The sequence below is a fragment of the Phyllobates terribilis genome, unplaced genomic scaffold (genome assembly GCF_046119375.1).
Source record: "Phyllobates terribilis strain yellow unplaced genomic scaffold, ASM4611937v1 Scaffold_235__1_contigs__length_3068650, whole genome shotgun sequence".
In the NCBI taxonomy this organism is placed as follows: domain Eukaryota; kingdom Metazoa; phylum Chordata; class Amphibia; order Anura; family Dendrobatidae; genus Phyllobates; species Phyllobates terribilis.
Window position 1 is genome coordinate 1,629,527 of NW_027362995.1, and position 72,089 is coordinate 1,701,615.

A 72,089-nucleotide genomic window follows, 5' to 3' on the forward strand; every position below is an offset into this window, starting at 1 on the left:
CTTGCTGAAGTCTGTATTTGAAGCCAGGCAGGCATTACTGCCACTGAAAAGGCTCTAGGATACATGTGTAACATTCCTGCGAGCCACTGAAATGGACTATGTTATGAGCGGTTTAAACTGCTGGACTGTGAATTACCGGAAAACGTTGCATGTGTGCTTTAATTGACCCAGTGAAGCGAGTACCCCTCAGCGTGATGAATAGCGCTTCCTTACAGGGTGCAGAGTGGACTTTAATGAGAACAAAAAATGAACTTTTTAGAATTTACCAAATGGCTGCAAAGAAACAAGGAGTGAAAAATTAAAAGGGGTCTGAATACTTTCCGTACCCATAACTTGGTGTTGAATTATAATTGTTATAATTGTCTGATACAAAGAACATGCCACATGGCTTGGAAACCACAGGGGGCCTTCCTGTGGCAGCTCACAGCTGCGGTGATGGATGTCACTCAGACTCTCGGCCTCCTCCCTTCTTCTTGCTACAGAAGTGTCCAAATACACTCTACATTGAAGATCTCTATAATCCCCCACCAAACAGGGCACAATGATTGACATGGGATTACGGGAAGACAATACATCCCAGTGATACACTAAATAGATTTTTGGAAACACACGAACTGCGTGAATCTCACCCCGGCTTTCAGCACAGTCCAGCACGTAGGGAAAGGGAGATACACGGCACAGCCTTGCAGGGGCCCATCTGGATCCAATGACACCAGAACCGGCTACTTAGGACTGTCCATTAAGGAAGTATAGCCCATTTTAGTTTTTGGAGTTTTTAGCTCCAGAGAGGCCAGGGGTGGAGATTGAGGTTCAGCCAGGAGGCAAGAGGGGGAGTGATTCAGTGGGGTTAAGAGCCCAGCAGCCCTAGCTCCATTTACTTTTTCCCTGGGAGGTTGTGACGTCATGTGGGAGAAGTCCTGCAACAAAGGGGACCACTAGCCTCCCATGTGGCAACACCTCCCCCACAAGCCAGACCATCCATCTGACTGGTAATTGACTCTTAGTAACTGCTTTATCTCTTTTGTACCACTACTATTGTGTTTGCAACTCTGACCATTATGTATGTATAACCCTTATGTTACAGATCCGGGTGGTGGAACCTCTGTGCTGCGGTGCAAGGAGAGACCAGAGGGGAGTGACTAAGTATCTAATCGGCCTGACCAAGGTTGCACCGCTCAATAGACTCTGTTAACCAGGGAGTGACCGAGCAGAGGGACCAGATGCCACTCTGGGACCGACCTTGTATGAGAGCAGGTGACTCCCACGGGTCAGATCGCAGGGACTGACCGTACAGCGGTTGAGCACGGCAGGAAGGCTGACGGGTGGTCCGGGTAGACAAGCAGGCTGATTCGGCTGATAGCCAGATGGGTGTTCCGGGTAGGCAGGCTGGCGAGCACAACGGGTAACTGGCATGTGCTTCCAGGTAAGCAGTCTGGCGGACAAGGCAGGTAGCAGGCAGGTGCTTCCAGGTAAGCAGGCTGGCGGGCACGGCAGGTAACAGGCAGGTGCTTCCAGGTAAGCAGGCTGGCGGGCATGGCAGGTAACAGGCAGGTGCTTCCAGGTAAGCAGGCGGGCAGAGCCCATAGATAGACTGGCGGACTGGACTGTAGACAGACTGTCGGGCTGGGTAGTAGTCAGACTGGCGGACTGGACTGAAGAACAGACTGGCGGACAGGACTGACTTGCAGAGGGACCTGAGGGCTGAAGCAACAGTAAGAATAACAGAGCAACAACCTTGCATGGGCACCTCCATATTGGAGGAGGTGCTTTAAATAGGGAAAGTCCCCCGGCCCGGGGATTTTTTAGGATGGTGCGCGTGGCCCCTTTAAGAGGGAGCGCGCGCTCCCTAAGCACAATGCACGGGAAGCTGCATGCACCAGCAGCAGCAGGGAGGCCGGAAGACGCCGGACCAGGAGCGCGGCGGTAAGGGAAACGACGTCTCGGCCTGGCAAAGACGCCGGTGCTACAGTACCCCCCCCCCCCTTTACGGCCCCTCTTTTTTAGGCCTGCAAGAAATTCTTTAAGAAGAAGAGGGGCATGGATGTTCTTCCTGGGTTCCCAAGACCTCTCCTCCGGGCCAAACCCCTTCCAATCTGCCAAAAAAAGGTTTTTCCTCTTACCTTTTTGGTGGCCAAAACGTTCTCTACCTCATAGACGTCCTCAGCGGAGACTGGAGCTGGAGAGGTACCTGGATCGTCAGAGAAGGAATTAAGAACATCTGGGTGGAGGACAGATATGTGGAAAGAGTTGGGAATCCGTAAGGTGGCCGGGAGTTTGAGCTTGTAAGCCACGGGATTGATTTGGTTGAGAACCTCAAACGGACCAATGAACCGCGGACCCAACTTATACGATGGTACTTTGAGACCAACATGTTTGGAGGAGAGCCAGACCCTGTCTCCCGGACGGAATTGAGGCGGATCCAGACGTCTATTATCAGCATGTTTCTTCATCCGCTCGGAGGACTGAAGAAGTGCGAATCTAGTGTCCTCCCAAATATGTCAAAAAACAGGGGGGTCAGTAGCTTGCAACTTCCAGTTTAGGAAACAACATCAACAAATAAACTCAGGCTAAATCAGCCTAGTTTTAAAGGAAGATATAAATACAATTGTTTAAAATGTATTCATTTTTATTTCCAATAGTTTGTTAAAAAAAATTCTTTTATATATAGTACAGACCAAAAGTTTGGACACACCTCATTTAAAGATTTTTCTGTATTTTCATGACTATGAAAATTGTACATTCACACTGAAGGCATCAAAACTATGAATTAACACATGTGTAATTATATACTTAACAAAAAAGTGTGAAACAACTGAAAATATGTCTTATATTCTAGGTTCTTCAAAGTAGCCACCTTTTGCTTTGATGACTGCTTTGCACACTCTTGGCATTCTCTTGATGAGCTTCAAGAGGTAGTCACCGGAAATGGTTTTCACTTCACAGGTGTGCCCTGTCAGGTTTAATAAGTGGGATTTCTTGCCTTATAAATGGGGTTGGGACCATCAGTTGTGTTGTGCAGAAATCTGGTGGATACACAGCTGATAGTCCTACTGAATAGACTGGTAGAATTTGTATTATGGCAAGAAAAAAGCAGCTAAGTAAAGAAAAACGAGTGGACATCATTACTTTAAGAAATGAAGGACAGTCAGTCTGAAAAATTGGGAAAACTTTGAAAGTGTCCCCAAGTGCAGTTGCAAAAACCATCAAGCTCTATAAAGAAACTGGCTCACATGAGGACCGCCCCAGGAAAGGAAGACCAAGAGTCACCTCTGCTTCTGAGGATAAGTTTATCCGAGTCACCAGCCTCAGAAATCGCAGGTTAACAGCAGCTCAGATTAGAGACCAGGTCAATGCCACACAGAGTTCTAGCAGCAGACACATCTCTTCAACAACTGTAAAGAGGAGACTTTGTGCAGCAGGCCTTCATGGTAAAATAGCTGCTAGGAAACCACTGCTAAGGACAGGCAACAAGCAGAAGAGACTTGTTTGGGCTCAAGAACACAAGGAATGGACATTAGACCAGTGGAAATCGGTGCTTTGGTCTTATGAGTCCAAATTTGAGATCTTTAGTTCCAACCACCGTGTCTTTGTGCGACGCAGAAAAGGTGAACGGATGGACTCTACATGCCTGGTTCCCACCGTGAAGCATGGAGGAGGAGGTGTGATGGTGTGGGGGTGCTTTGCTGGTGACACTGTTGGGGATTTATTCAAAATTGAAGGCATACTGAACCAGCATGGCTACCACAGCATCTTGCAGCGGCATGCTATTCCATCCAGTTTGCGTTTAGTTGGACAATCATTTATTTTTCAACAGGACAATGACCCCAAACACACCTCCAGGCTGTGTAAGGGCTATTTGACCAAGAAGGAGAGTGATGGGGTGCTACGCCAGATGACCTGGCCTCCACAGTCACCAGACCTGAACCCAATTGAGATGGTTTGGGGTGAGCTGGACCGCAGAGTGAAGGCAAAAGGGCCAACAAGTGCTAAGCATCTCTGGGAACTCCTTCAAGATTGTTGGAAGACCATTTCCGGTGACTACCTCTTGAAGCTCATCAAGAGAATGCCAAGAGTGTGCAAAGCAGTCATCAAAGCAAAAGGTGGCTACTTTGAAGAACCTAGAATATAAGACATATTTTCAGTTGTTTCACACTTTTTTGTTAAGTATATAATTCCATATGTGTTAATTCATAGTTTTGATGCCTTCAGTGTGAATGTACAATTTTCATAGTCATGAAAATACAGAAAAATCTTTAAATGAGGTGTGTCCAAACTTTTGGTCTGTACTGTATAATATATATATATATATATATATATATATATATATATATATATATATATACACACACACACACACACACACACACAGTATATATATGTCTATACACATACGCTGTGCACACACAGTATACATACATACGCATTGCACATGTTTACATACAGCTCTTACATACACTATACACTAATGCATGCACTTTACACATATGCAAGCATCTCAAAGATGTTTATATATGCGCACACACATACACTGCCCATATACAGATATTGGAAATAAATAAAGCCCATCTTGTCTGGCATACCTCTTCTTTCAGTAGGTAGTTTCTGTTTCCAGCACCTCTCCTCTCACCCCTGTTGGCTGTGGGGAGGGGCACAATGAGTACACTGGCAGTGCAGGATCATGTGGGGGGCTAATAGCCAGCCCACAACAAGGACATCAAGCTGGGCTTTACAGAAAAGGGAGGTATAAGGAAGAAACGCAGGGGCAGCAGTTCAGATCCTTTGCAGACACAGAGCTGCACCAAGACTGATCCACCCAGCAGCTGCAGAGCAGGATCGCTGGGTTATTGCTGACCTGTGCTGCATCTGGAGCAGCACTGCTTACCTTTCACATAAATGTCAGCAGCACTGAGTGTGGCACCCCAGGGGTCTGGTTTCCACAGTAACAGCAATGTTATGTCTGAGAGCAGGTGGGAGGTCTCTTGGTCAGGGATCCGATGCATGCCACACCTCCTGCCCAGTCCTGGGAGGGGAAGAACTTCCCCTATATAAACCTAGGGCTGAGGCAGGGTTAGTGAGTAGAGAAGAAGTAGAGACAGAGAAGAGCAGCAGATATAGGAGAAGAACATCAGGAGCTCTGTGGGAGCAGTGCTATAAGGAGTCAGGGGCTGGCAGCTGCAGAGCTCGCCCTGACTGAGAAGCTATCACCGGACCCGGAGTCCGAGGCTGTGGGGACTAATCTTTACCCAGCAGCAGAAACCGCCCGGCAGGGGATTTCAGGTCCTCTGGCCAAGAAACCCGAAGGCACGGTCACACGCGTGGGACCAGCACCGCCGTCGTGGAGCGGACGCCACTAGAAGGCCCCGAGTCACCGGCCATACGGGTGAGCACCACACGGTACACTCAGGGACGAGGGCTACTTATACCCGCCTCTAGCAAGGTAGCCAGATGAGTACAGTCAGTTTGGGAGGCCTACAACTCCGCCTGGCCAGGGGAGATCCCATCTGCTCAAGGACTGACCAGGCCCCGATCGCTAGCCAGTACTCCGGGAGGGTCTATCTTTATCACCAGTAAAGACCCTGAACTACACCGCATCGTCTCTGAGTGATTCCTGATACCCCCATCATCCACGTCGGCTGCCCTGAGGCCATACCCCTCCCGTTGGGGGTGATACTACCACGCTGCACAATCCTACCACCGGCCTCAGCGGTCTGCCCTGCAGCGGCAGCTCCTTCGCTGCATTCAACGGGTGGCGTAGTCGTCCAACATCTACCGCTAATACAACGCCACTTAGTCTGACTCCCTGGGCACGGACCGGGTCACCGCCACGAGACTACAACCCTCAACAGATCCGGCTCCGGGTAAGCTCCTGCATGCGCAACGCTGTGCGACACAGGCCCAGGGGTGCGTCATGAGCACAACCAGATCAGTCACAGAGCCTGGGTACTGATAGGCAGACTGCTACTCACTTTCCTCTATGCTGTGCATCATGGGAGAGTGACATCAGCTGAGCAGGGGAAAGTGGGGATTCCCTTGGTGGGGACTTCAGCTGAAGTCGGCTCATCTGACTGAGAGGCTTCTGCCAAGAAGAGGATTTTTTCACCCAATTGGTATCTGCCTTGTTCATAATTTTGTCAACTCATTAATATTATTACCTCTGCTTTTAAGTTAAATTAAAAAAAAATAGTGATAGGTCCTCTTTAAGTCTCCTTGGACTTAACTCCAACTTGAATTCAACTCCAGTTAGGCACAAGGACTGCAATATAATCATAATAGAACCTGAAAAAAAATAAAAAAATCATAAAGAACTATCCAACAAGCAGGGACACACTTCATCCCATATACTCACGGATCACTGTGTTTTTGAAGATTTGAAGAATTAGTGTTTGTACCACAGGATCTTCAACCTGTAACATCCCGAATTTGATCCCAGCGTATTTGCCTCTCATTCATATCCAGCCAGCGAAGGGCACAGTATCCGGCTACCGTCCTTAACTTGGCAGGGAATGTCACTGAATATGGAACGTGCAGATCTCTCAGATGTTTTTTGTTATCAAAGAATTTGGCTCTTTACTCTGCACTTTTATAGAATAATCTGGAAAGATTGATATTTTGGATCCATTGTTAGATCTGGGTGATCCCTTTCCTGTCGCAGGATAATATCTCTGTCCCGATAGTGTAAAATTTTAGCGAGCACAGGTCTTGGTGGAAGCCCAGGAGGAAGAGGACGGGTCGGCACCCTATTAGCTTGTTCTAGATCCTAAGATTTTAGGTCCGATTATTAATTTCAGCAAGTATTCAAATAATTCAGTAGGAGAGGAGCCTTCTATTTTTTCAGGCACACCAATAAGTTGTATATTATTGCTCTTGATCTATTTTCAAGGTCATCTGTGCTGATACTTGCTGTGCTGCAAGCCTGCTCTCATTCCTCTGCCTTCCACTGCCCCTGCTCTGTTTTCTGCAGTTTGTGGCGTATACCTGTTATTTAATCTTTAAGACCACCAAATTGTACAAACAAAGCAGATAGAGAGGATTTACAATGTACCTCTGCAATGAAAACTTCCTTTAACCCCTTTACCCCCGAGGGTGGTTTGCACATTAATGACCAGGCCAATTTTTACAATTCTGACCACTGTCACTTTATGAGGTAATTACTCTGGAACGCTTCAACTGATCCCACTGATTCTGAGATTATATTTTTGTAACATATTGTACTTCATGATAGTGGTACAAATTTATTCAATATGCTTTGCAATTATTATTGAAAAAAATGTGAAATTTAGCAATTTTCAAAATTTTAATTTTCATGCCCTTAAATCAGAGAGATATGTCACACAAAATAGTTAATAAATAACATTTCCCACATGTCTACTTTACATCAGCACAATTTTGGAACCAAATTTTTTTTGTTAGGAAGTTATAACAGTTAAAAGTTGACCAGCGATTTCTCATTTTTCCAACAAAATTTACAAAACCATTTTTTTAGGGACTGCATCTTATTTGAAGTGACTTTGAGGGGTCTTTATGACAGAAAATACCCAAAAGTGGCACCATTCTAAAAATTACACCCCTCAAGGTGCTGAAAAGCACATTCAAGAAGTTTATTAACCCTTCAGGTGCTTCACTTGAATTTTTGGAATGCGGAAGAAAAAAATTAACATTTAACTTTTTTCACAAAATTGTTACTTTAGACCACAATGTTTTTATTTTTGCAGGGGTAACAAGAAAAAATGGACCCCAAAATGTGTTGTGCAATTTCTCCTGTGCACGCCGATTCTCCATATCTGGGAGAAAAACACTTTTTGGGCGCACGGTAGTGTCCAGAAGGGAAGGAGCGCCATTTGACTTTTTGAATGTAAAATTTGCTTGAATAATTAGCGAATGCCACGTTGTGTTTGGAGAGCCCCTGATGTGCCTAAACAGTGGAAACCCCAAACAAGTGACATCATTTTGGAAACTAGACCCCTCAGGGAACTTATCTAAATGTGTGGTGAGCACCCTGAACCCCCAGGTGCTTCACAGAAGTTTATAACATGGAGCCGTGAAATTAAAAAAAATAAAACTATTCCAAAAAAATTATCTTTTAGCCCAAAATGTTTTATTTTCATAAGTGTAAGTAGAGAAAATGGACCCCAAAAACTGTTGTGCAATTTCTCCCGAGTACGCCGATACCCCATATGTGGGGAAAATACACTGCTTGCGCACACGGTAGGGTTCAGAAGAGAAGGAGCACTGAGTGACTTTTTTGAAAGCAAAATTAGCTGGAATCGAGAGCGGATGCTATGTCGCATTTGGAGAACAGCTGATGCGCCTAAATTGTGGAAATCCTCCACAAGTGACCCCATTTTGGAAACTAGACCCCTAGAGGATTTTATCAAGGGGTATAGTGAACATTTTGAACCCAGAAAGTACGACACAGAATTTGATAACATTAGGTCATTATACTCAATGAGTTGTCATCAATCTTGAGCACAAGTGCTCACTACTTGAGTTTGCATCGGGTGCTCAGGAATGCACCATGCATCACGGGTGCTCGAGTGACATGCTCGAGTCCCCACCCCGCATGTTTGACGGTTGTTAGACACCCAAAAAAAAATATGCGGGGATCGCTCGTGCATGGCAGGCAATCCCCGCAAGGTATTTTTGGCTGCAAAGCATATGGGGCGGAGACTTGAGCATGTCACTTGAGCACCCGATGCAAACTCAAGTAGCGCGCACTTGCGCTCAACGCTAGTCGTCACACCGTCATTTTTTTTTCTTTACTTTTGAAAAAATTTCAACCCCAACACAACCCTAACCGTAACACAACCCTAACCCTAGAGTTTATTTTTTACACCGTTCCTCGTGTGGTACAAGTGATTAGACAACTTTATTCTTCAGGTCGGTGCGATTACAGCGATGCCAGATTCATATCAGGTTTTTATGTTTGGCAACTGTCATACACTAAAAGATGCTTTTTTTTGCAAAGACTAGTTTTTCCAATCATTTTTCCATATTTTGGCCGACAGAGTCATGTAAGGACTTGTTTTTTGCGGGACAAGTTGACGTTTTTAGTGGTACCATTTTCGGGCATGTGACTTTTTTAATTGCTTTCTATTCTGATTTTTGGGAGGCAGAATAAACAAAAACTAATAGTTTAGGAATTGTTGTTTTTTTTTTTTTTGCTGTTCCGCTTGTGGTAAAAATTGATAAGGTGGCTTTATTCTTTGGGTCAGTAAGTTTACAGCGGTACCACATTAATATTTTTTTTTATGTTTTAGCACTTTTACACAAAAATTATTTTATAGAAATACCGCTTTATTCTTAGAGCTATAACTTTTTTATTTTTCAGCTGATGGAGCTGTATGGCAGCTTGTTTTTTTGCTTGACAAGATGACGTTTTCAGCGGTACCATTTTTATTTACATTTGTCTTTTTGATCACGTTTATTTTATTTTTTGCTTGGTGGTATGATGATAAAGCATAGTTTTTGCTTCATTTTTTATTTATTTTTTTTTTTAGCGTATTCACTAAAGGGGTTAGCTAGTGGGACAATTTTATTGTTAAGGTTGTTCAGGATGCGTTGATACCAAATATGGGTACTTTTATTGTTTTTTTTCATTATAATATTTTTTATGGGTATAGTATATTTTTTGATTATTTTTTTTCATTTTTTTAAATATTTTTACAATTTTTTAAAATATTTTTTTCACTTTGATACTTTTTTTTACTTTTACACTTTGTCCCACTATGGGACTTTCATTTTTTGCAAGCTGATCGCTTGTATACCATGGAGATGTAGCAGCATCTCTATGCTATGCTGCGTGTCAGCGCTGCACAGGCAGAAGTTACTTTGATCGCGCACATGTCACCAGGCAACTTCATGATGCCTGGTGACCCGGATGTCGTCATGACGACATTGGGTCACCATGACAATTACCAAGACTCGGCACAGACAGCTCGGGACGCCGTAGAGGAGGTAAGTAGGTCACGCTTATCTCCCCTTGTTTCCGGAATGCTGCGATCGACTTCACGGCACAGCTCCTGGCACATAGCACCAAGTGTCAGCTGTGAGAATCAGCTGACACCCGGCGGCCATCGCCTGCACCGCTTGTGTGTGGGCACGATCGAAGATCGCGTAATAGTACGTATCTAGTCCAATAAGCCTAGGTCAGTATGACGTACTATTACTGGGCATGTCAGAAAGGGGTTAAAGGAGGTTCCTTAGGCATCTGTATGTCACCTTGGTGCAAATTAGACTGTGGGGCAGTGAGAACTGTGCCACATGTAGTTTTGTGGTCTTTTCACATCATCAATGCAGCTGCCTTTTCCATCTCCTCCTCACCCGACTCCTCTGCTCCGGAGCCCATGCACAGCTGCGGGGTAGCTGCTATATGAAGGCCACCGTCACCTGCTAAGACCTGTGTTTCTGTGCAGGCAAATCGCTCCAGCCTGACCACCACTTCCCTCCTCTTCATCTTCCATGTTCAATATATCTTCAGCATGATGACTGCAGTGTCATCTTGGCGCTTAGAGCCCGCTTCTCCGCCATCTTTCTGTGGATTTCCTGGTCTTTTTTCTCCCCCGCAGCTAAGTACTTCCTAACAAACAGGCATTCCTCACATGTATTAAAGCTTTCAAACAGTCGAAAATCATGCACACGGAGTGACTCAAACATAACATTCAAGCACGCCGAAGATACTCGGAAAACACCTGAGCATGCACGTAAATCTTGAGTAACGAGTATGCTCGCTCATCACTAGTGGTAAATAATTTTTGGGAAACTGAAGAGCAGGTAACTGAAGAGTTGGTGGAAAATCACCTATAAACATATAAAGATCTTGGCTGTAACATGTCCTTAAAGATTAATTTCTTAAATTCGCATCTAGACTTTGAACCACCAAACTGCGGAGCAATGAGGGACAAGCACAGTGAGAGATTTCACCAAGGTATTGTGTTTATGGAGAAAAGATATCAAGGAAATTGGAATCCATCAATGCTTGCAAGTTACTGTTGGACAATTGTAAGAAATGATCCGATGCAGGACTACAAGAGACAAGTGAAAAAGTTGTCACTGAATGAGGACCAAATTTTGTAGTGCAATTTCTGTAACTGTCTATATTTCCCAATAGGGTTTAAACAGGTTTTAGTTATTTGAATTGTTGCTACGTTTCCTCTAAATAAATATCAGAAAATTGGCATAACAAAAAATTCTGAATCTTTATATTTGCAAAATTAATGTTTCAAAGTATTGAAACTTTTATCATTAATTATATGTAGCAGTAAAAGGAAAACGCTTCGATATCATAGAAACAAGTCATTAAAATCATTAAGAAATGGCTCATTTCATAACTGAACTTGACAACTTTTGAAAATATGTAGAACAGTTATACATGATCAGAAAAGTCCTTGAGCTCGTCGGGTGGAAGGTTCTTCAGCTGCTCACTCGTGCAGCCTCTGTGCAGATACCGGTAACTTCCTCTCCTGCTTTGCTCAGTTAGATAAGTGTGGGGCTGGAGGAGAGCGCAGTTCTCTCAGTGATCAGGAAGGACACTGTCTCAGCGTTCTCCTCTGTCACAGGAAGCTGCCACCAGTCTGTAAGACGCACTCACTTATTAGCAAGATTTTTTCTTGCTAAAAGTGTGTCTTTACAAGTAAAACATTTGCCACATTAAGAATATAAAAAAGCTTCTCCTCTGAGTGATTGCTCTGGTGACTAAGAAGAGATGATTTCTTGACAAAACATTTCCCGCATTCTGAACATCTAAAAGGCTTCTCCCCTGTGTGAGTTCTTTGGTGCTTAACAAAATTTCATTTCTTTGTAAAACATTTCCGACATTCTGATCATGAAAATGGCTTATACCCTGTGTGAGTTCTCTGATGTTTGATAAGGCTTGATTTCTCTGTAAAACATTTTTCACATTCTGAACATGAAAATGGTTTCTCCCCTGTGTGAATTCTCCGGTGACAAAGTAAAGATGATTTCTTCACAACACATTTCCCACATTCTGAACATGAAAATGGCTTCACCCCTGTGTGAGTTCTTTGATGTGTAAAAAGAGTTGATTTCCTCATAAAACATTTTCCACATTCTGAACAGAAAAAGGGCTTTTCCCCTGTGTGAGTTCTCTGATGTTTGATAAGACTTGATTTCTCTGTAAAATATTTCCCACATTCTGAACATGAAAATGGTTCCTCCCCTGTGTGAGTTCTCTGATGTTTGATAAGACTTGATTTCTGTGTAAAACATTTTCCACATTCTGAACATGAAAATGGTTTCTCCCCTGTGTGAGTTCTCCAGTGACAAAGTAAAGATGATTTCTTCACAAAACATTTCCCACATTCTGAACAAGAAAATGGCTTCACCCCTGTGTGAGTTCTTTGATGTGTAAAAAGAGTTGATTTCCTCTTAAAACATTTTCCACATTCTGAACAGGAAAAAGGCTTTTCCCCTGTGTGGGTTCTCTGATGCCTAACAAATTGTGATTTCTGGTTAAAACATTTTCCATATTCTGAGCAGGAAAAAGGCTTCTCCCCTGTGTGGGTTCTCTGGTGTATAACAAAATCGGATTTCTGGCTAAAACATTTCCCACATTCTAAACATGAAAATGGCTTCTCCCCTGTGTGAGTTCTTTGGTGCATAACAAAACTTGATTTCTGTGTAAAACATTTTCCACATTCTGAACATGAAAATGGTTTCTCCCCTGTGTGCGTCCGAAGATGTTTAACAAGAGATGATTTCTCTGTAAAACATTTCACACATTCTGAACATGAAAATGGCTTCTCCCCTGTGTGAGTTCTCTGGTGACTAACAAAAACTGATTTCTGGATAAAACATTTTCCACACTTGGAACAAAAAAATCTATTCTCTGTTGTGTAAATGCTTTGATGTTTAAGAAAAGACTTTTCGAGGGAAAAACTATTTCCATATTCTGAATGTGAAAATGGCTTCTTTGCTTTAGGAGCAGTTCGTTTTTTAATGCTTATTTTGTGACTTTGATTTTTCTTAGTAGTCGGTAATGAATCAGAAGACAGGACCTGTTTCATAGGATCAGATGACAGATCTTTGTTGTGAAGGGATGATGGTATATCTGGAGTAATGGCATTCACTTCAATTGTATCCTGTGGGATCTCAAGATCATGTGATTTAAAAATTGAAGATGTCAGCTGTCCCTCTGATCTCCTGGTACTGTTATCTGCCAAGAAGAAAACCAATCATTATTTTTGAATAAAATATCCTTGAAATGTATATTTTTGAACATTTCTACTTAAACTATCAGTAAAAATGGCAAGTTATGTAAAAATACTGAATTCTTCACCAAGAAAATGACAGTTCACAGTCTAATAGAAAACCTCATAGGATGAACCAGTAGAGCGTGGTGTCCAACTGTTTGTTCATTCTTCCCCCCCAAATATGGAATAAAAGGCCAACAAACAATGTTATGTAGGCAAAAATAATACCAATAAAAACTTCTACTCATCTCACAAAAAAAGCCCCCACTCAGGTCCATCATCTGTCAATGGAAAAACAGAGGTTACCATATTATTAGTGGCTCAAAGATTCTTGAAAAGCAACATGGCTTCCATAAACCAATCCAGCAATATCCGCCCTCCTAAAGTCAGATCTCCCCCTCACTTCTGAGCCTTGCAGTGTGCCCAAACCACATTTAGCATCCATGTTTTTGGCATTACTATAGTGAGAAGAACCCACTTAATTTACGGTGTGTGTGTCTCCTGGAGCACAATCTGGGCACTATGTGTTGGGTAAAAAAATGGTATATTTGCAATTTTCACTCTCCACCATCCACTGCATGCTAATTTCCGGAAAGTGCCTGTGGAATCAATAGTCACTACTCCTATAGATTAATTCACAGAGGGTTAAAATTTCCAAAATGGAGTCACTTTATGTGGATTTCTATTGCTTTTATGACATTTTGTCATATTAGGGTTTCTGCAAATGGTGTGTCCCATCTCCTCTGGGACGCAGGTATTTCTGTCACCAGTCACCACCTTATTCATTTTACAGGCGGTGCTGGTGATGGAAGAGACATCAGAACCAGAAGCTCTGGGCGGCGCAGGCTCTGTCCAGCCACTAAGATTAGGGTTGCTGGGACCTGTAGTACCATCCAGTCTGGCAGTATGGGTGTGTGCTGTCCAGCTGGAGTAATCTACTAACTGTTTCAGTCAATCAGAAAGCACCGCACCCTACTAAAGCTGGAAGCATATTGCCGGAAGCTGCCAGATACAGCCTTGTTCTCCTCTGGTTCAGTCCTCTGTGCTCAGCTCCCGGATTATGTATTTGGTTCCTGTTGTGACCTCAACACGTTTACCGACTACTCGTGTCTTCTGATTTTGTATTTTCTTTAACCTCCTGGTTCTGACCCGGCTACCTGACTATTCTTCTTCTAATCTCACACCACAGAACAGCAGGTAACACCGTGGCCCAAGCCTAGGGGTCTCTGTGTAAGTCCAGATCCATGTAGAGGGGTTAAAGGATCAGGGTTAAGGCAATACTTGAGATCTGGAAAACAGGGTAGATAGCGCCAAGATTGTTCGTGGTGGCCCCAATTCATTGTGTCTGCAAATTATTCCAGCAAGATCTGCATTCAAATAGCTAAATGTCGCTCCTTCCCTTCTTAACTTGCCATGTGCCCAGACAGTAGTGTACAACTGTATACAGGGTATTGTTGGATTCAAGAGAAGTTGGAAAATAATTTGTAAGGTCCATTTGTTTCTTATTAACTTTGGAATTCTTCACAAAGGATATCACCACAAAGTGACACACGTCAGATTTGAAGAATAGGGCCTCATAAGGCTGTCTACAGAAAGTGGTTAAATAGTATTTTGGGCACTAACTACTTTAGTCAAAAACTGTGACTATAGACAATAACACATCTACTGAAATGATCAAACTCAACAGTCTCCATCAGTAAGTAGTGAGTAACTAGTGGTGAAACCTCTCTGTTGTAATTGGAGTATGGGGCTTGGGGGCTCTTGGCATTCTAAATGATCATAAGGGACAATATTTTCTGTCAGATGAGTTTCAAGAAGAAATATTAGACATTCAAAGAGAACTTTTTATATTAGTAAAAACCTGGGAGTCTGAACTGAAACGTAAATTGGTGTGCATGCAAAATGTAAATGCAAATTCACATAAGGCCATTAGACAGAAAAAAACAAAGACAAAAGCACAATACACAAATACCCAAAAGTAAATCGATAAATTGCAAAGTGCATAAAAGTAATGATAAATAATAAAGGGTATTTAGTTAACATAAATTTTTATCAAAATAATGTAAAAGCCATCCCGCCACGTCATGGCAACCCTTATGGGACAGTCCTAACTCTAATATTAAAACATTACCATTTGTCAAGTGACACATATATGGATAAGGGCTGAGAGACTGAACCCTTAGTAGAAGCATGGACCCGAGAGGCAGAATGAACCTTCCAGCTCAGAAAAAGGGCGGCCACACCCTTATATGCATTAATAAACATTAGACTACAAAGAAAAAACCTGGGAGTCTTTTTACTCTTTAAAATGGCTTTTACATTATTTTGATCAAAATTTAAGTTAAATAATAAAGGGTATTTAGTTATCATTACTTTTATGCACTTTGCAATTTACTTGTGGGTATCTGTGTATTGTGCTTTTGTCTTTGTTTTTTTCTGTCTAATGGCCTTATGTGAACATGTATTTACATTTTGCATGCACACCAATTTACGTTTCAGTTCAGACTCCCAGGTTTTTTCGTTGTAGTCTAATAAGCATTAGTGCATATAAGGGTTAACTAAATACCCTTTATTATTTATCATTACTTTTATGCACTTTGCGATTTATCCATTTACTTTTGGGCATTTGTGTATTGTGCTTTTGTCTTTAACTTTTTATATTAGTGCAGAGCTGAGGTGTTTTAAATTTAGCTTAGAGATATATCATGGCACAGGTGTAATGTTTTTTATGTAGTTTATCGCAATCCTGTTTGAAGTTAGTCAGTTTTAAAAGAAATTGAAAAGTCAGGATAAAGGGAAACTGCTGTTATTGTACAGAAATTCACACTGGGCCCTCACTGCACATTTAATGTTGTAGATCATAAAAGTGAAGTTTGGTCAGAAAGACTGGACCTGGTCTTGTATGAACCATATGAGCACATTCAGCAGCACAGAAGGGAGAGAAGGTAGATTCATCCAATAAGATATCAGGGATCTAGGAAGCCAACAGCATCATTACCCTCCGCTTTCTCTTACAGTCCCATCATAGTATTTTATTCTAAGCCCAGAGGGTAGGTGGTACTTCCACCTTGTAAGATCTATTGAAAAGGGCTTTCAATGCCCAAAGTCATTTGAACAGTTTTGGGTGGAGGAGAATCTTGTGGTCCAGAGGCAAAATGGTGATCACACAATTATGATACAGACGGACAACACCGTTGATAAAGAAGCCACAGCCGGTGACTGAGAAGAATCTGTGAATTCTCCGCATTTAGTGGTCACTACTCACCTGGGTAGTCATATGTAGGACTCTCCTCTTTACACCACTCATCACCCCTCACATATGTCTCTGTAGTATTAATATGGATCAGATCTTTACTCTGAAACAAATATTTCAAAAGTCACAGAGAGATGGAGAAATCACATCTATGATCAGCTCTAATCCTGCCATCTCCACCGTTCTCAATACACAAGTATAAAACATATAATACTGGTTGATAAAACAAGACTGAGCACAAGACCTTCACAGCCGTCTACACATCATAGGGGAGATCTCATGACACCTTCTCTCCATCTACCTGATGATCCTGAGGAACATTGGGGTCTTCTTGTTTACAGTCCTTTGGAAGAAGAGGATGGAGACATCTGTCTGGTGTTGTCCTCTTACTGGATAGATCTGGAGGAAACACATACAGGGACTGAATTCATTCTTTACATACAGATAATTAAAGGCCGTGTGTATTCAGTCCTGTCTATTACCTGGTGATGTGAAGGGCTGGGGAACCTCCATCATGATGTCCTTGTACAGATCTTTGTGTCCTTCTAAATACTCCCACTCCTCCATGGAGAAATAGACAGCGGCATCCTGACACCTTATAGGAACCTGACACATACAATGATACAGTCATCCCCCCCATTCCTTTCATAGTGTTACTGTATAATGTCCCAGCATTCCCAGCAGTGTCACCTCTCCAGTCAGCAGCTCAATCATCTTGTAGGTGAGTTCTAGGATCTTCTGGTCATTGATGTCATCATGTATCAGGGGGTGAGGTGGAGGCCCCGTGATTGGGCTCAGGGGTTTTTCCCATCCCTCAGACAAAGGGTCCTGACAGCGCTCACTAGAGGTCTTCTTCACTACTGTGTAATCCTGGTTATGGAGCGACACATTAATAAATATCACTATAGACATTTCCAGAGTCCTCACCTCTCCAGTTCTGTCCATCTGTTATTCCCATAGATAAGAATGATGTAATGTGACGTCATCAGAATCTCTCACCTCTCCAGTAACCCGGAAGAGGATCTCTAGGGTGAGGTGTAATATTTTCTCTACCATCTAGTCTCTGTCCATCTTTGATGGGTAAATCAGCAAAATTCTCTTATATAGAAGATATCCACTGAGAGGATCCAATACTGTAGAGAGAAGATGATGAGCCGATATATCATAAAAATCCTGTGTAATAGTACAATTACTGGAGATAATAAGGGAAACATGAGATTTATTATTTTACAGTATTTAGTTTTCTGCTTTACATCTTGTAATAAAACCTATATATTTTAGACCACAGACAACAAGCAGTTTCTTCCTCGGAGTCTGCAGCTGAATACGTTTCTCATAGACTCATCCTCCATGACACTAATTCTCATCTCATTTATCGACACTGGAATCAGTAATGGATTCCACATTCCTCTATTCCTCCTCATCTAGTGAGGAATGAACCCCAACAAGGCACCTTAAGACCTAGGCAACCCCTACTGCAATTGATCCCATATGGCCTACACCCCCAAAAATGGTCAGTCTGTTATTTCTGGATTTCATCGGACGCTCAGGAATCCAATTTGATGTCACACGCCTCACTGAAATTGACTTTTTAAAATTCTTTTTCAGAGACAAAATAGTAAATCTTATGGTGGCCCAGACAAATTTTTATGCCCATCAATTTTTACCCATTTTTTTCTCACCCAAAACCAAGTGAGGAACAATCAGAGAAAAGGTCACTAATTCTGCATTTATCACCCACTCCTGGTTTTGGCTCCCACTCCTGAGAAAAAATACTGACAAAATACTGAGCTGTGGCCTTATAGTGATAATGCATTGTGTCCTCCCTGAGACAATCCTAACTTTGATCGTCTACACAAAATTCGGCCAGTAGTTGACCACTTCAGCAGAACATTTGCAGAGGCGTACAACCCCCAAAGGAACATCTCTATAAATGAATCTCTGGTTCATTTCAAAGGGAGGGTAAAATTTCGACAATATCTGCCCAGAAAGAGGGTGTAGCGCCGGCGTCCCTGCCCTCTGCTAGGCAGGGACGCTGTTCCCCTCACCTCTCTGCTCTGTGCCCGGCGTCCTCCTCCCGCTCTGCTGGCAGCGCGCGCTCCTTCCCGGCCACTGTGCTTAGGGCGCGCACGCTCTCCCTCCCTCTTAAAGGGGCCGCGCGCGCCGTCCTAAGGAGTCCCCGGCCAATGGCCGGAGGACTTCACCATATATAAGGCACCTCCTCCAAAATGGAGGTGCCCGAGCAATGTTGTTGCACTGTTCACTACTCTGCTTCAGCCCTCAGGTCCCGTTGCCAGTTACCTGCCAGATACCTGCCAGATTCCTGCCAGCTTGCTGTCTTATTCCTGCCTGATATTCTGCTACCTGCCTGCTAGCCTGAGGTCCGACGGTCTGCCTTACTACTCCTGTCAGTCTGTCTAAGGACCAGCTTGCCCGCTCACCTGGGAGCGCACATCAACTACCAGCCTGCTTGCCTGAGGTCCGACGGTCTGCCTTCCAACTCTTGTCAGTCTGTCTATGGACCAGCTTGCCCGCTCACCTGGGAGCGCACATCTGCTACCTGCCTGCTAGCCTACCTGGAGGCTCTGCCGTCACGTGCGGTGACCACCTGCCTGTCCAGTGACTCCTGCCCGCTCACCTGGGAGCGCTCATCTGCTGCCTGTCTGCTAGCCTACCTGGAGGCTCTGCCGTCACGTGCTGTGACCACCCGCCTGTCCAGAGACTTCTGCCCGCTCACCTGGGAGCGCTCATCTGCCGCCTGTCTGTTGGTCTTCCTGGAGGCTCTGCCGTCACATGCTGTGACCACCCGTTTATCCAGAGACTCTCGCCTGCTCACCTGGGAGCTCACGTCTGCCATCAGCCGCCACAGGTCGTACCAACCCTTTACCCAGAGACTGCCCCGGTCACTTGCCGTGACCATCTGCCCGTTCACCCAGAGACTGCCCCGGTCACTTGCCGTGACCATCTGCCCGTTCACCCAGAGACTGCCCCGGTCACTTGCCGTGACCATCTGCCCGTTCATCCAGAGACTGCCCCGGTCACTTGCCGTGACCTCCTGCCCGTTCTTCTAGAGACTGTCCCGGTCACCTGCTGTGACTGCCTGCCTGGTCGCCACCCGCTCCCTTACAAGGACCGCCCCCTTGTATAGTAGCTCAGAGGTTCCGCCTCCCAGACCCGTTACAGTTTGCTCGGGCCATGGAACCCGGTGGCACCCAAGCTCCCTCGCTCTCGGACCTGTGTCATGAACTGTCCCGTCAGAGGTCCCAACAGGAGTCCATCCTGGGTCACCTGCGGAATGTCAATTCTCGCCTGGACACTCTGACTGCTCCGCCAGCAACCTCCGCCAGTGCCATGACTCGCAATCCGGCAGCTCCGCTGTCCACTAATACCATGGTATCCTACCCCGGACCCCGGCTTTCTGCACCTCCTCGCTTCGGAGGCGACTCCGCCCAGGCTCGGGGCTTCATAAATCAGTGCACCCTGCACTTTGAACTCCTGTCCCACCAGTTTAACTCCGACCGGGCCAAAATTGCCTTCATCATGTCCCATCTCACCGGGGAGGCCCTGGCCTGGCTAAATCCTCTATGGGAGAGAGGAGACCCCCTGGTGTCCGACTTGCCTGCCTTTCTCATGGCTTTCCGGAAAGTCTTCGACGAACCCGGACGGAAGACCTCATCCGCATCATCACTGCTACGCCTCCGTCAGGGAAGTCTCACCGTGGGCCAATATGCCATACGGTTCCGTACCCTTGCCTCGGAGCTGGCCTGGGATAACGACGCTCTGGTATCCGTCTTCTGGGAGGGTCTGTCCGGCCGTATTAAAGATGAACTTGCCGGTCGGGACATTCCTACCACTCTCGATGACCTAATAACTCTTGCCACCCGGATTGACCTACGGTTCCAGGAGCGTGCCAAAGAGGTCACCCGTGAGAGGAGGTTTCCACGTCTAGCTCCTACTTTTCAGAAATCCGTCTCTCCCCAGGTACACTCTCCTGAGCCTATGCAGGTCGACCAGACCAAGATGGTCAAAACCCGTCAGGACTTACGCCGTGCCGAGGGGAGCTGCTTCTACTGTGGCAGTAAGGAGCACCGGATCCGTGCCTGCCCGGAGAGGTCGGGAAACGCCTGTGTCTAGGTTCGCTCAGAGAGGTCGACCTAGACAAGAATAAATCCTCTCCATCTCTGCTGCTGTCAGTCTCAATTGTCTGCGGGAAGAACCGTTATTTCGAACTAGCCCAACTTGACTCTGGAGCAGCCGGGAATCTTATTTCACAGTCCCTGGTAGAGAAATACCGCATCCCCACCAAACCTCTGGCTGTACCCTTGTCTGTTGCTGCCGTGGATGGGGGTCTCTTACCACGCCCCATCCAACTCATCACCGAATCCATTACTCTGCAGGTGGGAATGCTGCATTCTGAGAGTATCTCCTTTCATGTTCTGCCTGGACTCTCTCACGCCCTCTTGCTAGGCCTACCTTGGCTCCAGAGACATGCACCCGTGCTTGACTGGCAGACCGGAGAAGTCCTTCGCTGGGGACAGGACTGCCATAAGACCTGTCTGGTTCCCGTCCATCCCGTCCGTCCTTCTCCTACCCCAGCTAATCTACCTGGACTTCCGATTCCTTATTGGTCTTATGCTGATGTCTTTAATAAAAAGGAGGCAGAGACACTACCCCCTCATAGACCATACGACTGCCCTATCGACCTGTTACCTGGTACTACTCCTCCCCGTGGGCGTATTTATCCATTATCCGCTGCTGAGACCCGGTCGATGTCCGAATATATTGAGGAGAATCTGGCCAGGGGATTCATCCGGAAATCTACCTCCCCGGCGGGAGCAGGCTTCTTTTTCGTCAAAAAGAAGGACGGCTCTCTCCGTCCCTGTATAGACTATAGAGGCCTTAACCAGATCACGGTGAAGAATAAGTACCCCCTTCCGCTCATTCCGGAGTTATTTGATCGTCTGAGGGGGGCTAGAATCTTCACCAAACTGGACCTCCGTGGGGCGTACAACCTGGTTCGTATCCGTCAGGGGGATGAATGGAAGACGGCATTCAACACCCGGGACGGCCACTATGAATATCTGGTAATGCCCTTTGGTCTCTGTAACGCTCCTGCCGTCTTTCAAGAGTTGGTCAATGACATCTTCCGGGACCTTCTCTACTCCTGCGTAGTGGTGTACCTGGACGACATCTTGGTCTTCTCTCCGGATCTCCAGACTCACCGGAGGGACGTTCGTCAGGTCCTGCTCAGGCTCAGGCAGAATCACCTCTTCGCTAAATACGAGAAGTGCCTCTTTGAGCAGACCTCGCTTCCGTTTTTGGGCTACATTATTTCTCAGACCGGCCTACGAATGGATCCAGAGAAACTGTCTGCCATCGAGAAATGGCCTCGACCGGAGGGGTTGAAGGCCATTCAGCGGTTCCTGGGCTTCGCCAACTACTACCGCCTCTTCATACCGCACTTCTCTTCCCGGACTGCCCCAATTTCCGCGCTCACCCGTAAGGGTACTAATCCCAAAGAGTGGCCGCCCGAAGCAGAGGAGGCCTTTCTTTCCTTAAAACAGGCCTTCTCTTCCGCCCCGGTGCTGCATCGCCCGGACGGCAACAAGCAGTTCTTCCTGGAAGTTGACGCCTCCTCCTCTGGAGCCAGAGCGGTACTTACTCAAAAATCATCTTCCGGGAGGATGGTAACTTGCGGCTTCTTCTCTAAACTCTTCTCCTCCTCAGAGCGCAATTATTCCATAGGAGACCGAGAGTTATTGGCCATCAAACTGGCATTGGAGGAGTGGCGTTACCTGCTCGAGGGGGCTCTTCACCCGGTAATAATTTACACTGACCACAAGAACTTGGCTTACCTCCAGCATGCCCAGAGACTTAACCCGCGCCAAGCCCGGTGGTCCTTGTTTTTTGCTCGCTTTGATTTTGTTCTTCATTTTCGCCCGGCTGACAAAAACGTCAAGGCGGACGCCTTGTCTCGATCCTTTCTGGTGTCTGATCTCGAGGAAGATCCGAAACACATCATCGATCCCGCCAGAGTAATGCAGGTGGCTCCCGTGAGTCTAAATCGTCTCCCTCCCGGAAAGACGTTCGTATCAGTACCTGATCGGGAGAAGATCCTTCACTGGGGTCACTCGTCTAAACTGGCTGGCCACGCCGGTCAGAAAAAGACCCTCCAGCTTATTACCCGGCACTACTGGTGGCCTACCCTGCACAAGGACGTAATAGACTTTGTTTCTGCCTGTGTGTCCTGCGCCCGCAACAAGGTTCCGAGACATCTACCAGCCGGTCGCCTCCTTCCGCTTTCTGTACCTGCTGCCCCCTGGCAGCATATAGCAATGGACTTTATAACTGACCTCCCAGTCTCTGCCGGTTGTACGGTCATTTGGGTGGTCGCTGACCGCTTCTCCAAGATGGCTCATTTCGTTCCCCTGCCAGGCCTCCCGTCTGCACCCGAGCTAGCGAAAGACTTTATTCGTCACATCTTTCGTCTTCATGGCCTGCCCCTCCACATCGTGTCGGATCGTGGGGTACAGTTCACCTCACGCTTCTGGAGAGCCACTTGTAAACTGCTAGACGTCACCCTGGACTTCTCTTCCGCTTACCACCCACAGTCCAATGGTCAAGTGGAGCGGATCAATCAGAACCTGACCAGTTACCTCCGGCACTTCGTTAATGCCCATCATTCAGACTGGGTGGATCTCCTACCATGGGCCGAGTTCTCTTATAACAATCACGAGAGCGAATCCTCCTCCAAATCCCCGTTTTTTGTAGTCTTCGGTCAGCATCCTCGGATTCCTTTTCCTGTCTCCACCTCTGTGGACAACCCGGCTGTGGAATCTCTCGTTAGCAAATTTTCCTCCATTTGGGAGAGTACCCGATCCGCACTCCTTCAGTCGTCCGAACGGATGAAAAGACACGCTGACAAAAAACGCCTGGATCCTCCACAATTTCGTCCTGGAGATAAAGTCTGGCTCTCATCTAAATATGTCCGACTCAAGATACCTTCTTACAAGTTAGGGCCTCGGTTCATCGGTCCTCTGGAGGTCATCAGTCAGATCAACCCGGTGGCCTATAAATTGAAACTCCCGGCCAACGGATCCCTAACTCCTTCCATGTATCTCTCCTCAAACCTGTGGTACTTAACTCTTTTTCCAAGTCTACAGGTACGCCTCCTGCTCCGGTTTCTGCTGAGGACGAGTTTGAGGTAGAGAACATTCTTGCCACCAAAAGGGTAAGAGGAAAGACCTTTTTTCTAGTAGATTGGAAGGGGTTTGGTCCTGAGGAGAGAACGTGGGAGCCCCGAGAGAACATCCATGCCCCGCTCATCCTTGCTAAATTTCTGTCTGGCCTAAAAAAGGGGGGGCCTAAAGGGGAGGGTACTGTAGCGCCGGCGTCCCTGCCCTCTGCTAGGCAGGGACGCTGTTCCCCTCACCTCTCTGCTCCGTGCCCGGCGTCCTCCTCCCGCTCTGCTGGCAGCGCGCGCTCCTTCCCGGCCACTGTGCTTAGGGCGCGCGCGCTCTCCTTCCCTCTTAAAGGGGTCGCGCGCGCCGTCCTAAGGAGTCCCCGGCCAATGGCCGGAGGACTTCACCATATATAAGGCACCTCCTCCAAAATGGAGGTGCCCGAGCAATGTTGTTGCACTGTTCACTACTCTGCTTCAGCCCTCAGGTCCCGTTGCCAGTTACCTGCCAGATACCTGCCAGATTCCTGCCAGCTTGCTGTCTTATTCCTGCCTGATATTCTGCTACCTGCCTGCTAGCCTGAGGTCCGACGGTCTGCCTTACTACTCCTGTCAGTCTGTCTAAGGACCAGCTTGCCCGCTCACCTGGGAGCGCACATCAGCTACCTGCCTGCTTGCCTGAGGTCCGACGGTCTGCCTTCCAACTCTTGTCAGTCTGTCTATGGACCAGCTTGCCCGCTCACCTGGGAGCGCACATCTGCTACCTGCCTGCTAGCCTACCTGGAGGCTCTGCCGTCACGTGCTGTGACCACCTGCCTGTCCAGTGACTCCTGCCTGCTCACCTGGGAGCGCTCATCTGCTGCCTGTCTGCTAGCCTACCTGGAGGCTCTGCCGTCACGTGCTGTGACCACCCGCCTGTCCAGAGACTTCTGCCCGCTCACCTGGGAGCGCTCATCTGCCGCCTGTCTGTTGGTCTTCCTGGAGGCTCCGCCGTCACATGCTGTGACCACCCGTTTATCCAGAGACTCTCGCCTGCTCACCTGGGAGCTCACGTCTACCATCAGCCGCCACAGGTCGTACCAACCCTTTACCCAGAGACTGCCCCGGTCACTTGCCGTGACCATCTGCCCGTTCACCCAGAGACTGCCCCGGTCACTTGCCGTGACCATCTGCCCGTTCATCCAGAGACTGCCCCGGTCACTTGCCGTGACCTCCTGCCCGTTCTTCTAGAGACTGTCCCGGTCACCTGCTGTGACTGCCTGCCTGGTCGCCACCCGCTCCCTTACAAGGACCGCCCCCTTGTATAGTAGCTCAGAGGTTCCGCCTCCCAGACCCGTTACAGAGGGGCATGTACGGAATTAAACTGTAAAAGCTGTGCGAGAGTACCTCAGGGTACACCCACAGATTTAGGGTCTAAGAAGGGAAGGACACCCAGATTAACCAAATTACACCCAAATTAACAAGTGGGAAAATTGTGTAGGAACTGCTGCACCCACTGCTGGATAAGGGTTATCACCTCTACTTTTACACCAGCATTCCAATCTTCAAGACCCTCTCAGTCAGAGGTACAGTTTCATGCTGCACTTTGCGAAAAAAATGAGGGAGGCCTCCCTAAGTTGCTAATTGGGCAACTGCTGAGAAAGGGAGAAATAATTAAACTACTCAACCAGTATAGGTGCTTCATAATAATTATTGTACAGTGAAAAAAACTCTGATTAGGTGCACTTGCAGACTACAGAGTAAGGGGACAAAAATCGCTAAAAAACATCAGAACCATGGACTGAAAAAAAGACGATCGAAAAAATCCCAAGTGACAGAGTATCATATAAGAGATAAAGCCTTTATTAAGGCATGTTTAAAATCAATATAATACAGGTAATTGGAAATGGCGACAGGGATTGTGACATGCACATGAAAAAAGGATGTGCGTATTACCCAGAGATCACACAGGAAATATTTGTGAAGTACAGATAATTATAAACATCAAAATGTTAGTCTGCCAATGGTGAATTCACCAAGTGTGAAATCATACAAGTGTGGCATATTGAAGAATTAGACCTGAATTTAATACTATGTATATAGTTTGCATCTTGTCATCTATGATCATCACACTCTAATCAGCATGTCCATTTGTCTATTCTTCTTGCAGATACAGCACCCAACTTTCCATGTGTGTGACATATCTTGCCTCTCCTATGTTGCCTAACTCGGTATGTTTGTTAGCTGAACAGTATATTGAAGAATTAGACCTGAATTGAACCTGAAGTGAACCGAAAGAAACTAGATACCCAGGCAAAGAAAACAATGTTTCTGTTTGTTTTCACTCTCTCTCCTATAGTCCTCCACTTTCTACTAACCCCCCTAATCTCTACACCAAGTAATGAACTCTTCATCTCTCCCTCCATCATCCCCATTCACCTCACCTCTTCCTCGGAACTATTTCTCAATATTTACTCCTGAGTCTCCAAACACAAGACATCCACCTAAGGCTCTCTCCTGCTCCCACCTGCTAACACTTTCCCTGCTCCTTCTGACTGCCAGCGATATCTCTCCAAATCCTGGCCCTCCTCAGCACATACCCACAGTCACTTCCGCCTCCTATCCACTGTCAAAAACTCTCACAACCTTTGAAATCTTATATTCATCCGTCCAGCCCCCGCTTCTCCAGTCCCACTAACAGGAGCTCTATGGAACGCTTGCTTCGTCTGCAACAAACGTTCCTACATCCATGATCTTTTCATTACTAACAAATTTTCCTTCCTTGGCATCACTGAAACGTGGCTCAACCCCTCTGACACAGCCTCTCCAGCTGCACTTTCATACGGTGGATTACATCTTTCTCACACACCCCGCTCCAACACCAAGCATGGTGGAGGAGTAGGTTTACTCCGGTCAGATAACCGCTCTTTCACTCAAATCCCACTGCCACCCTCCGATGCTCTCCCCCCTTTTGAGGTGCACTCTGTGCGCATCTACTCCCCCTCCACCTCTAACTGGCTGTCATTTACCACCCCCCAGGACCAGCCACCACTTTCTTCAGCCACTTCACCACCTGGCTCCTTCTTTTCCTTTCCGCTGACATCCCCACTATCATCATGGGTGACTTCAACATCTCCACTGACACTTCCCACTCATCTGCCTCTAAGATTCTATCCCTCAGTTCCTCCTTCGGCCTTGCTCAATGGTCTTCTGCCCCCACTCAAAGATGGCCACACACTGCACCTCATCTTCACCCACCTCTGTTTCCTATCTAACTTCTCTAACTCAACTCCCCCCCTGTCTGATCACAACCTACTTACATTCTCTTCCCTCTCCTCTCCAGGTGACAATCCTTACTTCACAAACTAGCATACTCTCGCAAAAATCTCAAACACCTTGACCTACACTCACTAAATCCCTCCTCCCTCTTACAGACATAAGTTCATTACACAATGCAGATGCTGCTGCCACTTATATAACACTACAACAGCTGCAGCTCTCGTCGGTCGCCCCCCTCACACATACCACAGCATGCACACTCAAAAGGCAACCCTGGCACACCAACCTGACTAAAGAACTATGAAGACAAAAAAGGGGGTGGGGTAGAAAAGGTTTGAATTTAGCGATTGATAATGTGTGCAGATGAATTATTAATATTTATATATTTTTGGGGGGATAAAAACTGGTTGAGGGGTATACTCAGAATATGCCTCACCAATTTTTATGTAATATGCTTCATTTATATATGCATTTTTATATGTATGTATTTTTAAAGCATTGCCGTTAATGTCTGCCTCTTGCATCTTCATAGTAAGTTTATAATGTGTAGTTATTGACCTGTAATGCTTTTTTAAGTCCCTTTGTTATTTAATTGCAATTGTCTTTTTTAATGGTGATTAAGGGGTTAAGTACCAAATTCTCCCTTGGCACCTCCCATTGAGTTCCTTTGTTTTATGTATAAAAGTGCCTGTTTCTGCCATTTTCCCATAACTCCACCCGATGAAGGCAGCAGACCGCTGCAGAAACGCATTGTGGGCATTAATACTTCAATAAAGAGGTTTGTTTTATCCTTTTCCAGCGCCTTATCCAGTTTCTAGTGCCCCACTGACCACTTCAATTTGCACACTAAAGAACTATGAAGGGCCTCCAGGGCTGCTGAGCGGAAATGGAAAAGGTTCCACTCCAACGAGCATTTCATCATTCAAATGGTCCCTCAATTCTTTCAAGTCCCCACTTCCTGCAGCAAAACAAACCTACTTATCAGCTCTTATATCCTCCCTGTCTCACAACCCTAAACAGCTATTCAACACTTTCAATTCTCTCCTCCATCCCCCAGAGCCTCCTCCCTCTCCTGTCGTATCAGCCGAACACTTTGCCTCATTCTTCAAGCAGAAGATTGACACCATCAGACAAACTTTTGCCTAAAGTCCCCACAGGCACTCCTTATATCTACTCAACCCTCCTCCTCAAAAACCAGCTTCTCCACCATTACGGACGATCAAGTTTCCCCTTTACTCTCCAAATCACACCTCACCACCTGCGAATTTGACTCAATCCATCCTACCTCATCCCTAACCTCACCACAGTCTTCATCCCAACCCTAACCCACCTTTTCAACCTGTCAAAACTGATGTCTTCCCCTCATGTTTGAAACATATCTCGATCACACCCATCCTCAAAAAGCCCTCCCTTGACCTATCCTCTCTGACTAGCTATTGCCCCATATCACTTCTCCCCTATTCCTCAAAATGACTGGAACAACACGTCCATTCTGAACTGTCCTCCCACCTCTCCTCCCGCTTCCTCTTTGACCGCTTACAATCTGGCTTAAGACCGCATCACTCCACTGAAACTGCCCTCACTGAAGTCACCAAAGTCACCTACAAACTGCCCAATCCAAGAGACACTACTCTGTCCTCCTCCTCCTGGACCTGTCATCAGCCTTTGACACAGTGGACCATTCCCTTTTACTACAGACTCTCTCATGTCTTGGCACCACAGACTTGCCCCTATCTTGGATCTCTTCATACCTAACAGACCGGACATTCAGTGTCTCACACTCACACATCACCTCCTCATCTCGGCCCCTATCTATCGGTGTCCCCCAAGGTTCAGTTCTAGGGCCCCTGCTCGTCTCCATCTACACCTTCGGCCTGGGACAGCTCATAGAGTCCCATGGCTTTCAGTATCATCTCAATGCTGATGACACACAGTTCTACGTCTCTGGACCTGATATCACCTAATTACTAACCAGAATCCCACAATGTCTGTACGCTATTTCATCCTTCTTCTCTGAAAGATTTCTAAGACTTAACATGGATAAAACTGAATTCATCATCTTTACTCCATCTCACTCAACCCCACCGTCTGACCTATCCATCATAGTCAATGGCTGCTAACTCTCCCCAGTCCCGCAAAATCGCTGCCTCAGGGTAACCCTGGACTCTAATCTCTCCTTTAAACCACATATCCAAGCCCTTTCCACTTCCGGCCGACTCCAACAATATCTCCCGGATCCGCACATTCCTCAACCACGAATCTGCAAAAACACTAGTGCACTCACTCATCATCTCCTGCCTCAACTACTGCAACCTCCTGCTCTGTGGCCTACCCTCTAACACTCTCGCACCCTCCAATCTATCCTAAACTCTGCTGCCCGACTAATCCACCTCCCCCCCCCTGCTATTCCCTGGCCTCTCCTCTCTGTCAATCCCTTCAATGGCCCCCCATTACCCAGAGACTACAGTTGAAAACCCTAACCATGGCATAAAAAGCCATCCACAACTTGTCTCCTCCATACATCTGTGACCTAGTCTCCCGGTACTTACCTGCACACAACCTTCGATCCTCACAAGATCTCCTTCTCTACTTCCCTCTTATTTCCTCTTACCTCAATCGCATACAAGATTTCTCCCGTGCATGCCCGCTACTCTGGAACTCTCTACCCGAACATATCAGACTCTCGCCTACTGTGGAAACCTTCAAAAGGAACCTGAAGACCTACCTATTCCGACAAGCGTACAACCTGCAGTAACCACCGCTCCACCATACCGCTGCATGACCAGCTCTACCCTCACCTACTGTATCCTCACCCATCCCTTGTAGGTTGTGAGCCCTCGCGGGCAGGGTCCTCTTTCCTCCTGTACCAGTCGCTGACTTGTATTCTTCAAAATTATTGTAATTGTTTTTGCTATGTATACCCCTTTCACATGTAAAGCGCCATGGAATAAATGGCGCTATAATACTAAATAATAATTAAATCCTATTACCACACTCCCCTTCAGCATACAATCACGTTAGTATACCACTGGCTAATCCAGCAATGGCAAAAAGACTACTGATGATATAGTAGGAAAAATAATTATATGGGGATAGTGTATACCTGTTGTACTGTAGTCTAGAGGCAAAATGGTGACCACACGATTGTGATATGGCCGGACTACACCGTCAATAAAGCAGCCACAGCCGGTGACTGAGAAGAATCTGTGACTTCTCTGCATTTAGTGGTCAGTACTCACCTGGGTAGTCATATGTAGGAATCTCCTCTTTACACCACTCATCACCCCTAACATATGTCTCTGTAGTATTAGTATGGATCAGATCTTTACTCTGAAACAAATATTGTAAAAGTCACAGACAGATGGAAAAGTCACATCTATGATCAGCTATAATCCTGCCATCTACACTGTTCTCATTACACAAGTATAAAACATATAATACTGGTGGATAAAACAAGACTGAACACAAGACCTTCACAGCCATCTACACATCATAGGGGAGATCTCATGACACCTTCTCTCCATCTACCTGATGATCCTGAGGAACATTGGGACCTTCTTGTTTACAGTCCTGTGGAAGAAGAGGACGGGGACATCTCTCTGGTGTTGTCCTCTTACTGGATAGATCTGGAGGAAACACATACAGGGACTGAATTCATTCTTTACATACAGATAATTATAGGCCATGTGTATTTAGTCCTGTCTATTACCTAGTGATGTGAGGGGCTGGGGAACCTCCATCATGACATCCTTGCACAGATCTTTGTGTCCTTCTAAATACTCCCACTCCTCCATGGAAAAATAGACAGCGACATCCTGACACCTTATAGGAACCTGACACATACAATGATACCGTCATCTCTCCAATCCCTTCATAACGTTACTGTATAATGTCCCAGCATTCCCAGCAGTGTCACCTCTCCAGTCAGCAGCGCAATCATCTTGTAGGTGAGTTCTAGGATCTTCTGGTCATTGATGTCCTCATGTATCAGGGGATGAGGTGGAGGCCCTGTGATTGGGCTCAGAGGTCTTCCCCATCCCTCAGACACAGGGTCCTGACAGCGCTCACTAGAGGTCTTCTTCACTACTGTGTAATCCTGGTTATGGAGAGACACATTAATAAATCTCACTGCAGACATTTCCAGAGTCCTCACCTCTCCAGTTCTGTCCATCTGTTATTCCCATAGATAAGAATGATGTAATGTGACGTCATCAGAATCTCTCACCTCTCCAGTAACCCGGAAGAGGATCTCTAGGGTGAGGTGTAATATCCTCTCCGCCATCTTGTCTCTGCCCATATCCATCTTTGATAGATAAATAAGGATAATTCTCTTATATAGAATATCTCCACTGAGAGGATCCGACACTGTAGAGAGAAGATGATGAGCCGATGTAATATCATAAAAATCTTGTGTAATAATACAATTACTGCAGATAATAAGGGAAACATAGTTAGAAAATCAGAGATTCGGTAATACTGGAGTACTGATATTCTCTACAACACACCGGTATTCTGTTTGGCTATGAAAAAAATGTTTGCATTAGGCCCTAGCCCCACTATCAGTATTTGGTCAGCATTTTTTTCTCAGGAGTGGGAGCCAAAACCAGGTGAGGGACAATCAGAGACAAAGTATAATAGAAACAAGTCACCAATTCTGCATTTATCACCCACTCCTGAGAAAAAATACTGACCGAATACTGACCAAATACTGATAGTGCGGCCGTGGCCTTATAGTGATAATGCACTGTGTCCTCCCTGAGATGATCCTAACTTTGATCGTCTATACAAAATTCGGCCAGTAGTTGAACACTTCAGCAGAAAATTTGCAGAGGCGTACAACCCCCAAAGGGACATCTCTATAGATGAATCTCTGGTTTATTTCAAAGGGATGTTAAAATTCTAACAACACCTGCCCAGTAAGAGGGCAAGGTACGGAATTAAACAGTACAAGCTGTGCGAGAGTACTTCAGGGAACGCCCACAGATTTAGGGTCTACGAAGGAAAGAACGCCCAAATTAACTAAATTACACTCAAATTAACAAGTTGGAAAATTGTGTGGGAATTGCTGCACCCACTGCTGGATAAGGGTTATCACCTCTACATTGATAACTTTTACACCAGCATTCCACTCTTCAAGACCCTCTCTGTCAGAGGTGCAGTTGCATGAGGCAACGAGCAAAAAAAATCAGAAAGGCCTCCCTAAGCCGCTAATTGGGCAACTGCTGAGAAAGGGAGAAATAATTAAACTACTCAACCAGTATAGGTGCTTCATAATAATTATTGTACAGTAAAAATCCTCTGATTAGGTGCACTTGCAGACTACAGAGTAAGGGGACAAAATCGCTAGAAAACATCAGAACCATGGACTGAAAAAAAAGACGATCGAAAAAATCCCAAGTGACAGAGTATCATATAAGAGATAAAGCCTTTATTAAGGCATGTTTAAAATCTATATAATACATGTAATTGGAAATGGCGACAGGGATTGTGACATGCACATGAAAAAAGGATGTGCGTATTACCCAGAGATCACACAGGAAATATTTGTATAGTACAGATAATTATAAACATCAACGCTCCCTCCATTTGCAACAAACGTTCCTACATCCATGATCTTTTCATTACCAACAAACTTTCTTTCCTCGGCATCACTGAAACGTGGCTCAACCCCTCTGACACGGTCTCTCCAGCTGTACTTTCGTACGGTGGTTTCCATCTTTCTCACACACCCCTCTCCAATGGCAAGCATGGTAGAGGAGTAAGTTTTCTCCTTACCCCCTCACACATACCACAGCTCAACAGGCAACCCTGGCACACCAACCTGACTAAAGAACTACGAAGGGCCTCCAGGGTTGCTGAGCGGAGATGGAAAAGGTCCCACTCCAACGAGCAATTCATCGCGTTCAAATAGTCCCTCAATTCTTTCAAGCCCCCACTTCCTGCAGAAAAACAAACCTACTTCTCAGCTCTCATATCCTCTCTCCGTCTCACAACCCTAAGCAGCTATTCAACACTTTCAATTCTCTCCTCTATCCCCTAGTGCCTCCTCCCTCTCCTCTCATCTCAGCCGAAGACTTTGCCTCATCCTTCAAGCAGAAGATTGATACCATCAGACAAAGCTTTTGCTTAACCCCTTTAAAGCCCATGATGTACTAATACGCGTCTGTGCCCTGGGCTTTAAGAGCCTGACCCGTATTAGTACATCATCGCGCGCGCACACAGGCTGTGCGGGAGCGATCGCCGCAGGGTGTCAGCTGATTGTCACAGTTGACACCCGGTACTATGTGCAGGGAGCGGTCCCGCACAGCTCCCAGCACATTAACCCCCGCAATGCTGCGATCGAAGTCGATCGCAGCATTGCGGTGGCAAGGGGAGGTGATCGGTATACTCACCTCCTCTTCCGGCCTCCAGCGCCGTCTGCCGCGGCTTCCCGGGTGTTGCCATGATAACCCGATGTTGTCATGACAACATCCGGGTCACAAGACAGCAGTAAGATTGTTTGGACATGCGCAGTGCATCTCCAAACTATCTTCTCCCTGTCCAGCGCTGACAGCCTGCATGGCACAGGGATGGTGCTGCATTCCTGTGCCATGCAGGCAATCAGAATAAAAAAAGTGAAAGTCCTATAGTGGGACAAAGTAAAAAAGTAAAAAAAAATTTGTAAAAATATTTTTAAAAAAATAATCCACTAACAAAAAAAAATATAATGTACCCATCAATAAATATTATTATGAAAAAAAACCAAACAAACAATAAAAGTACACATATTTGGTATCGCCGCATCTGTAACGACCTGGTCTATAAAACTGTTCCACTAGTTAACCCCTTCAGTGAACACGGTAAAAAAAAAAATTAAAAACAAACCAAAAAACAATGCTTTATCATCATACCACCAAACAAAAAATGGAATAACACGCGATCAAAAAGAAGAATATAAATAAAACTGGTACTGCTGAAAACATCATCTCGTCCTGCAAAAAACAAGCTGCCATACAGCTCCATCATCCGAAAAATCAAAAAGTTACAGCTCTCAGAATAAAGCGATGCTGAAAAATAATTTTTTCTATAAAATAGCTTTTATTGTGTAAAAGCGCCAAAACATAGAAAAACTATATAAATGTGGTACCGCTGTAAACGTACTGACCCGAACAATAAAGCTACCTTATCAATTTTACCACACCCGGAGCAGAATAAAAAAATGTAAAAAAACACAATTACTGAATTGTTGGTTTTTGTTTATTCTGCCTCCCAAAAGCTGGAATAGAAAGCGATCAAAAAATGTCACATGCCTGAAAATGGCACCAATAAAAATGTCAACTCATCCCGCAAAAAACAAGCCATCACATGACTCTGTCGGCCAAAATATGGCGATGCAAAAACTAGATTTTACAAAATATGTGTCTTTTAGTGTGTGACAGCTGTCAATCATAAAAACCCGATATGATTCTGGTATCGTTGTAATCGCACCGACCCGAAGAATAAAGTAATCTCATCACTTATACCGCACGAGGAACGGCGTAAAAAATAAACGCTAGGGCTGGGGTTGGGGTTGTCCTAATGTTGGGGTTGGGGTTGTTTTTTTTTTCAAAAGTAAAAAAAAAAAAAAAAAGATGACGATATGGCAACTAGTTTTGAACGCAAGCGCTCGCTACTTGAGTTTGCATCGGGTGCTCGGGTATGCACTGAGTATCGCGGGTGCTCGAGTCTCCACCCCATATGCTTCGCGGCCAAAAAAACCTTGCGGGGATTGCCTGCCATGCACGAGCGATCCCCGCATGTTTTCTTTGGGGTGTCTAATAACCGTGAAACATGCAGGCGGGGATTCAAGCATTTCACTTGAGCACCCGTGATACATGGTGCATACCTGAGTACCCGATGCAAACTCAAGTAGCGAGCACTTGCGCTCAAGAGTAATGACAACTTATTCAATATGATGACCTAATGTTATCAAATTCTGTGTCGTACCTCTGGGTTCAAAATGTTCACTATACCCCTTAATAAAATCCTTGAGGGGTATAGTTTCCAAAATGGAGTCACTTGTGGGGGAGCTCCAATGTTTAGGCACACAGGGGCTCTCCAAACGCAACATGGTGTCCGCTAACAATTTGAGCCGATTTTTCATTCAATTTGTTAGCGGACACCATGTCGTGTTTGGAGAGCCCCTGATGTGCCTAAACAGTGGAGCTCTCCCACAAGTGACCCCATTTTGGAAACTAGACCCCCAAAGGCACCTATATAGATGCATAGTGAGCACTTGGAACCCTCAGGTGCTTCACAAATTGATTCGTAAAAATGAAAAAGTGGAAAAAAAAATACTGTTTCATTTTTACGAATCAATTTGTGAAGCACCTAGGGGTTCCAAGTTCTCACTATGCATCTAGATAGGTGCCTTGGGGGGTCTAGTTTCCAAAATGGGGTCACTTGTGGGGGGTTTCCACTGTTTAGGCACATCAAGGGCTCTCCAAACGCAACATGGCGTCCGCTAATTATTCAAGCAAATTTTACAATCAAAAAGTCAAATGGCGCTCCTTGCCTTCCGAGCCCTGCCGTTTGCCCAAACAGTGGTTTTTCCCCACATATGGGGTATCTGCGTGCCCAGGGGAAATTGCACAATAAATTTTGGGGTCCATATTTTCCTGTTACCCCTGTGAAAATAAAAAAAATTGGGTCTAAAATAACATTTTTGTGAAAAAAGTTAAATGTTCATTTTTTTCTTCCACATTCCAAAAATTCCTGTGAAGCACCTGAAGGGTTAATAAAGTTCTTGAATGTGGTTTTGAGCACCTTGAGGGGTGCAGTTTTAAGAATGGTGTCACTTTTGGGTATTTTCTGTCATAAAGACCTCTCAAAGTGACTTCAAATGTGATGTGGTCCCTAAAAAAATGGTTTTGTTGGAAAAATGAGAAATCGCTGGTCAACTTTTAACCCTTATAGCTCCCTAACAAAAAAAAAAATTTGGTTCCAAAATTGTGCTGATGTAAAGTAGATATGTGGGAAATGTTATTTATTAACTCTTTTGTGCGACATATCTCTCTGATTTAAGGGCATAAAATTTCAAATTTTGAAAATTGCTAAATTTTCGCCAAATTTCTGTTTTTTTCACAAATAAACGCAAGTGATATCGAAGAAATTTTACCACAATCATGAAGTACAATATGTCACGAAAAAACAATCTCAGAATCAGGGGGATAAGTTGAAGCGTTCCAGAGTAATTACCTCATAAAGTGACAGTGGTCAGAATTGTAAAAATTGGCCTGGTCATTAACGTGCAAACCACCCTCGGGGGTAAAGGGGTTAAAGTCCCCATAGCTCCTTCTCATATCTACTCAACCCTCCTCCTCTAAAACCAGTTTCTCCACCATTACAGACAATCAAGTTTCCTCTTTACTCTACAAATCACACCTCACCACCTGCGAACTTGACCCAATCCGTCCCACCTCATCCCTAACATCACCACAGTCTCCATCCCAACCCTAACCCACCTTTTCAACCTGTCAAAACTGGTGTCTTCCCCTCATGTTTCAAACATGTCTCGATCACACCCATCCTCAAAAAGCCCTTCCTTGACCTATCCTCTCTGACTAGCTATTGCCCCATATCACTTCTCCCCTATGCCTCAAAACTACAGGAACAACACGTCCATTCTGAACTGTCTTCTCACCTCTCCTCTTGCTCCCTCTTTGACTGTTTACAATCTGGCTTAAGACTTCATCACTCCACTGAAACTGCCCTGACTAAAGTCACCAAAGACCTACTAACTGCCAAATCCAAGCGACACTACTCTGTCTTCCTCCTCCTGGACCTGTCATCAGCCTTTGACACAGTGGACCATTCCCTCTTACTACAGACTCTCAGACATTCAGTGTCTCCCACTCACACACCACCTCCTCATCTCGCATCCTATCTGTCGGTGTCCCCCAAGGTTCAGTTCTAGGACCCCTGCTCCTCTCCATCTACACCTTCGGCCTAGGAAAGAGTCCCATGGCTTTCAGTATCATCTCAATGCTGATGACACACAGTTCTACGTCTCTGGACCTGATATCACCTCCTTACTAACCAGAATCCCACAATGTCTGTCCGCTATTTCATCCTTCTTCTCTGATAGATTTCTAAGACTAAACATGGATAAAACTGAATTCATCATCTTTCCACCATCTCACTCAACCCCCTCATCTGACCTATCCATCATAGTCAATGGCTGCTCCTTCTCCCCAGTCCTGCAAGCTCACTGCCTTGGGGTAACCCTAGACTCTAATCTCTCCTTTAAACCACATATCCAAGCCCTTTCCACTTCCGGCCGACTCCAACTCAAAACAATTTCCCAGATACACACATCCCTCAACCACAAATCTGCAAAAACACTAGTGCACGCACTCATCATCTCCCGTCTCAACTACTGCAACCTCCTGCTCTGTGGACTACCCTCTAACACTCTCGCACCCCTCCAATCTATCCTAAACTCTGCAGCCCAACTAATCCACCTGTCCTCCCCGCTATTCCCCGGTCTCTCCTCTATGTTAATACCTTCACTGGCCCCTCATTACCCAGAGACTGCAGTTGAAAACCCTAACCATGGAATAAAAAGCCATCCACCCCTTGTCTCCTTCATACATCTGTGACCTAGTCTCCTCTTACTTACACACAACCTCTGATCTTCACAAGATCTCCTTCTCTACTTCCCTGTTATCTCCTCTTCCCACAATCGCATACAAGATTTCTCCCATGCATCCCCCCCCCTACTCTGGAACTCTCTACCCCAACATATCAGACTCTCGCCTACCCTGGAAACTTTCAAAAGGAACCTGAAGACCTACCTCTTCTGACAAGCGTACAACCTGCAGTAACCACCGCTCCACCGTAATGCTGCACGACCAGCTCTACCCTCACCTACTGTTTCCTCACCCATCCCTTGTAGGTTGTGAGCCCTCACGGGAAGGTCCTCTTTCCTCCTGTACCAGTTGCTGACTTTTATTGTTCAAAATTATTGTAATTATTTTTGCTACGTATACCCCTTTCACATGTAAAGCGCCATGGAATAAATGCTATAATAATAATAATAATTAAATGCTATTACCACACTCCCCTTCAGCATACAATCACGTTAGTACACCACTGGCCAATCCAACAATGTCAAAAAGACTACTGATGATATAATAGGAAAAATAATTAAATAGGGATAGTGTATACCTGTTGTACTGTGGTCTAGAGGCGAAATGGTGATCACACGATTGTGATATGGCTGCGGGTGATGGACTCCCTGGGTGGGCGCATGTCCACCCCAACTCTAGTTTCGGCGGAACCTTCGTCAGGGAAACAGTGCACAAATGGAGGGAAAATCTAGTTAAAGTTAAGTTCACCAATCACGCCGTGTTGGTGACCACAAACGACGCATGCCGCGTCATGGTAGTCAGGGTGACCCGCGGCTTCAACATCATGTGTGGAGCAATGTCAGAGTCACGTGCGATTTTTTTGATCGTTTTTTCAGTCCATAGTTCTAATGAGAAAGAGAGAAAGCAGAGCCCAATGCAGTGACAACATGCTCATGGTCAAATATAAGGAGAATAGGGGTGTCCTTATTTTGACCACCATAAACTGAGACAACACTTCCCTTGTCACTGTCCGAGGTACCACAACACAAGTCCCAAAGCCAGATTGTATCTTGGATTATAAGTACATGGTCGGTATAGAACTCTCAGATCAGGTCCTTTAATCATATGATGCCATGTGAAAAGCTAAAGTATGGTGCGAAAAATTGGCCAAGCACATTGTACAGATGGCACTGTACGATGCTTTTGTGTTGTTTCGACCTGCAGGCAATATGGGGACCTTCCTTCAGTTTCAGGATGTAGTCATCAAGGCCCTAATGTTTGGCACTCAGGAAGGTGAGGGTTCCAGTTCTTCTGAAATGATAGTGCCCATATCGTCCCAGGTCAAAAATTTTCCAGGAGAGGCTTCCCAAACAGCAAAGAAAGGAAGATCACAAAAACGCTGCATAGTGTGCTCAAAGAGAGGAATCCGAAAAGACACAATTTACCATTATGAAACCTGCACTGAGAAGCCTGGCCTTTGCATCAACCCATTACTGACATTGTCAGTAATAGTACGTCCCTGTGCCCTGGGCCTAATGGACCAGGTACTTACTATTCTGCACAATGTGATCATAGCTTCTGTGCGGGGCGCTCGCCGCCAGGTGTCAGCTGATTCTCACAGCTGACGATATTGTTGCGTTTTATTAGAGCTTTACTGGCCCATGAGTTGAGATGGGCAAACCTGAACAGTACGCTACGTCGCTATCGGCAAGCGAGCAAAAAGCGTATGGCGTCACACCTCCGGATTCCAACGCATGGAATATGTGTCTACGCCCCGTTCGGTTACTGCCAGCTTCACGATAGCCCAATTACGATTACACCACCGGCCAGTTTGAAATATATTATAGGACTGGTCAGAAATCTGCGTTCTGGTAGCGTATGGCTTCGGGGGAGGGAACGATTACAGAACAAAAGAAACAGGACTATTAAATTTTATATTTAATCCAAAAGGGAGGCAGTGTTTAGGAAAAATTGACAGAGATTTTACAAAAGGAGACAATACAATACATATGCAGTTACACAAAATAATAAGGATTAAGGAAGAAACTTACTATAAGCCCGCAGAGACGATTCACTATAGCTCGAGGGGGAGGAGGCCCACTTTGATTTGAACGTTATCGATTGTGATCCGTTGCTTATAGTCTCTCTCTATACCCCCCCGACAATGAATACTGATCCATCCCCAGTGGATTATTTTATGCTGAAGGGTGAAACCTGCCCACACACCACCTGTGCTGACATTACATGGGCTGGGCTCCAGCCTTCACATTTTTATTAAAATATCTGGCTTTTGTGATAATTTATCGCTGGTTGATCGTAGAGGCCCGAAAGTGATACAGTTTTTTTCTGTTATGAATTTACCTTCCGTTAGAGACCACACACGATATAGCTGCGGTCTGTTAAATAGTTACTTTTGAGCCACAGCTCCCTGAAGGTGCTTACAGCAATGGAAAAATAAGCATATTGTTCCTTAGCTGACCCTGTCACTAAAAATATGGGCCCCATTATTATCGAAAGTATGGAACCTTAGTTATTCCATATTTTGTGTCGGCTCCGGTCCAACTGCAGAGCTCTGTTGAATCCCTGGGAACTAATCTTCCTTGGCTAGATGTACATTTATCACAAGTCTCTGTTAATTGGGTTTGCCACCTCTCTCAGTACTGGGATCTGCTTACAGGCTACTTCGACTGCGAGTGCTAATTGGGTTTGTAGCACCTTTTGTGCTACCATGTCTCCTAGCTACTTCTGCTGTGGGTGATAATTTGTGTACACCCCCACTTCCCTTAACCCCCTCCCGCACCCAAGTCCAGGAATACTCGGGCCATCGGTATGGGACGGCGAACACCCCCAAACCCAGTGACAGTCAGGATCTTCCCAGGAATGAGTTCTTCTATTAACACAAACTAAGGGAGGATGAAGGATGGGGGATGAGGGTAAATTCTGCGCCAGTATCCTTAAGGCCAACAGTAACTGTGTTGCCCACAGTAACCGGTTGTAAGTTCTCCTGGACCCTGCCAACCGCCCCACCCACAAAAAGAATGGCTGCAGTAGGCCTTAGGGCCTCAGATGTGGTGTTCATCTTCTGCAGACAAGGCTGATGTCACAAACATAACACTTATGGGAGTCAAATGCAAGCCACTTCGCCTGCGAGTGCTAATTGGGTTTGTACTTAGCACTAGTGATGAGCGAGCACTAAAATGCTCGGGTACTTGTTGGAATACTCGGGTGCTCGACCCGAGCAACGAGCCTAATGTAAGTCTATGGGAAACTCGAGCATTTTTCAGGCGGCTCCCCCCGGCGGTCTGCAGAGGGCCTAAAAATTGCCCAAATCGATGAGAACAGTGCTGAAATGACATGGGGACAGCATGGGGAAGACCCCTGGAAGGATTTCTGACTCCCAGGTCACTGCTGTCAACAACGTTGTCAAAGTATTACGCCACTTTTACAGACTCACAATAAAACATACAAAAACGAAACCAAAATGGATTTTCCTGGGATATATGTCAAGGAACATCCTTTCCAGGGTAATGACTTGTATAGAAGGCAAAATAAATAACCAAAACCAAAAATACTCCTCCACACCTTGGGCTATGTTCACTTGTAGCATTTTTCATGCGTTTTTGCACTTTTGTATTGCTTTCAACCAAGATAAATGCATTCACCAGGAAATGTCATTTTTACATTTTACAACCTTATCTGGCCATGTGGTGTGTGACACATCATCAGACACATGCATACAGTGCTGAAAAGTCATGGGAACAGCATGGGGAAGACCTCTGGAAGCATCTCTGACTCCCAGGTCACTGCCTAAAAGCATGCCCATCATAAGTGATCCTTGGCGCATGCAAAGATGGCTCCCGCCATGCACCTGTCATTGCAGACTTGCAACAATCACCGTCCACGTCCTTGTCCCAGTGCAGCGTTCAGTTGTCCCTACCCCATTCCTTGGAATGCAAGCACAAGTATGCAGGCAGCCACCCACCCATCCACCCACAGGCTGCAATACTATACTGCAGCTCTTTGCACTTGAAATATGGCCTTTTAAGCTCATAGAGGTGGAAGCTTTTCACAACCTCATGCCGGCGGCGGCCGGGTGTCCATACTTGGTCCCCAGCCGCCACTATATTTCCCGGTATCGCCTCCGCTTTCCACAAGCACGGGTCCCACAACATTACCCGTTCCCTCCCCAGTGCACTTACTGGGAAGGACCGCCTAACCACAAAAATGTGAATGTGGCCAGGGATAGTACGGAGCCAGTCCACAACTTTTTTTGCTGACAGTTGTATTTAGCTCGGTGAAAGGACTGGCATAGAGGGAAACCATATCTACCCTGCGTGTCATTTCTCCCAGGAAGTCTTGTAAAGCTGCTTGCACTTGAAACGTGGCCTTTTAGGCTCGTGGAGGCGGAAGCTTTTCACAACCACATGCCTCATGCCTCGTGTCCATACTCGGTCCCCAGCCGTCACTATAAATCCTTTCCAACATCTGCAGTGTAGAGTTCCAAAGCGTGGGGACATCACACCAGTCTGTGAGCCGGAAGCTGCAAATGCTGCTGAAACACGGCAAGGGCGGTGGAAGCTGACTTTCTAAAATGGGCACACAGGCGCCGTACTTTAACAAGCAGATCCGGCAGCTCCGGGTAGGATTTGAGAAACCGCTGAACCACGAGGTTAAGCACATGGGCCAGGCGAGCTCCCCTCGCCTCAGAGCCGCCACCAGGTTCCGGCCATTGTCACACACGACCAGGCCTGGCTGTAGGTTCAGCGGTGTGAGCCACAGATCTGCCTGGTCTTTCAGAGCTGTCCACATCTCTTCAGCATTGTGCGGTTTTTCACCTAAGCATATTAGCTTCAGCACAGCCTGTTGCCACTTGGCCGAGGCAGTGCTGCAGTGCTTCCAGCTTGTAACTGATGTGATCATTTCGGAGATGGAGACTGAAGAGGCTGAGGAGGATGAGGTGCAGGAGCTGTAGACCGTGGGGGCAACCCTGATTGACCTAGGGCCCGCAATACTTGGCGTCGGGAGGACATGTTTCGTCCCAAGGTCCGACTGGGTCCCCGCTTCCACTATATTAACCCAGTGTGCCGTCAGCGAGATGTACTGTCCCTGCCCACAAGCACTTGTCCAAGTGTCCGTGGTTAGGTGGACTTTACCGGTAACTGCGTTGTTGAGAGCAAGGCTAATATTTTGGGACACGTGCTTGAGTAATGCGGGGACGGCACACCAGGAGAAATAGTGGCGGCTGGGGACTGAGTACCGAGGGACGGCGGCCGCCGCAATCAGGTTGCAGAATGCTTCCGTCTCCACGAGCCTAAAAGGCAACATTTCGAGCACAAGCAGTTGTGAAATGTGAGAACTTAGTAGTGTAGCCTGTGGGGCGTTGGCTGCATAATTGCGCTTGCGTTCCAAGGACTGGGGTATGGACAACTGAACGCTGCGCTGGGACAAGGACGTGGACATGCTTCCTGATGCTGCTACTTGAGAATTTGCAACAACAGGTGCAGGGCAGGAGGCATCTTCGCATGCACCATGGGCAGGGGATTGGCTTGCATGCACAAAAGCGGAAGAAGCAACAGTGCCACCCACAGACACTGTTCCTGGACCCGGGGTTCGACCCCCAAAGTCGGGTGCTTTGCTGCCATGTGCCTGATAATGCTGGTGGTGGTCAGGCTGGTCGTTTTGCCACTCCAGCTGATGCTGGCCTGGCAGGTGGTGCAAATGGCCTTTTTGAGGTTATCGGCAGAGTCTTTAAAAAACAACCAGATTCGGGAAGACATAACAGTTGTACTGGCAACTTCCTTCGTGTTTGTGTTACGGGGAACGGTGGCCTGCCTTCTGTCTGCGGCCACCACACTGCTTCTTCCTGCTTGTTGGGGTGCTCTGCCTCCCTCCCCCTGTGTGCTGCTGTCCTCGCTCTGCATGTCCTAATGCCAGGTTGGGTCAGTTACTATATCATCCACCACCTCGTCTTCCACTTCCGCACCCTGGTCCTCCTCCTGACTTTCTGGCAATTGTGTCTCATCATCGTCCACCTCTTGTGACACTTTCCCAAAGTCGCCTTTTTGTAACCATGGCTGCTCAAATATTTGGGCATCGCTACACGCGATCTCCTCTTGCCCCGCTTCAAGTGGACCGGGAGAGAGGCCCGAATCTATAAATGGAAGAGTGAATAGCTCTTCAGAGTGTCCAAGTGTGGGATCAGTTGTCTCTGGGTACTCGGCCTGGTGGGAGGAAGGAGGATCAGGGTGAGGAATATGTGGTCCAGACTCACGGCTACTGAGACTTGACCGTGTGAAAGACAGGGTGGTGGTGGTGGTGGCTAAGTGACTGGAAGCATTATCCGCTATCCAACCAACAACCTTTTGACACTGCTCTGGGTTAAATAGTGGTGTGCTGCGGTCGCCTAGAAAATTGGGACAGGAAGGTCAGGCGAGAAGATGTGGGTGTTTGTTGTGGCACAATTTCGGCTTGCCCACGGCCTTGTCCTCTGCATGCACCATTACCATCACGTCCAGTTGCCCGTCCTTTGCCACGTGCCTTGCCCATTTTAAATGGAGGACAGTATCTTCCACGCTCACTACAAATGACTGAGTTTGGAGCGAACTTATATGTGATCCGTGTGATGGAGAAACCAGTTTTAAATACCTGGCCTGTAGGTAAGTAGTTTGATCAGCAAACTGCTGTGAATTGCTTCACTGACACACTGAAATTTTTTTTTAATGGAGGCCAGAAATGGCAGTATTTTCTGACAACGTATATGTGAGCCATGTGATGGAGAAAATACAGTTTTAAATAGATGGATTTTTAGCGCTGTAATATGGAAAGGACCTGGCTGTATTCTGCAGTGCCAACAAGCAAATGGCGCAGAAAAACGGTGTTCTCTGGATTGCTTTATAAGCAAATAATGAGGATTAAGATCCAAAGAAAAGTATTCCTGGCCCTGAGACCTAGGGCCTTTGTATACAAATATGTAACAGCAGCAGAAGGCAGAATTGGAATGGAGCCTCTTGTGCTATATGCACTGCAGTCTGCTATATACACTGCCTGCCTGCCATCTCTGCAGATGGATTAGTCCTCAGAAGGACTGTTTGTTAAGATGGATATGTGTAATGTACGGTTTTTCTCCCTACATTACCTAATACACAAGCAAATCTCTCCCTGACGCAGCAGCAGCTCCCTACACTCTCTGATCTGGAGTGACTGTGACGAGCATGGCGGCGCCAGGTCTTATATACACCTGATGACGCTGTGCGGCCAGCCAATCACTGTAATGCCCACAACCAACATGGCTATGGCATCACAGTGCATGGCAGGCAATCCTTGCATGTTCATTGGCTCTGTAAAGAGCGCCAAACATGCAGGGAGGGGACCCGAGCTCCCGCCTGAGCAACCCGGAAATACTCGCCGAAATTGTCGAGCACCATGATGCTCGGGCGAGTACCGAGTAGTAGCGAGCACGTTCGCTCATCACTACTTAGCACCTTTTGTGCTATCATTTGTCCAAGCTACTTCTGCTGTGGGTGATAATTTGCATACAGACAGATGGTGGATTGTCAGCTCCTCTCTTCTAACAAATACTATAGGGGAGGAGGGGTGAAAAGTTGGGGGAAATTATTAATATTTTCTTAATACTTCCATGACAACCATCATAATACTTGCCTGTCGGGTTTAATCCACATCAGCAGTCACTGATGTGACTGTTCTACACAACAGCCACTGCGGTCAGGGTCAGCTGCGGTGCCGTGAGATCACTTGGGTTCATCAGCTGAACTGAACTTTCTAACAGCAGCTCAGCACTACACACTGCCTGTCATTTATTTATTTACACACTGACACTGTCTGTGTCAGTGTGCAGCTGGCGGTCATGTAGAGCAGTCACATTAGTGACTGCTGATGTGGATTACGTCCGACAGTTGATTATTATGGTGTTTTTTTATTTGTTCTCATTTACAATGGACAAGGGCATGAGGCATTAGGTGTTAGGTAAGTATACCTGTGTTGTTTATTTTTAAATAAATGTGTAAAATGTTGTGTCTGTCTCTCGCGTTTTTCTACAAACGATCGTGCGGAATACAAAATGTACTGTGGGGACTCTTTTTCCTGAATCTGGTGTTCATGTTTATTGCCTGTCTATTAACCCCTTTACGACCTTGGGATTTTCCGTTTTTGCATTTTTGTTTTTTTGCTCCCCTTGTTCTCAGAGCCATAGCGTTTTTATTTTTTGGGCAATATGGCCATGTGAGGGCTTATTTTTGAGGGACAAGTTGTACTTTTAAGCCATTACTAGTTTTACCATATCGTGTACTGGAAAATGGGAAAAAAAATTCCAAGTGCGGTGAAATTGCAAAAAAAAAAATGCAATCCCACAGTTGTTTTTTGTTTTTTTTTCTTTCCACGTTCACTGGATGCTAAAACTGACCTGCCATCATTATTCTCCAGGTCATTACGAGTTCGAAGATACCAAACATGTAAAGGTTCTTTTTTATTTAAGTGATGAAAAAAATCCAAAGTTTGCAAAAAAAAAAAAAAATGGCGCCATTTTCCAAGACCCGTAGCGTCTCCATTTATCAGGATCTGGGGCCGGCTGAGAGATTATTTTTTGCGCGCCGGGCTGACGTTTTTATTGATACCATTTTAGGGTAGGTACAATGTTTTGATCGCCCGTTATTGCATTTTATTGTAATGTTAGTACATCCAGGAAAGGCAACTGTTTATAACTCAACTCTGATGTAAATCTACTTAACTCTATTGATTCCGCTGACAAATTCAAGAAATTGTTCACTCATCTTTGACCAGATGATACAGGTGCATCTCACTAAATTAGAATATCATCAAAAAGTTAATTTATTCCAGTTCTTCAATACAAAAAGTGAAACTGCTATATTATATAGAGTCATTACACACAGAGGGATCTATTATATAGAGTCATTACACACAGAGGGATCTATTATATAGAGTCATTACACACAGAGGGATCTATTATACAGAGTCATTACACACAGAGGGATCTATTATATAGAGTCATTACACACAGAGGGATCTATTATACAGAGTCATTACACACAGAGGGATCTATTATATAGAGTCATTACACACAGAGGGATCTATTATATAGAGTCATTACACACAGAGGGATCTATTTCAAGTGTTTATTTCGGTTAATGTTGATGATTATGGCTTACAGCCAATGAAAACACAAAAGTCATTATCTCAGTAAATTAGAATAATTAACAAAAAACACCTGCAACGGCTTCCTAAGTGTTTAAAAATGTCCCATAGTCTGTTTCAGTGGGCTCCACAATCATGGGGAAGACTGCTGACTTGACAGATGTCCAGAAGGCAGACACTGACATACTCCACAAGGTCCCAGATTTCCAATTTTCATTTGGAAATCAAGGTCCCAGAGTCTGCTTGAGCTCTAGTGTGAAGTTTCCACAATCAGTGATGGTTTGGGGGGCCATGTCATCTGCTGGTGTAGGTCCACTGTGTTTTATCAACACCAAAGTCAGCTCAGCCATCTACCAGGAAATTTTAGAGCACTTCATGCTTCCCTCTGCCGACAAGCTTTTGGGAGATGGAAATCTCATTCTCCAGCAGGACTTGGCACCTGTACACACGGCCAAAAGTACCTATACCTGGTTTAAAAACAGTATCACTGTACTTGATTGGCCAGTAAACTCGCCCGACCTTAACCAAACAAAGAATCTATGGGGTATTGTCAAGAGGAAGATAAGAGACACCAAACCCAACAATGCAGACGAGCTGAAGGCTGCTATCAAAGCCACCTGGGCTTCCATAACCCCTCAGCAGTGCCACAGGCTGATCGCCTCCATGCCACATTGATGTAGTAATTGATGCAAAAGGAGTCCTGACCAAGTATTGAGTGCATTTACTGAACAGACATTTCAGCTTTTAAAAATATTTTTCAAGCTGTTGTTATCAAGTATTCTAATTTACTGAGATAATGACGTTTGTGTTTTCATTGGCTGTAAGCCATAATCATCAACATTAACAGAAATAAACACTTGAAATAGATCACTCTGTGTGTAATGACTCTATATAATATAGGAGTTTCACTTTTTATATTGAAGAACTGAAATAAATTAACTTTTTGATGATATTCTAATTTTGTGGGATGCACCTGTATATTAATGATATTTTTAGCTATACCCCAATATATGAAGGCCACCACTTATGATCATCCCTGAATATTGTAGATTCCTCCCACCAGCATAGGAAAAGGTTTTCATATGAGGGGGCACAGAGGCTCCCCATCGCAGTACCCCTGAGCTGGTGGAAGTACTTCCTATCAAAAATAAAGAAGTTATGAGTAAGAGTGAATTTTAGAAGATCCTCCATGAAGTCATTATGTCTGCTACACTCTATTGATCTCGATTTCAAGAAATGTCTTACTCCTCTGATATCATCCTCATGCGGTATATTACTCTACAAAGCCTCGATATCTAGTAAGGCCTGCTCCCATACATGAATGTATACATGCTCGAGGGTCTACATGGAGGGGAGCAGGCAGAGGGAAAACCAATCCCAGAGGGATTATTCCAACTGCAAGACCTCAGGCGGTACTGGGGGAACATTATACTGTGTGGGGGGCATCATACATCCTGCATAAGGGGCATAATGGGGGCATTACACTGTGTGGGGGCATCATACATCCTGCATAAGGGGCATAATGGGGGCATTACACTGTGTGGGGGCATCATACATCCTGCATAAGGGGCATAATGGGGGCATTACACTGTGTGGGGGCATCATACATCCTGCATAAGGGGCATAATGGGGGCATTACACTGTGGGGGCATCATACATCCTGCATAAGGGGCATAATGGGGACATTACACTGTGGGGTCAGTAAAGGGGTCCTGTACTATGAGAACAATACGTTTCCCCCCTTCCTGTCTCCATAGTTGGGTCGTATGTATCTATTACAGGAAACAGAACAAAAGCCTTATGATTCTTATAAAGGGGCAACACAAGACCCCAAAAGAGTCTCCGTGCTGAAGGGGTTAATGCCCCCTGCGTCCAGTAATGGGGGTCTCCACATACCTCCACCTGCAGAGCCGCCACCACATATATGGCTGCTCTGTGCGCACAGGAGCTGTGATGAGGTCACAGGAGGGGAGGAGTCAGGGGTCACATGATCAGGGGCCTCAGTGGATGCAGGACTCTGCTGTGCTGGTTGTCATGGTGCTGGATGAGCTGAAGTTTATGTGTGGGGTCAGGAGGGGTTTACAGGGGGGATGTAGCAGAGCCGCGTGTGTACGAGGTGTACGGAGCAGAGCCGCGTGTGTACGAGGTGTACGGAGCAGAGCCGCGTGTGTACGAGGTGTACGGAGCGAAGCCGCGTGTGTACGAGGTGTACGGAGCGGAGCCGCGTGTGTACGAGGTGTACGGAGCGGAGCCGCGTGTGTACGAGGTGTACGGAGCAGAGCCGCGTGTGTACGAGGTGTACGGAGCAGAGCCGCGTGTGTACGAGGTGTACGGAGCGGAGCCGCGTGTGTACGAGGTGTACGGAGCGGAGCCGCGTGTGTACGAGGTGTACGGAGCAGAGCCGCGTGTGTACGAGGCGTACGGAGCGGAGCCGTGTGTGTACGAGGCGTACGGAGCGGAGCCGCATGTGTACGAGGCGTACGGAGCGGAGCCGCGTGTGTACGACGCGTACGGAGCACGGCGTACGGAGCAGAGCCGCGTGTGTACGAGGCGTACGGAGCGGAGCCGTGCATGTACGAGGCGTACGGAGCGGAGCCGTGCGTGTACGAGGCGTACGGAGCGGAGCCGTGTGTGTACGAGGCGTACGGAGCGGAGCCGTGTGTGTACGAGGCGTACGGAGCGGAGCCGCATGTGTACGAGGCGTACGGAGCGGAGCCGCGTGTGTACGAGGCGTACGGAGCGGAGCCGCGTGTGTACGACGCGTACGGAGCACGGCGTACGGAGCAGAGCCGCGTGTGTACGAGGCGTACGGAGCGGAGCCGTGCATGTACGAGGCGTGCGGAGCGGAGCCGGGCGTGAACGAGGCGTGCGGAGCGGAGCTGGGCTTGTACAAGGCGTACGGAGCGGAGCCGCGCGTGTACGAGGCGTACGGAGCGGAGCCGCGCGTGTACGAGGCGTACGGAGCGGAGCCGTGCGTGTACGAGGCGTACGGAGCGGAGCCGGGCGTGTACGAGGCGTACGGAGCGCAGCCGGGCGTGTACGAGGCGTGCGGAGCCGGGCGTGTACGAGGCGTGCGGAGCGGAGCCGGGCGTGTACGAGGTGTACGGAGCGGAGCCGGGCGTGTACGAGGCGTGCGGAGCGGATCCGGGCGTGTACGAGGCGTGCGGAGCGGAGCCGGGCGTGTACGAGGCTTGCGGAGCGGAGCCGGGCATATACGAGGCGTACGGAGCGGATGCTGCCCCTCTCCAGGAGCGATCACAGCAGCATGCACGGCATGAGACGTTCTTGTACTACACAGACTGTCCTGACAGAACACAGCTCGTCAGGACATAGCCCCAACCTCCAGCGACAGCCGGACAGTCCCATTGGATCAGGGACGGTTGGGGGGTCTCTGTATATAAGTTGTGTGTGATAATTGTAGAATTATTAATGTCTTAGCATAAAAGGATGTGCCTGAGTGTTTGTGCCGTGGTCCACATGCATGGAGGGGTTGAGGCGGTGCTGGCTGTATTATGCAGACGGCATCTGCCTGTAACAGTAGTAACCAGAAACTACTAGAAACTCTGCACCAAAATGAAGCAAATCCTTATTCTGGGACCTTCGCCTTGTACGTAACACCCCCGGATCCGGTACAAGCCGGGCAGATGTTCTCATTCATGTCATTTTCTGCTTAAGGTTCTGCGGTTTTCTGGCCAACTATAAAAAAGAAAAAGCGTAAAACAATATTTGTTTCTGCTGCATTGACATAAGTGCAATCTTTCATTACATATAAATCTATTACACGTCGGGTCAATGCTGTAAAGGACAGTAAAGTGCCATGGTTGTGGTTGTGGTTTTTGGGTCACTCAACTTCCCTCGCAAATGCAATCAGAAACTTGTAACTACTGATCTCTCCACAAGAAGAAGCCGACAACTCCATCAATGGGATCATTTTATAAAATTAGGTCTTCGCAAGATGAAAATGGTCTCACAAACCACATTTTTTTTAAATGTTCATAAAAAAACCCAAACAAACAAAAATAATAACCTTACTTTGATTTTCCCCCCATTTTTCAATACTTTATGTGCTAAATTGAATGTTGTCATTCCAAAGAACAACTAGTCCCACAAAACACAAGCCCTCCGTCTATGTGAATGAAAAAACAAAGTTATATTTTTTGGGAAAAAGGGGAGGAAAAAAACAAAAAATTGGTCTTGTCAGAATAATGTAATTGCTATATATATATATTTTTAAAATTGAATAATTTTACCCCAAAGTTGTGATCTCTTATAATATTATCATTCTTCATGTGAGATTAATCATTAGTCTGTAGATAAATCCAAACATCTGGAAGATGTAGAACAATATATCTGTGATTCTCTTCTGCCAGGATAAGCGCCTCCTTTCTGTCCTTTCTGTGATTGAGAAAACGCTTGAAAGATTCAGAAAGTCCGATGAGTTTTTGGAGCTTATTGTAAAGGGCCTTAATGACGACCTGGGAAAGAAACCACCAGAAACAAAGGATCCAACCAGGTAAGTTCTAATGATCCCATCTGATAAAATGATCAGCTTTATTTCCATGGGATTGTTCTGTAGAAGAGATGGGACCTGCAGCATTTTGATCCTGAACTTCACTATGTATAGATGTAGCAAAGCTTAATGTCACAATTCACACACCGCATTGATAAATTGTCTCAGAAGGTTAGCTCTCATAACAGAATTAACATCACTTATAGTGGAACTAAACTTACAATTTGTTTTCAGAATTGTGAAAATTATGGCACTTTACAAAGCACTTCATTAGTTTCTTTGGCGTCATATCCATAAAATGATGATGATATTAAAGTGGCCTCCAGACCCTGCTTTTCCCCAGTGCAGGAGCGTTGCTGGGGTCCTAAGAGATCAGGGACCCCAGCCCCAAAGTACATGTTTCCCCATATAACCTCCCTGCCACTTAAAAGAGGATTTATACATATATAATTACACTATACCACTGTTACTAATCTAAAATACACTATACAAAGACCAATATTCCCAAAATTACTACTATACAAGGCCAAAATGATCCTGCTACACAATGTCCTCTACCATCACCACCACACAGTGAGTCCATATATGAAAGAAAACCCCGCAGGGTAAAAGACGATCAAAGGAGTCCAGGGAGTATAAAATCTATCATATTTATTCAGCAATAGAAGAATAGGATGATGGGGGAAGGGACACAACACATATGTGATTGTTAGACATGTAAGCAAAAAAAAGCAAGGCACGCAAGGAAGGGGCCATTCCAGGTATAATGGCTGTCTATAGTATCATCATGGGTGTACTAAAATATCCCAAAATAGACACCGCATATATTCCACTGGGGGCAGCAGTCATCATATGCAGGTGCATCTCACTAAATTACAATATCATCAAAAAGTTAATTTATTTCAGTTCTTCAATACAAACAGTGAAACTCATATATTATATAGAGTCATTACAAACAGAGAGATCTATTTCAAGTGTTTATTTCTGTTAATGTTGATGATTATGGCTTACAGCCAATGAAAACACAAAAGTTATTATCTCAGTAAATTAGAATAATTATCAAAAAACACCTGTAACGGCTTCCTAAGTGTTTCAAAATGTCCCATAGTCTGTTTCAGTAGGCTCCACAATCATGGGGAAGACTGCTGACTTGTGGTGTAATGCATGCAGGTGTCGGGGTCCTGATCCACACTCCATCCTTACCTGAGAGTGAGATACCGCACATCTGGATGAGGTGCAATACCTCTGTAGCAACCGAGCCCTCGGGGCGCTACAGATGCACCTGTATATATAAGGGGTGTGGGTGCTATCTTACTGTAAGGGGCTATGGGAGTCATCATGCTATAAATAAGGGGCAGTGGGGCCATCATATTATATAAAATGGGGAGTGGGTGCCAGAATACAGTTTATAAGGGGCTGTGGGGCCATCATAGAGTATAAAGGGAGCTGTAGGGGCCATAATATAGCGTACAAGTGGGTGTGGGGGCCATCATACAGTATATATTGGGCTGCGGGGGCCATCATACAGTGCAAAGGGAGCTGTGGGGACCATCAGACAATACATAGATAGCTGTGGGGACCATTATGCAGTGCATAGGGAGCTGTGGGGACCATTATGCAGTGCATAGGGAGATGTGGAGACCATCATACAGGGCATAGGGAGCTGTGGGGACCATTATACAGTGCGTAGGGAGCTGTGGGGACCATTATGCAGTGCATAGGGAGCTGTGGGGACCATTATGCAGTGCATAGGGAGTTGTTGGGACCATCATACCGAGTGTAGGGAGCTGTGGGGACTATCATACAGTACATAAGGAGCTGTGGGGACCATCATACAGTGTATAAGGAGCCGTGGTGACCATCATACAGTGTATAAGGAGCCGTGGGGACCATCATTCAGTGCATAAGGAGCTGCGGGGACCATCATACAGTGCGTAGAGAGCTATGGGGACCATCAGACAATGCATAGGGAGCTGTGGAGACAATCATACAGTGCCTAAGGAGCTGTGGGGACCATCATACAGTGCATAGGGAGATGTGAGGACCATCATACAGGGCATAGGGAGCTGTGGGGACCATTATGCAGTGCATAGGGAGCTGTGGGGACCATCATACCGAGCGTAGGGAGCTGCGGGGACCATCATACAGTACATAAGGAGCCGTGGGGACCATCATAAAGTGTATAAGGAGCCGTGGGACCATCATTCAGTGCATAAGGAGCTGCGGGGACCATCATACAGTGCGTAGAGAGCTATGATGACCATCATACAATGCATAGGGAGCTGTGGAGACCATCATACAATGCATAGGGAGCTGTGAGGACCATCATACAGAGCACAGGGAGCTGTGGGGACCATCATACAGTGTCTAGGGAGCTGTGGGGACCCTCATACAGTATCTATGGAACTGTGGGGACAATCATACAGTGTGTAGGAAGCTGTGGGGACCATCATACAGTGTTTAGGGAGCTGTGGGGACCATCGTACAGTATCTAAGGAGCTGTGGGGACCATCATACAGTGCATAGGGGGCTGTGGGGACCATCATACAGTGCATAGGGAGCTGTGGGGACCATCATACAGAGCGTAGGGAGCTGTGGGGACCATCATACAGTGTGTATGGAGCTGTGGGACCATCATACAGTGTATAGGGAGCTGTGGGGACCATCATACAGAGCGTAGGGAGCTGTGGGGACCATGATACCAGTGCATATGGAGCTGTGGGTACCATCATACAGTGCATAGGGAGCTGTGGGGACCATCATACAGTGCATAGGGAGCTGTGGGGACCATCATACAGAGCGTAGGGAGCTGTGGGGACCATCATGCAGTATATAGGGATCTATGGGGACCATCATACAGTGCATAGGGAGCTGTGGGGACCATCATACAGTGTGTAGTGAGCTGTGGGACTATCATACAATATACAGGGTGCTATGGGGGCACTCAGGACATTATTTCTTTCAAATGGGTGCATCATCAGAAATTTCTTCTTTCACCACCCCGAAATCATCGTCCATAGACTTGAAGAAGAACTTTGTAGTTGGGTGTAGTTTGATTGTGGCTTTAAGGGGGCATTATTACTTAAAGGGGATACTCAACGGTATTTGTTGCTTGGAGGGAACAGTTCAGATATTGAAACTTTCATAAGAGCATATCTGGCATTATTACTTGCTAGGTAGCACAGTGGGGTCTTTACTACTTTCTATGGGACGCTATTATTTTTATAGGTCCCCTTTATCTGGCACACAGTCTTTGTAGCATTAATTGGTGGAGGGTAATCATAGTAATGACATAATTTTTGAAGTATTGAGGTTCCTATTCCACGTCGGAAGAGCAGGCAGCATGGGGAGGGTGAGCAGGGTGGGAATAGATGGGGACGGTGCTGGAAATGTGAGAAGTCAGATGGTCTTTGTACAGTGTGTTTTTTTATGTAGAGGCAATGGTCATATCATAATACTATGTACTCACTGTGTAGTGTTGATGGTAGAGGGCATTGTGTAGCAGGATTATTATTGCCTTATATAGAAGTAATTTTGGGAATATTGGTCTTTTAGTTGTGTATTTTAGGTTAGCAACAATGGTGTACAGTAATTATATATGTATAGGTCCTCTTTTAAGTGGCGGGGAGGTTGTATTGGGGCTTTGGCCCCTGATCTTTTAGGACCCTAGCAATGTCCCAGCATACAAGGGATATCGGGCACAAAGTGTTCTGGACGTTTCCTTTACAGTATAAAGCATTTTCCACACAGTATCCTTCCTCTGTAATATACTCCAGGACTGGTGAGGCGCACTGTCGCTCCCTATTTCGCCATAACTCGGCCTCAGCACTGCAGTGCTGATCAGCAGGTCTGCTTACTTGTTCTTCGGTTTCGCGCACTATGTCTTCCACTACTGGCACCCTTGAAGCCTTGCACTCGTGACTCCCACTAGTACATCATATTCAGTGCTGCTTTGGGGTCCATAACTCGGCGTCCAATCCAAGTACCCTTCTCTGTAAGGCCACTCTGTCTCATCGGTCCAAAAAAGTCGGGCGCACTTCATGGCCGCCTCATATAGAATGAATGGAGCAGCATTTTAGCATGCGTACCACCGTTCCAATCTAAAGGGGGTGAAGGTTCCTGTAGATTGGAGCTTGTTTTCATTGGACAACCCCTTTATTTTTTCACACACTGTTTTTGCATTTAAGTCTATTTTTTGGTAAATATTCGATGACCTGGTGTAATTTGTGATGTGTTGTTGTTCACCTGAGGTTGTATTGACCTCATTTTATAACTTCTAAGGACCAGACTTTTTTTTAACCCCTTTCCAACCCATGCCGTATTAGTACGCATTTTTGCGTACTGCCCGTTCAGTGAGGGCTGCTGCGCTGAGCCCTCACTGAACCGAGCACATGTCAGCTGATTATTACAGCTGACATGTGCCCGCAACAGCCGCGGGTGGAATCGCGATCCACCCGCGGCTGTTAACCTGTTAAATGCCGCTGTCAATCTCCGACAGCGGCATTTAACGCGCGCTTCCGGGTAGCGCGTCATAAGCCCCGCCCACCGGCGACCCCGCCACGTGATCGCGGGTCGCCGATGGGCGTGCATGACAACCCAGGGTCTGCAGCAGACGCCTGTGATTGTCATGATCTCGTCGCTATGAGCGCCACCTAGTGGTCGGCGCTCATAGCACAGGACCATTTCTGCTGCATACAGGGGACCTGCTGGTCCCCTGTATGTAGCAGAGCCGATCAGACAACTGCTGCCTCTAGTCTCCTATGGAGACTATTGAAGCATGCAGTAAGTGAAAAAAAAAGTTTTTAAAAAAATAAAAAAAATGAAAAAAATATAAAAGTTTAAATCACCCCCCTTTTGCCCCACTCAAAATAAAATAATAAAAAATAAACCCCACATACATATATTTGGTATCACCATGTTCAGAATCGCCCGATCTATCAAAATAAAAAAAGAATTAATCCGATTGGTAAACGGCGTAACGAGAAAAAAATTCTAAACACCAGAATTACGTTTTTTGGTCGCCGCAAAATTGCAATAAAATGCAATAACGGGCGATCAAAACATCGGATCTACCCCAAAATGTTATCAATAAAAACATCAGCCCGGCGCGCAAAAAATAAGCCCTCACCCAGCCCCAGATCACGAAAAATGGAGACGCTACAGGTCTTGGAAAATGGCGCTATTTTTTTTTTTTTTTTACCAAATTTTGGATTTTTTTTTCACCACTTAAATATAAAAGAAGCCGGGTCATTCCACATCAAGTGGACCAGTTTTAAAAATCGTCCCCACTCGACCTTCTCCGATTTTGTTGAAAATTTATAAGGATGTACATGTAGGTTTGAATAGAGGTTCTGTAAATTTTTAGGGCCAGATCTCAAATACATTGGGCACTGTTGACCTTTTACTGCAGGTTCCACCAAGCCTGCGGCTTCAGCTAAGAGGATTTTGCAAACTTTGGCACATAGCCATTAGAGTTCTATACTGGCTATGATGCTGAAATTTGGCATACTAGCTCAACTTTTGCTGCTAAACACAATAAAATTATTACCGGCCATGACAAAACAATATTTCGGCCGCAATTTTGTGTCAAAGTAGCTTGTAAAACGCGTCGCATAAAATTTATGCCAAACTTTGCCCATATATAACTCAAGACCAAAAACCAATAGTAACTGGTGCTTTGCCCTGTACACCAAACATCTACATGACTTTGCATTGCTGCAATATCACGGTCAAACCATATGTATTTGTGGAAATATTCACACCCACATATGATGAAAAACTTAAAAAAAACGAATTTTACCTATTTTTAGGTCAAATTTCTCAAAAAGGGTACCCCTAAAATATATTAATTCTGATATCATTAGAAAGAGCACATTTTTCTCTACAAGGATCATTGTTTTTTTTTTTGGAGTCTCTCAGTTTAAGAAAAGAAAAATGCCACTGAACATGGTGTTATTTATGCGCGTAATGCATTGATTTTGTGTTTGATTTTCAGATTCTTATCACATGTTACAGAGTTGTATTGTTGCTAGCAATGTCTATTATAATCAAAAACCTATAAACCTTTTTGTTTATGAAAAGTTATTGACTATTGTTACATTTTAATGCATATATTATTTATTTTTTAGCGTTGGAGAAAGAAATTGATGAAGAATCGGCCCAGTGCTCTATCGGCCTTGCGAACAATTCGAAGTGCCACCTTAAGACATTCACCCATAGCAAGGATGAGTTGAAATTGTTTACAAGCTTTGGATTGGATGAACAGAAATTGCTGCGTCGACGAGTGGGACTAAATTTTGACGAACATTCACAAATCTGTTTACACCGTGAAGCTTCATTCTTGACCAAATATGAGCATTTGCAAAAATCGTGTTGCAATCCTTTTGGGAAGAAAGGTCATAACACCAAAAAGAATTTGCAAGCTATCAATTTGTTAGCAGCTGACCAGTTGAACGAATTTACAAAGAATGATGTGAAGCCTGGCCAGAAGATGTGTGCATCATGTCGAAAAGAATTTGCTAACAGGAAAAAATCAGCTGATCCAGTTTCCTCTGAATCAGATCCAGATGGAATGGAATGTTCTCCTGAAATCCTAAATTCAAGCTTAACATCCATTGGCGTCTCTCCTCTGAAATATCCACGGGTAAGCCAGCGGGATTCACTTGGATATGCAAGGAGAAAGATAAGCCAGGTGCAAAATGCATTTCCTAGCAAGATTGCTTCAATTGGAGGGCTTGAGCCGAAAGACATTGAGCAAACAAAAACAGCACAGTGCAAAATGTGTCTGGATTACAATCACCTTTTGGCAGATTTGAAGCAAAAGCTGCAGGTGTCCAGTCGGGCAGAAAAGGTCCAAATCTTGACATTGGCACCTAAAAGTTGGTCCATTAAGGCTATATCAGACGAATTCGGTGTCTCTGAACGAATGGTCAAACAAGCTCGAAAGCTTAAATGTGAACATGGGATCTTAGCCTTACCTAGAATCAAGTGTGGCAAGAAAGTTTCTGAGGAAGTGAAGAAAAAGGTGCAGGCTTTTTTGAGGATGATGAATTCAGTCGAATGTGCCCTGGTAAAAAAGACTATGTATCAGTGCGAATAGCAGGAGAAAAAAAGCAGATGCAAAAGCGACTATTACTGAGCAATATGAGGGAAATGTTTGTTGCCTATCAGGATCGGAAAGGCCCTGAAATTGGATTTTCCAAGTTTTGTGAGCTTCGGCCAAAGTGGTGCGTAACCGTTGGATCTGCTGGAACACATTCCGTTTGTGTGTGTACCATTCACCAAAATGTCAAACTAATGCTTGCAGCATGCCCAATCAATGATGACTACAAAGAGCTCATATGCAAAATGGTCTGTGGAATTGAATCCAAGGACTGTATGCTTGGCCGTTGTGATAAATGCCCGGGTCCTGAAGTTTTAAAAGAATTTCTAGTCAATGTGTTTGTCAACAGTGACCCTGAAGATATTATTGAGTTCAAATAATGGATTTATACTCATCGAGGCACGCTTGATACCAAACAACTGACTATAGAAGATTTCATTGAAGAATTGGTTTTGAAAATTTCTAAACTTTGTAGCCATCACTACATCGCCAAGCACCAAAGTAGCTATTTGAAATCGTTGAAGGAAAATCTGAGACCTGGAGAGCTTGTGATCCTTATGGACTTTGCTGAAAATTACTCATTTATTGTTCAAGATGCCATTCAAGGTTTCCACTGGGAAAATAGTCAAGCTACAGTACACCCATTTGTAATTTACTTCAAGGAGTTAAATGGTGAAGCTGCGCAGAACATCAGCTTGTGCATAATCAGTGATTGCTCACGACATGACACAGTTGCAGTCCACACTTTCTTAACAGTAATTGTGGAGTATCTCAAGACTCTCATCTATGGGATTCGTCATATCCACTACTTCAGCGATGGATCTGCAGCCCAGTACAAAAATGTAAAAAATTTTCTCAACTTGTGCCACCACAATGCTGATTTCAATATCAGCGCTGAATGGAATTTTTTTGGTACCAGTCATGGAAAGTCACCCTGTGATGGGATTGGAGGGACAGCAAAGAGGTTGGCAGCTCGTACCAGTCTTCAACGCCCAACTGAAAACCAAATACTGACCCCGGTGGATTTATTCAACTTTTGCAACGAGCAAATGCATGGAATCAAATTTTTTTTTTGTTCCAAAAGAAAAAATTGATGAAATACGGGTAGTTCAAGAGGAAAGGTTCAAAGATGGACATACAATTGCTGGAACAAGAGAAAATCACCAGTTTGTGCCAATTGATGACAAAAAGATTCACATTTCAAGGGTGTCAAATGACCCATCATCTTTCATTGCCCATGTAGATAGATCTGTCAGATCAGAAATGCCTTTTGTGCCAATTGCAAACCTCCAGCCAGGGCAATACATTGCCTGCATTTACGATAGGAACTGGTGGATTGGAAATATTTCTGAAATTTCAGTCGACGACCATGATGCATTAATAAATTTTATGCATCCTCATGGACCAGCTAGCTTCTTTCACTGGCCTGTGAGAAATGATACATGCTGGATTCCCGAGCAGTCAATCATTGCAATAATTCCAGCACCAGCTGCAACAGCAGTGGGCCGACAATACAGCTTCTCTGAACCGATTATGTTGCAAATTCAGCAACAATTCCAGATCACTTAGACTGAACATTATGGTTTTGGAACCAACAAAAGATACCCAATATTAGGCTTGGGATCCTAGGCAAAGACACCCACCCTCAGGCTTCGGAACCTGCGATAAAGAGACCGCCCGCGGCTGGCCTTGCACGGCTATCGGCCATGGCTCCTAGGTGATGGGGCTGCCAATTCTCGAAAGACAGCATTATTACAATTCTTAATAGGATTATAATACCAATTCTTAGGGAATTGGTTGTGGTATAACCACCATGGACCAACGCAAGGGTTTGAATAGTGCAGTTACCATTCATTGCTTATTAATAAATAACACCATGTTCAGTGGCATTTTTCTTTTCTTAAACTGAGAGACTCCAAAAAAAAAAAAACAATGATCCTTGTAGAGAAAAATGTGCTCTTTCTAATGATATCAGAATTAATATATTTTATGGGTACCCTTTTTGAGAAATTTGACCTAAAAATAGGTAAAATTCGTTTTTTTTTAAGTTTTTCATCATATGTGTGTGTGAATATTTCCACAAATACATATGATTTGACCGTGATATTGCAGCAATGCAAAGTCATGGAGATGTTTGATGTACAGGGCAAAGCACCAGTTACTATTGGTTTTTGGTCTTGAGTTATATATGAGCAAAGTTTGGCATAAATTTTATGCGACACGTTTTACAAGCTACTTTGACACAAAATTGAGGCCGAAATATTGTTTTGTCATAGCCGGTAATAATTTTATCGTGTTTAGCAGCAAAAGTTGAGCTAGTATACCAAATTTCAGCATCATAGCCAGTATAGAACTCTAATGGCTATGTGCCAAAGTTTGCAAAATCCTCTTAGCTGAAGCCGCAGGCTTGGTGGAACCTCCAGTGAAAGGTCAACAGTGCCCAATGTATTTGAGAACTGGCCCTACATGTACATCCTTATAAATTTTCAGCAAAATCGGAGGTCGAGTGGGGACCACTGGTCCACTTGACATGGAATGACTCAATCCTATACATGTTTGGTGTCTATGAACTCGTAATGACCTGTAGAATAAGAATGGCAGGTCAGTTTTAGCATTCAGTGAACGTGGTAAAAAAAATAAATAAAAAACAACTGTGGTATTGCACTTTTTTTGCAATTTTACCGCACTTTGAATTTTTTTCCCGTTTTCCCGTACATGATATGGTAAAACTAGTAATGGCGCTGAAAAGTACAACTCGTCCCGCAAAAAATAAGCCCTCACATGGCCATATTGCCCAAACAATAAAAACGCTATGGCTCTGGGAACAAGGGGAGCAAAAAACGAAAAAGCAAAAACGGAAAAAGCTCTGTTCCTTAAGGGGTTAATATATCCTGAATAGAACACAATAGAATTGTATGGAAAACATTATTGTGTTCTTCACAATTCAAGGCAACGTGTCCTTATGAGATCTTTTTCTTGAAGGTATATGGCCCTCAGGTTCTTTATCACCATGCAATCTGAAGAGCCAACTTAGACTAAGAGTGGCCACCACTGGGCATACACCATGGTGCAGCAAGGGCTAGCAATCTGTCCCTCCAATTGTGTGGGTACTTATTGCTTAGGGAATGTCAGTCCAATTCTTCTTTTTAAGAGGGTTCACTGTATGTGCATCTCTGTGCCCGAAGAATATTAACCTGGTGTTACTGTATTACTGCTGTTCCAAGTGGCAAGCACATGGTTCTCTTAGAGACAGTACCCTTGTTTAAACCCAAGTAGACTTGAATTGGAAAGGCCACTGGTCAGGACCAGGACTCTGGTTGCGTACGGTGATGGCGGCATGCACGGTTTCTATGTACGTGTCTGTGTGTAGTCAGAAAAGAATTTCAGTGGTGGCCTAATAACTGCAAGGACCGACGGAGGTGTTGGACAAAGGGAAACGAGTGGCTACAGAACGGTTGGTAAATGTGGGTCACTTCATGCGAATATTGGCCACTGATGACTGAGGCCTCCCTCCTGGTTTGGTCCTGGAGCCCCCCGGCCACTTGTTGAACATCTTTACTGTTTTTTACTGTTACACAAGACCCTGTGTCCCGTTCTTCAGTCTTCTTTCTGTAGCATGGTGTGTATGACGTCCTGTATACAATGTTACTGCTCCGTCACAGACTGAACCCCAGAACAATTGTCATGGAATTTGGTACCAGAGTTGATATTATGACATCTTCTCTCTGTGTATGGGGCCCCCATATTTTGTGATTACTCTTATCATTCTCACTGTGTAAGGTGAAATCCAGGAAAAAAAAAACACACAAAACAATATATATATATATATATATATATATATATATATATATAATTTATTTTTTTATTGAAATAGCAATAAGCAACATTGTAATGAAAATATTACTGGTCCTTTAAGAAATTAAACTATGGTCACAGTCACTCTCAGATTGGCCCCGGTGGAGACCACAAAACGAGCTGCGGTCATTGGGGACCACCTGAGAGTCGTTGGGACCCAAAGATCCAGAAGAAGGCAAAGAAACCCCCCCAAAAGAATTCTGATTCAGGGGGGGGGTAATTCCTTCCTGACCCCATTTTTGGCGATCGGATATTTCCCTGGATCTCGTGTATCCTGCTGCTTATTGCTGTATATAACATAGGCTTACGTTATGTGAACAATGGCCAAATAGCTGTTGGCTGAGAACTCGTCCTGTATGATAAAATCTGCGATGGAGGTTCCTAATACAATCACTGAGCTTAGAAGCTCTGTCGGCGTGGCCCACTGAGCCAAGTGATTGGCTGCAGCACTGCAGTCATGATGTCACCCTTGAAGCCAGTGACTAAAGATCAGCGGCAGCGGTGAAGTGCTGGAACTGGAGCAGGAGGTAGTAAAGCTTCATCTGTTCTACTTAAGTGACGATTTATAGGATTTATATTTAAGTGATGAAAAAAAAATTCAGAAATTTGTAAAAAAAATATTAAAAATAATTTGCTTGTGTCGCCACTTTCCGAGATCCGAAAGCCGTGGCGTTTCCATTTTTCGGGAATGGGGCTGCGTGAGGGCTAGTTTTTTGCACCACAAACTGATGGTTATATTGATATCATTTTGGGGTATATACAATGTTTTGATTGTCTGTTATTATTTATTTTTTTCTTGTTGCAACGACTGAAAATCTGTAATTCTGGCATTTTATTTAATTTTCTAGTTACGCCATTTACTAAATGGATTAATTTATTTTATATTTTGATGGATCTGACTTTTACAAACGCAGCGATACCAAATATGTGTATTTTTTAAATGTTTTATATTTCTTAATATTTAATGGGGGGGAAAACTGGGATGATTTGAACTTTTATACTTTTTTCTTTTTTTTTTAACTTTTCACTGTATTTGTCTCTTTAGAGGGCTTGAACCTGCAATCATCTGATTGCTTGTGCTATATACAGCATTGCTATATATAGCAGAAATCACGGTCTCCTATGAACACTAGCAACAGGCTGGCTGTCACAGGAATACAGTGATGACAGACAGTGTGCAGTGATGGGGCCACACATACCAGGATTGGGGGGGTGAGGAGGCCCCACATACCAGGATTGGGGGATGAGGGGGCCATGCATACCAGGATTGGGGGTTGAGGGGGCCACACATACCAGGATTGGGGGATGAGAAGGCCACACATACCAGGATTGGGGGATGAGGAGGCCACACATACAAGGATTGGGGGATAAGGAGGCCACACATACCAAGATTGGGGGATTAGGAGGCCACAGATACCAAGATTGGGGGATGAGGAGGCGATACATACCAGGATTTGGGGATGAGGAGGCCACACATACCAGGATTGGGGGAAGAGGAGGCCACGCATACCAGGATTGGGGGATGAGGGGCCACGCATACCAGGATTGGGGGCTGAGGGGGCCACGTATGCCAGGATTGGGGGATGAGGGGGGGCACACATACCAGGATTGGGGGGATGAGGGGTGCCATGCATACCAGGATTGGGGGATGAAGAGGCCATACATACCAGGATTGGGGGATGAAGAGACCATTCATATTAGGATTGGGGGATGAGACCATGCATACCAGGATTGGGGGATGAGGGGGGGGCTATGCATGCCAGGATTGGGGGATGAGTGGTGCTATGCATACCAGGATTGGTGGATGAGGGGTGGCCATGCATACCAGGATTGGGGGATGAGGGGTGGGGCATGCATACCAGGATTGGGGGATGAGGGGTGCCATATGTACCAGGATTGGGGGATGAGGGGTGCCATACATACTAGGATTGGTGATGAGGGAGCCATACATATCAGGATGGTGAAATTTTCCAGTAGCTGCTCCATTTCCCACCCTAGGCTTATACTCAACTCAATACGTTTTCCCAGTTTTTTTGTGGTAAAATTAGGGGCCTCGGCTTGTACTCGAGTCGCCTTATTTAAAACATACGGTATTTTAAAATCAGTGAGTACGTGGTGCACATAATACTGCAGGACTGTGTGGTGCATTATACTATATGGGGGCTGCATTTTACCCTTTGGGGTGTGAAATATACTGTATGGAGGACTATGGGGAGTGCATTATATTCTATCGAGAACCATGGGAAGTTCATTATACTATATGGAGGATTATGGGGGGTGCAATATACTATATGGAGGATTTTGGAGGGTGCATTATACTATATGGAGGATTATGGGTGGCATATTATACTATATGGAAGTCTATGTGGGGCCATTATGATATTTTGAGGGCTCTGTGGGGGGCCGTTATACTGTTCTAGATGGTGGCCCGATTCTAATGCATCGGGTATTCTAGAATATGCATGCGGCCGACCGGGCGCGACTAAGCAGCGAAGCAGTGTTTAAATGGGTTGTGCACTACTTTAAATTAACTTCACAATGTATCCCCTCGGTGCCCCTAATGAATTTTGTAATTACGTCATGTTGTCAATACTGATTGTTACAACATCGCTGACGACGCACAGCCAGCACGTAATTCTCCCGGCTGCCGCCGGCTGTTGCTTCCGCTTACATCACGACTATTTGCGTCTGCAGCCCGGGGTCTGTTCCGCGTACCACAGTGAATGACGGGCTGTGGCCGGGCTTATCCTCCATCATGTCACATCCAGCATCTACCGCGCGCTCTGTCAATGTATGCTTGTGCGGTGAATGCCAGGTGTGACGGGATGTGGATAACTCCGGCCACAGACCATCACTCACCATGGAACGCGAAACAGGAGACTCCTTGGGTGCAGGTGCAAATAGTTGTGACATAAGCGGAAGCAAGAGCCAGCTTCAGGCGGGGGTACATGCTGCCTGTGCGCAGTCACCCGAGTATAAGCCGAGACCCATAATTTTTCAACAAAAAAAAAGGGACAATTTATTGACTTGAGGATAAACCTAGGGTGGGAAATGCAGCACCTACTGTTAAATTTCCATATGCTGGTATGTATGGCTTCCTCATTCCCTAATTGTGGTTTGTATGGCTCCGTCATTCCCCTAATCCTGGTTTGTATGGCTGCCTTTTCTTGGATTGTACGGCTTCCTCATCCTAGCTTGTATGGCCGCCTTATCGTGGTTTTGTATGACCTACTCATTCCCCGATCTCCACAGCACAGTTAAAAAACTAAACTCTAATACACACCTTGCTTCCTTTTCTCCTCTCCAGCGTTGTCTGTTCTGTTTTCAGCAGCTCCTGGCAGGATCTGAGGCACAGCACGCGCTCTCAGATACTGCTCTGAGTTGCTGCTGTCTGTAGATTCGGTCCTTTCCACGCCAGGACTAAGTGCGTGGAGAGGCACAAATCTGCATTCAGTTTAGTAGCACATGCTGCAGATGCCGCTATGAAGATTTAAGAATAATACAATGAATACACAGAATTTTCTGTGTAAAACAATACTTTATTATTAAATATTATTGCTAGAACTTAATACAACTGAACAAAATTATTAAACAGATGATCGAAATATATAAACTATTCCATGAATAACTATTTTAAAATAAATCATCGGACAAAACAAGTACGACCCTAGAATATATTGCTTAACAATATCAACCTAAAATATTTTTGTACATGACATTTTTGGTGAATACTTTTGGACTATCTGTAAGCAACTTTCCTTGTAAATGGGTATCCAAAACTTGCACCTTGACATTGGATCTCATCTTAACTCTTGAAAATGCAACATAGAGTTGTCCATGACCAAAAACGGGCTCCGGTAAATATATGCCAACACGGTGTAGAGTTTGACCTTGTGACTTGTTTATTGTCATGGCAAATGCTGGTTTTACTGGAAACTGTCGACGTCGAAGCCTAAATGGAAATCCGGTGTCCGAAGGACATAAATCAATGCGTGGAATGAACACTTCGTCTCCTTTTGAAGATCCAGTGATCACTCTTGATTGAATTATGTGGGAATGGAGTCCAGTAACAATAAGGCGAGTTCCATTACATAGACCATTTCTGGTATTTAGATTCCGCAGCAACATTACGATTGTTCCAACTTTAAGTTGTAGTCTGTGGGATGGCATTCCTGATGGCGTAACACTATTTAAAAATTCAACTGGATAATGCTCTCTTTCAACTTCATTGTCTACATCCACCGAATCATCACTTTTGTATAATTTATACTCTCCAGGCATTCTATCCATCACACGGGAATTTAGCAGAGCTACGTCATCGTTCTTGGGACAGAGAATTGCTTAGGAAGAGGCCCTCTCAACACTGCTTTTGTCGTTCACATCAATTTCAACACGTTGTCCAAAAACATCACTTACGATGCAGTCAGTGCACAACATGTCTTTTGGTATTTCAATAATGTCTTCTCCAAGGTTATATTCATTGCTAAGTTCACCATTACCAAGTTTAAGAAGCCAGTTGCTGTACTCTGGGTCAGAAGATCGCATGCTGTTAATTAGTTGGAGTTTATTAAACTGTTTCCAAAGGTCAGACATTTTTAAGGTGGACTCGATAATATTTGTTCTTGTTCCATTTGGTACAACTGGAAGGCATTGCCTAAAATCTCCGCCAAGGACAAAAACTTTACCTCCAGAAGGAATTTCATTTTTTTCTGCAACATTTGTAGTCATAACTTCACGCAGAAGTCTGTCAATTAAGCTCAAAGCATATTTGGGTGCCATGGTGCACTCATCAAGTATCAAAAGATTTGCACTGTTTAACTGTTTTCCTGCAAATGTGTCTTGTTTGATTCTGGAAACGAAGATTTCATTGACTGGAACTGGTATCCCAAAGAGTGAATGCATAGTGCGACCTCCTCGTAAAAGGTTTGCTGCAATACCTGTTGTAGCCGATGGCAATACGACTTTTCCCAACCCTCTAACGTGATGCATTAGAACTTCCTAGAGGTATGTTTTACCGCTGCCTCCAGGACCGTCAATAAAGAAACATTTTGGCGTTGGATCGGCGTGGTTTTCTACAGCGCTCACAATAGTGTCATATGCAATCCGTTGTTGTTGATTTAAGGAGTTTTTCTTCTCTGTTGCCAACAATAATTCATAAGCTTCGTCATACTCTTGAATTTGTGGAACTTGACTTGCAGGCTGTGGCAAATTAAAGTCTGAAAATGTTTTTACATGCAGTAGTAGGACATTTTGGACATCTTGCATGGCATAAGATTCGCAATTTTGACAATTTCCACTTCTGTTGTGAAGACGTAAGCAGTAATCCTCTATTATATGTTCTTTGAAATTTGTCCAAAGTTGAGCCGGATTTGTAGGTGGTCCAAATACACAAATGTAGGCAAACAACTCGCGTAGTTTCTTAGGCATATGTAGGGTAACTGCGTCTTCTAAAGTAAGTGTCCACACAGTATCATCCAATAGAAGTCCTAAAGCTAAAGCTGCAGCTTTAAATGTATCGTGCAATACTCCGTTAACTGTTTTCAAATCGTCGTAACTTCTAGCTTATTTGACATGCAGTAGCAACAGCCGTAGGCAATATCTTTCTTGATCCTTGACACTAACAGTATACATGCGTCTAATTATTCTGCTAAGTCCTCGTTGTCTTGGATTCCAAGTTTTATTCCAAACGTAATGCTCTGGAATCTCTCGATACAAATACTGCCTAACGTTTTCCTCATGTTGGTTCAGCTAAAACCATTCCATTAATGTTGACGTTGTGCTTAAAGTTTTTGAGACATCTTTGAGTATTTTCAAATAAATAAAGCTTCTGTTGATTTGGTAAATGAATAGCTAAACGTATAATGGCATGGGACTGTGAATGCATTAGAAACGCAAATATCCTCCAAGCAGCTTCTGGAGCACTCACATATCTTGAGTCAACAAAACTTGATTCATCGTGATTGACTGTTTTCTGTTGTATTTCGACGTTAGCTTTGTCATGCCCCTTGTAGATGTACTTGAAAAGATATTTTACACTTTTTATTGAAGCGCAGATTTCAACGTTGATGTGACAGTTGTAGCGTTTTAATAAGTACGGGTTGTATGGGACTATCCATGAGTTATTTATAATTTTTTTGCTGCGTACAATGTTATCAATGTATTGTCGCCGGTAGGATGGGTAGCCATCCAAATCTTTAACAGTGTGCTGTTTCAACTGCTTAGGAAACCCTTTTGTACACTTTCAGTTTTACATGCATGGACTTTTTGGATTTGCTGCAAAGCTTGGGCCATGAACCATATGACAGACTACAATATTATACAATTCAGGATACTTTTCTTGGTTAGGAATTTCAGCCCACACTATGTTGTCAATTTCTTCCTCCGTGCGAAACTTGGAATCCAAGTCTAAGATAATTAGTGTATGCGCATGTGGAAGACCTCGTTTCTGAAACTCTATGACGTGTACCATTGCTATGACTGTTCCAAAAAGCCCATTTTTGATGTCTTTCAAATTTGCTGCTGAGTTTTAGTCGAAATACGCGTGCAACTAAGTCCAGCCTGTGTTCAATTTGCTGCCAGGGTTCTAGATTTTCGGAAATTTCTAGCCATTTAGGATTACAGGTCATTGTTACAAAAATGTCTGGTCTTCCATACTTTAGTATTGCCATTGCATCTTGATAACGCTGTTGCATGTTGCGGGGGCTACCTTCAAACGACGACGGGAGAATTACTGTTTTTCCAATTGGAATTCCCTTTTGAATTGATTGTTTTTGCAAATGTTCTTGAAGAACGCAGTAGTCTTCAACTTTAAGTTGTTTTTGGTTCATTCGTATGAAATTTAGATGATTAGCTTCAATTTTAACGTATGCGTTGACTAAGTACTGTTGTGTCAGTTTACCACAGTTTAAAATAGGATTGAAGTAATTTCGGACAGACAGAAGAAAACTGTAGTACTGCAGTTGCGTAATTCTTCTTGAAGTTCTTTGCTGGTGTAGGTTTTCATGCCACCCTTGATCACCTCTTGGAAAGAATAGCGCATACAGAAGAGCATCAATTCATTGTGTTTTAGGAATGAAAGGGTTGTTTTGGTCTGGCTTAAGATGGACTAATATATCCCTTTGAAAAGGAGGCTCTCCATCATCGTTTTTAAAAACAACTGCGACCTCACTTACACGTGGTTTGTTGTAACATCGGGGATCTTTTTACGTTCTTGTTTAATGGTCATGATAATAGAAGTCATTTTAGTCCCATTTTGTATAGCCCTCTGTTCCTCCTCAGTTTCGACTTATTTTAGCATGCGATATGCGGCAGCAAATGGGCTGATTTTTTGTAACTGTACGGCAATCAGGTTCATCAGTTCAGCATTACACTTTTAATTTTCTTTCAGGTTCATCCTTTGTTCTGTAGCCTCATTTGTATCAAAGATGTATAATTGTGCAAATTTTGGTGGTTGTCCTATTTCTGGGTGAAGTGTTCCAGTGCGATGGTAGATCTGGCCGTGAATTTTAAAACAATACGGTCCGAATCCAGGGGCCGGTGCAATGTTGGCACCAAATGAAGCAAACGCATGACAACTGTTGATACTTCTGATATTTTCCATAAAGTTTCTACTGTGTTCATGCTTTCCTTTCATCAAGTGCTCAAACAAATCTGAGTAGTGATGTCTCAGTAGCATAACTTTTCCTTTTTGGCAGCATTGAGTATACTGATTGTCAGATGGTTTTTCATCAATGAAATTCAGACAGTCGCTTTTAGAGCAAACTGCAACCATATTCCCACAGTAGTGTTGAATAATTATAGTTCCATTGTCTGTTACGTAACGCGCAAGTTGTTGAATATTCTGCTGGGTTTGCCTTAGTTGGTAGAGCATTAGTTTTTTATAAATTTGGCGATCGTGTTGTTGTCTGTTTGCCCTGGATTCTGGAGATTCAGTCACCCGACATTGTCTATGGGATTCCGCATCGCATTCATGCCTAGCAGCAGTGTGTTGCGGTGTCTCCCGTTCCCGACGTTGTTTGTGAGATTCCGCATCCTGGGCTTGTCTGGTGGCAGTGTGTTGTGGTGTCTCCTGTTCCCGACATTTTCTGTGAGATTCCGCATTCTGGGCTTGTCTGGTGGCAGTGTGTTGCAGTGTCTCCCGTTCCCGACGTTGTCTGTGAGATTCCGCATCCTGGGCTTGTCTGGCGGCAGTGTGTTGTGGTGTCTGTTGCTCTCGACGTTGTCGTTTCCTTGCTGCTTCTGCTACTTTTCTGTCATCCTCAGTGGTGTATTTTCGCTTACGACCCATTGGAAGACAGGAAGCGTAAATTGTGATAACGTGCAGTAAAGAAGTATCTGTTCAGCGCGCTGTGACTGGCAGAACGTGTTCACTGAACGTGACAGAAGTACATCACACACTGTGACTGACAAAACATGTTCAGTACGTTATGGGCAGTTGGTGAGTCACATGACCACATGGGCGGAGTCAGCCCTGCTATCTCCCGACGGTGGCATACTTATTTTAAATCCGGCGGCAATTGGCCGGAGAGCGTGTTTAAATTTGGCGCCAAAATCGCTGATTGGTCGCGGCCGGCACCAATCAGCAGAGCGTTGTTTAAATTTGGCGCCAATATAGCTGATTGGTTGTGGCCGCAACTAATCAGCAGAGCGGTTTTGAAATTTGGCGCCAATATCGCTGATTGGTCGCGGCCGGCGGCTGCGACAAATCAGCGAACCGTGTTAGTGAGGACTGGGGAGCGGCGCTGACTGTGCTGGTACTTCCGCTGCCAGCAGCCGGGAGATGACCGGCTAGCACCGATCATCTCCCGGCTGCATTGCCGCTGACCTCCATGCGGCTACCGTCGGGAGATCAGCGGCTAGGGCCGCTGATCTCCCGACGGCAAGTGTGAAGGGAGGACCGCAGAGCGAGGCCGCCGGTCGGGGTACTTCTGCTGCGAGCAGCCGGGAGATGACCGTTTAGCACCGCTCATCTCCCAGCTGCATCGCCGCTGATCTCCCGACGGTGGCCTGCATGTTTCAAATCCGACGCCAATTCGCAGCCGGGCTGCGCCAGTCGCTGATTGGTCGTGGCCGGCTGGCCGCGACCAATCACGGAAGCGAGATTTTAAATTTCGCACCAATATCACTGATTGGTCGCGACCGCGACCAATCAGCAGAGCGGTGTTTAAATTTGGTGCCAATATCGCTGAATGGTCGCGGCCGGCGGCTGCGACCAATCAGCGAACCGTGTTAGTGAGGATTGGGGAGCGGCGCTGGCTGTGCGGGTACTTCCTCTTGAAGCTCATCAAGAGAATGCCAAGAGTGTGCAAAGCAGTCATCAAAGCAAAAGGTGGCTACTTTGAAGAACCTAGAATATAAGACATATTTTCAGTTGTTTCACACTTTTTTGTAAAGTATATTATTCCACATGTGTTAATTCATAGTTTTGATGCCTTCAGTGTGAATGTACAATTTTCATAGTCATGAAAATACAGAAAAATCTTTAAATGAGGTGTGTCTAAACTTTTGGTATGTACTGTGGCTGTAAGTATTCTATAGGATTCATGCTACTCTTTTTGCTGTCGTTCTTTAATCTTTTTTCCTACTTAGGTGCATTTTCTAGGCTTTAATATGTATTAGGATATACAATGCTCAAAAAAATAAAGGGAACACTTAAACAACAGAATATAACTCCAAGTGAATCAAACTTCTGTGAAATCAAACTGTCCACTTAGGAAGCAACACTGATTGACAATCAATTTCACATGCTGTTGTGCAAATGGAATAGACAATAGATGGAAATTATTGGCAATTATCAAGACACCCTCAATAAAAGAGTGGTTCTGCAGGTGGGGACCACAGACCACATCTCAGTACCAATGCTTTCTGGCTGCTGTTTTGGTCACTTTTGAATGTTGGTTGTGCTTTCACACTCGTGATAGCATGAGACGGACTCTACAACCCACAGAAGTTGCTCAGATAGTGCAG

General features: G+C 45.1%; 2 protein-coding genes across 2 annotated transcripts; both read right to left on the minus strand.

Annotated features, from left to right (window-relative positions):
• Positions 1–11,274: 11,274 nt before the first annotated feature.
• Positions 11,275–17,409, minus strand: LOC141215252 (uncharacterized). Its single transcript, XM_073665566.1, has 5 exons — positions 17,152–17,409; positions 16,944–17,067; positions 16,763–16,860; positions 16,474–16,564; positions 11,275–13,171 (listed from the first exon to the last, which is right to left on the minus strand). The coding sequence occupies exons 1-5, from the start codon at positions 17,404–17,406 to the stop codon at positions 11,820–11,822; spliced, it is 1,920 nt and encodes a 639-aa protein (XP_073521667.1). The 5' UTR covers positions 17,407–17,409; the 3' UTR covers positions 11,275–11,819.
• On the minus strand, positions 17,199–31,037 carry LOC141215264 (uncharacterized). Its single transcript, XM_073665588.1, has 6 exons — positions 30,816–31,037; positions 30,609–30,732; positions 30,428–30,525; positions 30,139–30,229; positions 17,461–17,594; positions 17,199–17,331 (listed from the first exon to the last, which is right to left on the minus strand). The coding sequence occupies exons 1-5, from the start codon at positions 31,035–31,037 to the stop codon at positions 17,518–17,520; spliced, it is 612 nt and encodes a 203-aa protein (XP_073521689.1). The 3' UTR covers positions 17,199–17,331; positions 17,461–17,517.
• Positions 31,038–72,089: the final 41,052 nt, after the last annotated feature.

What these genes read in the sequence shown, in the direction of transcription:
- LOC141215252 (XM_073665566.1), bottom strand. Translation starts at nt 17,406, where the DNA reads ATGGACAGAACTGGAGAGGTGAGGACTCTGGAAATGTCTATAGTGATA. An exon ending in TTGAGCTGCTGACTGGAGAG is followed by an intron (nt 17,068 to 17,151) that starts GTGACACTGCTG and finishes TGTATGTGTCAG; the next exon opens with GTTCCTATAAGGTGTCAGGA. An exon ending in ATGTTCCTCAGGATCATCAG is followed by an intron (nt 16,565 to 16,762) that starts GTAGATGGAGAG and finishes TATTTGTTTCAG; the next exon opens with AGTAAAGATCTGATCCATAT.
- LOC141215264 (XM_073665588.1), bottom strand. Translation starts at nt 31,037, where the DNA reads ATGTCTGCAGTGAGATTTATTAATGTGTCTCTCCATAACCAGGATTAC. An exon ending in CCAGCCCCTCACATCACTAG is followed by an intron (nt 30,526 to 30,608) that starts GTAATAGACAGG and finishes TGTTTCCTCCAG; the next exon opens with ATCTATCCAGTAAGAGGACA. An exon ending in ATGTTCCTCAGGATCATCAG is followed by an intron (nt 30,230 to 30,427) that starts GTAGATGGAGAG and finishes TATTTGTTTCAG; the next exon opens with AGTAAAGATCTGATCCATAC.